This window comes from Musa acuminata, chromosome BXJ3-6, assembly GCF_036884655.1.
Source record: "Musa acuminata AAA Group cultivar baxijiao chromosome BXJ3-6, Cavendish_Baxijiao_AAA, whole genome shotgun sequence".
Lineage (NCBI taxonomy): Eukaryota > Viridiplantae > Streptophyta > Magnoliopsida > Zingiberales > Musaceae > Musa > Musa acuminata.
The window spans coordinates 30,180,990-30,247,482 of record NC_088354.1 but is presented as its reverse complement, the minus strand read 5'-3'; the positions used below and the strand labels follow the sequence as shown (position 1 = coordinate 30,247,482).

At 37.5% G+C, this 66,493-nt stretch overlaps 3 protein-coding genes across 3 annotated transcripts; 2 read left to right on the top strand and 1 right to left on the bottom strand.

The window, feature by feature from the left end:
- The first annotated feature begins 6,199 nt into the window (after positions 1 to 6,199).
- LOC135639466 (calcium/calmodulin-dependent serine/threonine-protein kinase 1-like) lies at positions 6,200 to 14,080 on the top strand. The gene is made up of 11 exons (XM_065153231.1): positions 6,200 to 7,263; positions 10,342 to 10,472; positions 11,558 to 11,599; positions 11,721 to 11,829; positions 11,991 to 12,069; positions 12,181 to 12,477; positions 12,560 to 12,672; positions 12,873 to 12,980; positions 13,072 to 13,134; positions 13,235 to 13,402; positions 13,588 to 14,080. The coding sequence occupies exons 1-11, from the start codon at positions 6,790 to 6,792 to the stop codon at positions 13,723 to 13,725; spliced, it is 1,722 nt and encodes a 573-aa protein (XP_065009303.1). The 5' UTR covers positions 6,200 to 6,789; the 3' UTR covers positions 13,726 to 14,080.
- A 1,814-nt stretch (positions 14,081 to 15,894) lies between these two features.
- LOC135640897 (calmodulin) lies at positions 15,895 to 31,600 on the top strand. Its single transcript, XM_065155722.1, has 2 exons — positions 15,895 to 16,050; positions 31,177 to 31,600. The coding sequence occupies exons 1-2, from the start codon at positions 15,975 to 15,977 to the stop codon at positions 31,548 to 31,550; spliced, it is 450 nt and encodes a 149-aa protein (XP_065011794.1). The 5' UTR covers positions 15,895 to 15,974; the 3' UTR covers positions 31,551 to 31,600.
- Positions 31,601 to 33,160: 1,560 nt separating this feature from the next.
- LOC103988902 (COP9 signalosome complex subunit 2) lies at positions 33,161 to 40,808 on the bottom strand. The gene is made up of 12 exons (XM_009407579.2): positions 40,614 to 40,808; positions 40,209 to 40,301; positions 39,924 to 40,002; positions 38,841 to 39,081; positions 38,665 to 38,739; positions 38,432 to 38,566; positions 35,000 to 35,187; positions 34,829 to 34,897; positions 34,657 to 34,747; positions 34,430 to 34,564; positions 33,676 to 33,788; positions 33,161 to 33,593 (listed from the first exon to the last, which is right to left on the bottom strand). The coding sequence occupies exons 1-12, from the start codon at positions 40,621 to 40,623 to the stop codon at positions 33,503 to 33,505; spliced, it is 1,320 nt and encodes a 439-aa protein (XP_009405854.1). The 5' UTR covers positions 40,624 to 40,808; the 3' UTR covers positions 33,161 to 33,502.
- Positions 40,809 to 66,493: the final 25,685 nt, after the last annotated feature.

Sequence of the window (66,493 nt, the reverse complement as noted above, 5' to 3'; positions counted from 1 at the left end):
CATTATCCAATTCTCTCTCTTTGTCCCTTTCTTTTCTAATTTTATTCCTTCCAATTCACATGGGTATCTCTTCAAATAGTATAACCACTCCTATATATAAATATAAATATATATATATGTATATATATATATATATATATATGTATATATATATATATGTATATATATATATGTATATATATATATATATGTATGTATATATATATACACACACACATATATATGTATATATATATGTGTGTGTATATGTATCTATATAGTATATACATATATATACATATACATACATATCATAATTTCTCTCTATTTTTTGGTTTCTTGTTGTACAAAAATATCATAATTTTATATAACATAATTTTCTCACTTTTTGATTATGCAATTCAAAATATTTAAATCAAAGATAATAATATTCTATTATCAAGTCCTTATAAAGAAATCTTAGTCTATTGTAAAACTGAACTAGGTTATTATAATCTCATAGCTTGATGTCAAATCCTAATATAATTCATGCATAGGAAATCTACTGAGTTAATCACTCAATAGGTTTGATATGATTGGATGACTAATCTATTAAGTTGGATAGACATTAACTTGGATGGATCTATAACCAAATGACCCAAAATTTGTAAGCTTAGATTAATAATATTGAAATCATCAAATCTTTATAAATTAATTTAAGTCTCTTTTTATTTTCAATATTTGACTGAATTATTTAAGCTCGGATTATTAATAGTTGATTCATTAAATCTTTATAAATTAATTTGAGATTTTTTTAATTTTTGATATGGGACTAAACTGAATGTATTATAATCATATATACTTTCAGGGTAAACAAATTGTATTGAAGTGCTTGACTTAGGGATGAGTAGGTGAAGCAAGAGTGACAATGATCAGCTAAAGATTAGCACTACTAATAATATTTTTTTCATATTGTCATAATATTATCCGATTATACAATTGACACATTAACTTATTAAACTTAAATAATTGGTTTAAAATATTTAAATTTAAATGAATGATAATAGATTCATCAGACCCTTGTAAGCCGATCCAAGATTTTTCATCCATATAAGTCAGTTCTATTATCATTTACTGATATAACTAACCTAATAAGTTTAAGTCCGAATTAATGGCAGTAGACTTCTAAGGAAATTCAAAGTTCTTGATCATTTTTATTGTGAGAGTAAATTGGATATTATGTTTATTAACCATGATTAACTGAGTTGATAGTGTACACAAAGGAATAAGATAAATCTTGGAGGATTTGTTTAGATTAGGATATTTTGATGATATAACTGGCTATGTTCACCGGTACATTTGAACATATTTAATATGTGATAATGATTTTTGACCAGTACAAAAATTATAAATATAAAATCATAATCATGCTATTATACGAAATAAATTTAATATCAGAATCTAAAATCATTAGGAGTTCTTATCTATTTATATAAGAGAATAGAGAGCCTAGAATAGATAATTACGAGATTCCCTCTATTAAGTCATCTCTTAATGAATCTCATCATAAATATATTTATTTTATATTGATCAATAACGACAGTTAGAACTCAATCAAAAACTATAATATATCTTATCTAATTGAATAGGATAATATAATCTAACATTTTTTGACTTGATCCATTAATTGATAAGATAAAGAAAGAATTAAAAATCAAAATAAATAAAATAAAAATTATTCAAAAAATAATTATATTTAATTAGATTCTAAAAATTTTAAAAAGTATTTTACATATGGCTATAAATTTTTTTAAAAAAGTCAATAAATCTAATTAATATAATAACATTTTATTAAATCTAACTATCAATGCGAGTCATGACAGTTGTATATCATCAATATCATATTCTCTTATATGTACCATTTTACTAGACTTTTCTAATATAATCTATAATGACCCTTGTAATTTATCTTGTCAAGACAATCTTATTATTATGTTTAAATATTATATGTATATATAAATATAAATAAAATAATAAAAATAAAATAACTTTAATTAAATAAGTAAAAAATCAATAATAATATTCATTTAAACATGCTGACTCAATATTAGTAAGATCTCATCGTTTTCTTAGTCATAATTATAGTCCTCATATTCATCGGTATATTTGAATATATTTAATATGTGATAGTAACTATCAACACTTATCTAAAAAGAGAACTAGACTCATATTCTATTTTATTTTTATCTTTCATAGGATTACTATAAATAAATAATAAAAACTAAATGAAGATAAGAATAGATCTGTAATCTCGATTGTGTCATGTGTAACCTAGTCTTGTCTATTTATAACTAAAAGTAAAAGGTCTAAGATAAGTAATTAGGAGAGTTGTACCATAAATAGACTTGTCTTATATTGATCAATAATAATAGTCAAAATTCAATCAAAACTATAATATATCTTATCTGATGAAATAGGACTATATAATTTAATATTGTCTTACTTGATTTGTTAATTGATAAGATATAAAAATAAAAAATAAAAAAAAATATTTAAAAAATTTTATTAATTAGATTCTAAAAATTTTAAAAAAATATTTTACACATGATCATGAATTTTAAAACAAGTCAATAAGTTCAATCAATATAATAATACTTTATTAAGTCTAACTATAATCATAGCAATTATATATCAATGTCATACTTTCTTTTTTATATACCACAATACAATTAGTGTTTGTTAATATAGTCTATATATAATGACTCTTGTAATTTATCTTATCAAAATAATATTGTTATCACATTTAAATATAATATACATATACATAAATATAAATAGAATAACAGAAATAAATAATTTCAATTAAGTAAATAGAATAATTGAGCCTATGATCACTAATACATTTGAACATATTGACAGTGACGTCCGACTACTGCCTAAGCATCACTGTTGAGACTAGCAAATGCTTTGGGATATCCTTTGCTAGTGTATCAATCCACCGATACATAGAAATTGAGGACGAGGCATTGAGACTTTGGTTCAAAACTTCATGTAAGTTGTGATCTTCAAGAAACATTGTGTTTACCCAAAGGAGAGTTTAGGTTTTTGGTGTCATGTTTCACATGCTGCAGATCTTCTTGATTGCATCCATCAAAATGGCTATTGTAAATGCATAGCCTACTTAGAATTCCAGAGACAAAAGGCATGAAGATCTTGTTGAGTAATGCATGATGTAATCACAGCTGGTAAAAATTGAAACTTTGAGTTATGATATAATTTTTTTTATATATTTATGTTGTGATAATCAATCTAATATTATTCATTGTGAGCAACTTAAATAAAAAAAAAAGATTATATGTGAATAAGATTAGAGTACATGAATCATGATGTGAAATTCTACATTATATTAGGATCTGATTTTAGATTATAGAACTTATGGTACTCCGATTTAGTTCACTCCTAGTTTAAATTTAAATATCTTAAATTAGTGATTGGAGTTTAATAAAATTATTATACTAATTATCTCATCAGATTGGATAATAATATAATCAAACCTCCTTAACAGAAGTACCATATATTATAAAACCTGCTTAATCCTTGTGATTGATTGATTAGAATAGTATTCATTCCTTGTAATGGAATGAGAAGACTACCTGTTCTCTCCATGTTCCCACAGCCTTTATTTTATTTGGCCCAACTGCTTTAGTTTGTAGTGGATGCTTCCTTTTGTACCATTCATTTCCTTACTTTAATGGCTTTATTCCATTCCAGAATGCCTTGTCCTACGCTACTTGTTTATGCTGTTTTCCATGGCATGGCATCATCTCTGAACAGTAGAATTAATTAGAGACACACATTCTCCTTCTTCAATGAATTCCCATAACAAGTGGAAGCCAATGTGATAGAATAATTGATCTATTAATTTATTAAATTTATATTAAGATTTTTTTTAATTTTCTTTTGCTTTTTACCTCAAAAAATATTTTTATTTTTCTCAAATAATACCTCATATTTTGAATAATAAGGAAGATATCCTCACCATGCCTAATGGTACTTTTCTTTTTCTCTTCAATTTTATATTATTATAATATTTTTTATTTGGCTCATTTATAGTATTTTATTGAGGTGCAAAAGATATCATAAAATTATTAAAAAAAAACTATAAGTAACTATTATAATAATATTTTATTTTTATGATTGTTCATAGACTATTATAATACTGTATTTTTAGGACTATAATTGGTTTAGTTAAGATTAGGAGTCCACTTGAGTTATTTATAGTAATTATTTTTAAGTAATTCTTATATTATTTATATTATGATAGTAAAAATATTATAATAGACCAATTTTTAATTCTTATTTGGGTGATGGTGCTCATAAGCTATTATAAATACATATATTAAATATTAGTATGATGCATAAAATAGTTCCTAGTATATATTTTTTTAATAGTATTACAAGGTTTTTGTTGAGGTATTAAAAACACTATAAAACTATTAAGAGATATTATAAGTGACATTACCTATGGTAATTGCTCATACACATTTAGGATACTAAGTTTTTAGACCAAGTATTATTGGTTGGGTTATGATTATGAGTCCACTTGTATTATTTAAGTACTTTCAAGTAGGTTTTATAATGTGTTTGTTACAGTGACCAATAATTCATTGTGATAAGTCAAAACATTAAAACATCCACTTAGACTAAAACTGATAAAAAAAAATGTGGTGGGGTTGGTGAGGTATATTTTTAGTATTATTCAAAATAGGGGCATAACTACATATAAAAAAATTAAAAAAAGGAAGATTATTTTCAAGAAAATCATTTATCATATCAAATTTATTGATACAAGGTTAAGCTATGGGTGCCACAACCTTCTTCATTTAAGGATTTAATGTCCTTATCAAGGACTTTAGCATGAAATATAGTCTAATATTGACCTCACATAATGATATTTCTAATCTCATTCGTGAATAGTTATTTCCTACCTAAACCTTTAATCATATACAATATTATGTCAAATTTAATATCAAATATTATGATTTGATTCGATGAGATATCTAATATGTTAATCCCTGCGTGATTTCGAAGAACTTAGAATGCTGGTTTGTGACGAACAAGGCTGTGTACAGATGCTACAGTATCACATGAGTGATGACTCCTAAGGAACTCATCTTCCACAATGCCAAGTTTCTTCTTTTCTTTTCTGAGCTGTTGTGTTCCGAGGACTCGAGACACCTTCTTTTGAGAGCTAAACCATCATTAACTGCTTCTTCTCCATCAACTTCACCAAGTTACCAAGGTGGGTACAAGTGAGTAAATGATGTTCTCCAGTCTCGACAAGATCTTGGCGTAGAGGCAGTGCACTGCCTTCATTTACGGGTGCCAAACCAAGATAAATGATGAGGATTTTTCTTCTTTGTCTTTTTGATGATACGTGAATCAGGTTGGGAGTGTGTAACAATAATTCATATGATTCGGAAGTCAGACATAAGGAAAGCAAACACAGGGCGATAAATAATTGTGGAATGATGCATGTTGATGGATCATATCAAAAGATGACAGCTTTTGACCTAAACGATGCTTTGGCTGATGTGAATTATTTTTGACTTATCTTCAAAAAAAAAAAAAAGGATAGAATAATGAGACAGAAGTGTTGTAAACCTATTGGAGAAATATCGATCTCGATTTAATTAAGAACCGGTCAAACTTAATTAGATTTTCATAGAAAACCCAAAGTGATATTTTTCATCCTCGTTAAAGAGTTGGTTTCTCGAGGAAATGGGTTCGACTTAATTCAGAATTATGTTTAAGAATGATCGTAGGTCATTTGACTTATAAATCTGATATCGAATTATGGGTCGATGACAATATTACTGATATAATATCTATATGAAAATTAATTGAATATTGATGTGTCAAATTGTATATGTCAATAGTTATTTTGAAAATTAAAATTATTATTAATGTTCATATACACAAAATAAATATGTATATCCATTAAAGTACTAATTTTTTTAAAAAAATACACTTACTTTTCTAAGTTTGCATATAAAATGAGTAGTCAAACAACTTTCAAAGGAGTGACATATATACATAATTTAAATATTTGTAATTTTTTTAATATAATATTTGAAATAATATATATGAAAATTTCAAAGGATAGTTATGCACAACTATTCTTATTTATGGGCAGCTAAATGACAGGCTGTGAGTGAGACACAAAACCCAAACTACCAATGTTTTGACATGGTAGCAATTCCTCCCGCATGACAGAACACAAGGCAAAGGAGCTGAAAAAGGCAAAGGAAGAGAAGGATTCCTTCACCTCCTTTCCTCATCTTCCATGACATTCCTTTTCCTCCTCCACTTCCCACCCTCTCTCTTCAACACCTTCCACCTTAAGCAAAGACCGCCATGCCTCGAAGGTCTTTGAAGCCTTTGTCCACTCCAGTCCATTGCTGATCCCTTCCTTGCTCCTCACTTGTTGGTGCCTCCCATCTATCCGAAATATTCCTCCTTTCCTCCTCTCTGCCCCTAAAAGTTGCATCTTTCCTCCAATTTCCTCCCTTCTGTCCCCCATCTCTCCCAAAGCTTGTATTTTTCCTTCCTTTTTGCTTCTTTGCTAATCCTTGTTGGTTGTGAATCTTAGTCTTCTCTTGGGATTGCTGGTTTTTGTCATCAAGATGTTCCTTTGAGTGCCGACAACTTCAGTCTGCTGTCCAATTTTTCGGTATTATGTTTCTTTGGATCATGGAATTTGGAACTCGATTCTAAAGTTCGGTCTTTGGCAAGTTTGGATCTCGTTTCTGTCACTGGGTCTTGGTTTCCATGGGTCTTTGCCATGGAAAACAAATCCAAAGCCCTGAAATCCAGGAAGAGATCCCCAGCATTGAGGAACCTTCTGAGGTTCCAGGGATCCCCAGGCAACCCAAGTTCCCCTTCTACAGCCCGAGCCCCCTCCGAGGTTCTTACAAGGACTCACCGGCCAATACGAGTCTGAACTCAACACCACTGCGGTTCCTCAAGCGGCCGTTCCCTCCTCCATCGCCTGCGAAGCACATTAAGGCCCTACTTGCTCGCAGGCATGGTTCGGTGAAGCCAAATGAGGCGTCGATCCCCGAGGGGAGCGAGGTTGAGCTTGGCTTGAATAAGAACTTTGGATTCTCGAAGCAATTCTTCTCGAAATTCGAGCTTGGCGAGGAGGTTGGGCGTGGGCATTTCGGTTACACTTGCACCGCGAAGGAGAAGAAGGGAGATATGAAGGGAGAGGAGGTGGCCATCAAGGTTGTTCCGAAGGCAAAGGTTGGTGTTTTATGTATCTTGATGTCTGATGATCTTGGTCTTTTCTAGTGCATAGACTTTGTACCTAAACATATTCATTTTTGCTTGCCATGTTTTACCGACAGTCTTGAAATCGTATATATCATGCCTTCTCTTGGCACTATCGATTGATTGATTTGTGAATATGTGATGGTGAACATGGTCAACAATTTCTAATAGAAGTTCAAACCGTTCCTATAAATTTCTTAAAATCTTGTCATTGTCTTTGCAAAATTCATTGTTACTTATTTTCTTTACTCTACAGTTACTATTTTTGTGATTTTATCATAATCATGACATATATAGTATGCTTAAATAAAAAAAGTTGTTATTTGTTGCTGTCTATCTTGATGTGCATTTTCGTTTCTTTTTTGCCGATGCATATCATTTGAGTGTTTCCTTTTCTCTTGGTATAATTCGTTTCTTTTTTGCCGTTGCTGTTTCCTTTTCGTTATTTGTTGCTGTCTATCTTGATGTGCATTTCTCTTGGTATAATTCATGAATGCTTATTAGTATCTATAGTTTCACAGTTTATGATGTTACAATAGCTAATTTCTAATAAACTTTCTAAAAACGGACGTCCCCAGTACATGAGGCTCCCGCCAATGCAGGGTCTGAGGAGGGTCAATATACGTAGCCTTACCTTTAGATATTTAAGGAGGCTGTTTCTGTGACTCGAACCCTGGTCTCTCAGGTTGCATAGGAGCAACCTTCTAATGAATTGTCTACTGTTTAAAATATTTTTACTATCTGACCAGAATATCTGGAAATGGTTTGTTTCTGACGTAGTCGTGCTGGATATTTTTGACATGTTATTGAATATAAAATATAAAGAAGGCTGTTCTTCTCTGCACTATCAATCATAATTAATATAAAAGTTTAAAAATGGCTTAGATGTTCTTGCAATATTTTTTATATCTATTACATGATATATACCATGTCTGAATTATCTTTATGCTACACCATTCTAGTTTATTATTGGTTTATACAGTTTTCTTGTTCTTAGATTCCTTTGGTTTGAACTTACAATATTATGCTCAAATATTGCTTTTCAGGTTCCTAGATACTATTAACAATTTGATGTACTAACATACATTTTTTTAACATGCATCCGATTAGCCAGTAACTCGATGTCCCTTTCATGACGTGGTCCAAAATGTTTAAGCATAAATTATTAGTAATGAGCCCATGTAACCTCATATACCAATGCAGCCTATCTGTGTCTAATTGGGTATACAAGTTTTCCTGCTTAAGGTCTGACGTCCTTTTGAAGGTAACAACTTTGGCCCAAATTCAATCTTTAGGGATCTGATGCGGGTCTAGCTTGTAGAAACCCCATTCTGTCACATGTTAACCCACATGGAGTAGCCTGCAGAGTTGCTTCAATCACGATTATCATGACCCATCTTGAAAGACTCTAACTCAAATGGGCTTCCAACATGTCTAAATTGCCTATGCGCAGTTGCTTCTAGTAAAGCCCATTTAACCTTATTCGCCATCATAATCCACCATCACTTTGTTGTGTATCTAATTGTGGCTTCACATTTGCAGCATCTTTCTGTATGTTGTCAATCGAACATGGAGTTTTAAGAAAACCTTTGTTTATTTAAACTTATATTCAAATGCTTGATATTTTACTTTGTTTCATTATATAAACCCAAAAATCGTGTTAATTGTCCAATGTTTCAAATCTATTAATTTTAGCAAACTATGGATTATGATTGGCTATATGGATTATCATTCATCTCTTATTCGATACATGGTAATTGATAAATTTTGATGAAGGTATATGCAGTTCCTGTTGTATAGGAGCTTTGTTGTTCATGCCCTTCAAATTAGGTCAAGAAAATACAATAAGTTGATGAGATGAATTTCTAAAAAGTGCAGTCTGGAGAATAATATGATTTGGTGAAATTTGAACAGTGATAAGATGTTCCCCTTTTTGCATTTTGGGAATCTCTCTTCCAATAAATGAGCTCCTAGGTTCCATGTTCTATTGGTATTTTATTGCCAACTGGCATTTTATTCCAGGATCTCCAAATGTGCATTTCTTTTACTTCTCTACTTATTTTAGGGATCTGGATAATTTTTCTAAGAATCACTGCTTGGAAAGAGAGTGGAAACTGTTGTTGTCCTGTCATGCACTTGATAATTTTGCATGATCTTCTTCTGGCACTAGGTATGTATTTTACATAATCTGTGTGCAAAATAAGATTTCACATTTTTTTTCCAACCCACCGGACTGTGCTTTTGGAAAGGATGAAGATTCAAAAAGGTAAATGGCTTCACAGTTTCTACAGTGGAAGCTGTTGTTGCCCTTTCATATGCATGAATAACATGCATTCTCCTCAAAATGATACTAAGACTGTTTTTACATGGTCTATATAGTAAAACGTTTTTCATAAATTTTCCCTCTGACATTGGATTGTCTTTGAAAGAATAAAGATGTAAATTATGTATGTGCAAGTAGCACATATTCTCTCTTTCATCAATCAGCTTTCTCATGCATCATGGCTTTCGATATAAAGATGTACAGTAAGAGCAAGTAGCACAGATTCTCTGTGTCTGACCACTTTAGTCATGCATGCTAACTTTAAACAAGGAAAGATGAAAAGCATGTAAGAAAAAGTAGCACAGATTCTCTTTATCTAAATCAATCACTTTATCATGCATGCTGGCTTATACAACTCGGGTCAGACTTAGGAAATACATGAATGCAGCTTCCTCTTTTAGTTAATTGTCATTTTGTGTATGATAATATTTTGTTCTGGTTGTTTGGGGCTTGGGGCTTTTGACTAGGTTGTCCCTAAAAAACAAAATGGCGAAACAGGATTTATGTGATCCACCCTCGATAGCGGGGCCAAAACTTGTTATTGCAATCTTTTGTTGGATGACTCATCATATTGCCTTCCTATGATACCATGGTCAAGAAATTTTCTTGGGTATGTTTACTCAGTAAATAGAACTTGAATAATGTCGCATAATTGTTCAATTCATGTACATAGTTTAGTAGAAAATGCAAGCATCCTCAGCCCAGTCATGTGTGTGAACACTTTGCAGATGACAACTGCTATTTCTATTGAAGATGTGCGAAGAGAAGTGAGAATATTAAATTCTCTCACAGGACATAGGAATCTAGTGCAGTTCTATGATGCTTATGAGGATGAAGATAATGTGTATATTGTGATGGAGTAAGTGTATGCTTCTTTTCACACTTTAAAAATCTAGTGTTAGATTCATTCATCTTGTTGTGGAAATCTAGGGGGCATTCATTTTGGCAGTGGCACAGGGACATGCATGCATAGTCATGAGAACAACTTACTTTATATTTCAGAAATTCTCTTATTGGATGAATAAGACAGTAGTCAGCTAATTAACTTAATATGGCCTTTAACTTGTTGTTCCTGAGATTTGTTTAGCTGTCCAATATTTGTAACTTCTGATATAGTAGGTGAAGATATCACCTTTTTGGATTAGCAATATCTAGATATTATCAAAATTAGAGCATTTTGCTGGTGAGAAGTTTACTTAGATATTATGATTAAAGAATTAGCATGGCAATGATAGAAATCAACATTTTCATTATAAAAGTTGGTGTTGTTTAACTTCTTAAAATTAATTCTCCATTGGAACCTACCGCTGTATTTGCTATAATTCCATTAGTATAACAACAGACAGGGCCTCATGAAATATTCTATTTTCAAAAGCCACGGTGCTAGGTTTATCATTGTGTATATATGTCTTCAAATTTGATTTCATACTTATGTTATATAAGGGTACTTTCTGAAGATATAAAATTTTATTTATCCTTTTCCTGATATTATATTTTGTATATTGTTCTTTCGTGTTACTTGTAGATGTCATCTGGGAAACAATTAATTCACTACTATGTAAGCTGAGCCATCAATCCGAAGGCTTTCTTCTGTTACCTTTATAGGGGACTGTTCGATAGAAATCCTATTCAAGTTGCATGCAAATGACTTCCGGTTCCCTTTCATCTTGCCTTCATTATGCAACACACTGGCATATAATATAATTAATTTGAGTATAAATCAAATAGGCATCACAACATGGCTAGTTAATAAATTTTCGATTTGGTAGCTATAACATATTGGTACTCCATGTTGCATTGTAATGCTTATAGAGACTGACTGCAAAGTGCAAAACACATGCCCAGAGGGAGCATAGTCTCAATTACTGTGTATAGCTCATAAACTATAAAGCTATCTGGGCCTTAGATCAATTGTACTTATAGAACTGACTCTATTTGCAACAGGTTATGCAAGGGTGGTGAATTACTAGAAAGAATTCTCTCAAGGTGCTTCTATATTTAGAATTGAATCTGTCAATTGCCTTTCTGAGGATGTTGGTGTTGAGATGATCTCTTCTGCAGACTGGGATGAAATTTGGTCAGTGATAATCATTTTTTTTATTTATAGGGGTGGGAAATATTCAGAAGACGACGCAAAAGCTGTCATCTTCCAAATTTTGAGTGTCATATCGTTTTGTCATCTTCAAGGTGTTGTTCACCGAGATCTCAAGCCAGAGGTAGTTGCTTCATCAAACTGAAATATCTTAATTTTTCAAGTCGTGATTTCTAAATTTGACAAATGTGGTATAATGATTTTGTGATCATTTAGAGTTGTGAGCTCTCTCCATGTGTCTAACTCATAATTTAGGAGACTCATGTTTGTACTTTGTTGATCTAGAATTTTCTTTTTCTAACGAAGGACGAGAAGTCTACCTTAAAGGCCATAGATTTTGGCTTGTCAGACTTTGCTAAGCCAGGTTGGTCTGATAAAATTATTCTAGCAGGCCGTTAATTCTTTGCTTCCAGATGTTTCGTAATTTTTAATTTCAGTTTGTAAAAGAATGATGTTAACACCACTGATCCTACAGACGAGAGATTGAATGATATTGTTGGAAGTGCATATTATGTGGCTCCAGAAGTTCTTCATAGATCTTATGGAACTGAGGCAGACATGTGGAGTATTGGTGTAATTGCATATATTTTACTCTGTGGAAGCCGCCCTTTTTGGGCCCGCACGGAGTCAGGTATATTTCGAGCAGTTCTGAAGGAAGAACCAAGTTTTGATGAAGCTCCATGGCCTTCTTTGTCTTCTCAAGCTAAAGATTTTGTTAAAATATTGCTGAACAAGGACTTCCGCAAGAGAATGACTGCAGCACAGGCCCTTTGTAAGCTCCTCATTATCTCGATACTGTTAAGAAAAACGGAATAAGCCAGTTGATAACTAGAAATCTGATAAACTGACCTTAGGTCATCCTTGGCTTTGGAATCCTGAAGAACTTAAGATCCCTCTGGATATTGTAGTGTATAAGCTTGTAAAAGCTTATATATGTTCTTCTTCTCTAAGGAAATCAGCATTGAGGGTATGCTTCCTCTACTTATTTTAAAATGAAGAAATTGATATCCCTCGTATCTTTTCTGTCTTGTCACTGTGCACCATTTTAGTTTCTCTGCATTTCGTTTCTCTGTGTACCATTTGTTGTTCTGCATCCCACACAGAAAAGAGCATATACAACAGATAACTGCTTTTTCTCTAATCTATTGGTTGTTTTGTATGTGACAGGCTCTTGCGAAGACCTTGACAGTAGATCAGCTCTATTACCTGCAAGAACAGTTTTCTTTGTTAGGGCCAAACAAGAGTGGCTATATCTCGCTTCAAAATTTTAAGATGGTTAGTTCTTTTTTTTTTTTTTTCCACTTTTTCTGAAATGAGCACAATCTTTCTTTCCCATGAATATTTATATTTGTTCTCACTTTTTCAGGCCTTGTTAAGAAACTCCACAGATGCAATGAAGGACTCGGGAATTCTTGATTTTGTTAACATGGTATTCCTTTTCAGAATCATTCTAATTAGCTTAAGAAAATTCTTTCTGATACAATTACAAATCCTAATAATTCTTCCTCCATTGGTTGTTTCGGACTCAGGTGAGTTCTCTTCAATACAGAAAACTAGATTTTGAAGAATTTGCTGCTGCAGCCATAAGCGTACATCAGATGGAAGCATTGGATGCTTGGGAGCAACATGCTCGTCATGGTTATGAATTCTTTGAGAAGGATGGGAACAGGCCTATCATGATTGAGGAACTTGCATCGGTACGAATCAAATATAATCACATGTCCAAAAAACAATCTACGTTGGTATTCCCAACTGTTCCTTGTCGACTGGGCATTGAAATCTTGATTCAGCTGCAACAATTTTTTCAAGCACTCTTAAGAACTAGCTCTTGTTATTCTTTGCAACTTCTATGATGTTATTGATAGTTATGCGCTTGCCACAGGACCTTGGGCTAAGTCCATCAGTTCCGGTTCACGTTGTTCTCCAGGACTGGATAAGACATTCTGATGGAAAACTCAGCCTCCTGGGATTTGTTAAACTTCTTCATGGTTTTTCTTCACGCACAATTCCAAAAGCTTAGCATAGTTCAAGGACAAAGATGTGCAGCAACGGCTTATGGCCTAAAGATTCGAGGAAAGTAGATACAAGACAATCCATACATGTGCCGAATCGAGTTAACTGAGTAGGGCAGATGAACCAAGACAGCAGCAGCTGCATGTGGTGATACATTCGGTAACTTACTCTTTCATAAGATGCTTTTTGTTTAGCCATGTCTATGGTTAGCATGTTGATGTTGTTAAGAAGAACGTACAGACGAAAATAGCAACATGTAACTTGAGGAGGCTGAAAGGAATTGAGGCCTCCAAATAGGGTTCAATAACTTGTAGTACACGGTCTTTTTAATCCGAATAAGATCCTCGGGCTGTTAAATGTGATGAGAAGGATTGTGATTATCAGGGCTTAAAATACTGTCCTTCAAATTTTTCTCCAGACATGAAAGAATATGTACTTCTAGTCTTCTACAATGAATCCTTCCAGAAGTCCCTTGGTGTTTCTAAATGTGGTTCAAGCTATAAAATTGCAGATACTATCTGATTGATTGTTGCTTAGTTGACAGTTTCTCCAAACATATTTCATTTATGGTTTTGGCCTCTTGATGTCAGTCACATTGAGAGTGGTGAATCCACCACCTTGATGATAAGCACTTGGAAAACTTATGGGGGTTGAGTTAGGTTCTTCTTCAATGTCTAAGCATTGCTTTTTATCACACTTTGAATTAAAATGAATAATATCCAAAAACAGCTTAGATTTTGATCATATGACATCTCAAGTTAGAATTACCGTATAAATTTCATCTGCATTTCATATTAGAGGGTGTAAGTTCAAGGTTTGAGTGCTTAGATGCTAATAGTAGTATTAGAATCAAGAATGCTTAATTGAGATGTCGAACTCACTATTAGTGATGGGTTTCTCCCCACGGAAGAGCATTCTTTCTGAAGATGATATGCAGCTGATAGATACTTTAGAAACAATCATGACTTATTACATAGATTCAGAAGAATTGTTCTTCCAAGCTCATCGGCGTATGAGCCTACTCGAAGCTTAGGAAACAAACATACGAGTAAATTGCAGTTCAATAAATACCGCGACTCACATTTTGCTTAAACTGAGAATGGTAAATGCAGATGAAATTTATAAAGTTGGGTGACATTATGAGATTGTTCTAAAGGTAAAGTGACATGCTTTTTAATTGAATGAATGGATGCTAATTCCTAATGTTTGGTACTCAACGTACTCGATTTGCATCAAAGATTCCAACTTTTGAGTAGAAAGTTGATGCAAAGATGACTTGCTTTCGAAGACAACTATGTGTAAACCATTGATATCTTTATAAATCAATCTTAATCTTTATTAATTTTGATATGAAACTAATTAGAAGTGCTATGGGTTAACTAGTCAATAACTTTGTTTGGTCTAAACCATTAATTAAAATAGTTTAAATAAAAATTAATATAATATACTCATCAGATCTTTATAAGTTAATTTTAACTATCCATTTTCGATGTTAGACTAATTGAAAATGTTACCGACAAGATTTATTTCAAATTAGAATAAATTTATATCCATCCTTTCCAAGGCAGCCATCCACCCAAAAACAACATGCTCTCTTTCAATACTCTTCCTCGGGTGGGGTAAAGGAGATAGGAAAAAATATAAGACTATACTTTAGAGAGAGAATAATCTATTATTATTATTATTTTTGAATGTCGATAGTCGATCGATCAATAAAGTAAGGATTCTTATGAAAAGATTATTTATGCACTTTTAATTTAAATCTTTCTTGTTATTTATTCTATTGGGTATTTAATTTTTGGCTCCCCATCGTTTCTCTCTCATGTCTTTTCTTGTATCAATATTCTTACTTAAGTAATTAAATTATATATTCATTTTTTATTTTTAAAGATTATCATATATGATTTAATTTAAATAAAAATATATATTCATATATATTGGTTGGTTGATGATATTATTTTCATCATATTCTATAACATCTATTAATTAAATAATGGAATGGTTCCAACTAAAACTAAATTTGAATAATGTCCAAATAATAATGATAATAATAAATTTGAATCCCTTCCTCTTCAAAAAGAAGTAAATTTAATCCCTTATTCTTTAAAAAAGAGTAAATATAAAATTTATGAACCTAATTGTACTTGACAAATTGTGTTGGCTTGGAACGTGGTATAAATAGGAGCGAGAGCGAAGGCCTCTCTCTCTCTCTCTCTCTGTCTCGCTTGGGGTCGATCGTTGCTGAGGAGGACGAGGATGGCGGAGCAGCTCACCGACGAGCAGATCTCCGAGTTCAAGGAGGCATTCAGCTTGTTCGACAAGGATGGCGATGGTGAGATCCCTCTTTCGTTTGGGTCCCTCTTTATTGATCCGACATCTTTGGTGTCGCAAAGATCACGCTGCCGATCCCGTTTTTCCTCCTGTTGGGTGGGCGAGACTTTTGTCTGCAAAAGGAATTGTTGACGTTCGGTTTCGGACGATTGTTTCTTTTCATGGATGTGGATCCTTCGTTGCTGTTGTCATGAATTCGATGGCTGGGTCTTCGATCCGTGCCTCGGAATCCGATCAAGAATCGCATGGGCTACGATCGCTTCTTGGAGAAGTTTCTGTTGTTTGTCCTTTCTCGAATGGAATGGAGCGTTAGGTACCAGTGCGGATTAGGGTTTGTATCGGACGTGTCTGGGAACGATCCTTTCTTTTGAGCCGTAGAGAATCTTCTTCTCCTCTTGATTTGGGTAAAATACATGATCGGCGTACATTAGCGATACATGTCTCACAACTGCATTTCTGATCATGCTGAATTCGTGATGGTACACATTATCATTTCTAGTTTATGATAGATTATCGAGATGAAATTAGATGGTGGTGACTGTTCTCCATTGTGCACTTTTTGGTACGAGGATTTGAAATTGTAGAACTTCTCCAAAAACTTCAACTAGGAATCCAAATTCTGAGTTGCTGAAATATTTAAATTCCAAGTTCTGATTAAAGTTTGTTGTTGGTCGGGTAATTTCAAGCAATTCATGCATAGTCAGGGCTTTGTAAATTCTAGGATTTGGAAACTACATGGATTGTTGAATTTTGAGGTTGGAACCAGAAATTGTGTCTGGCTCAAATCCCTATGAACTTTCTGTACTACAATGAGTTTTGTAACTTGAATTAGAGTGAGATTTGGATTACAATGAAAAGGGCATATCTATTTGTTATAACCCATCATGCCTGTTAAAGACAGTAGTAGACACCATGAACATAATGTTGGAAGGACATGTGCATCTTGTGCCTGCACTGATTTTGTTTGTACTTGTAACATCCCACCTGACTATACTCACCATTGAACCTCTTTTATGTTTCAGTTGGAGGTTCCATTTTTAGTCTGGTCTCTTGGTTCTTCAGCTATTTGAAAGCTGATAGACCTCCGTGTACAGCCTACAAATTCATTTGTAATCCTAAACTGCAGTTGCATGGAATTCTAATTATTGTGATCGCTAACCCTTTTTGCTTCAAGAGATCGTATTAGTTTTTAGAACATTGGCAAAAAAGATGAGTTTTGGGTTTGAGTCAGCAAAAGATATCGTGACCTAGAGTTGTCAATAAGTGCAGCAGCAGGAGAAAGGATTACACTACAATATTGTGTGGATGCTGTTTGTGTTGGGTCAGCAGGTATCTGGTATGAGCATGTGTAGCTATAGAAGTCAGCATGACCCATTTTGACTCAACATTTCATGATGTGTGCACATACCATGGTGTTGGTGTGCCATGCAGGCCAAGACTAACAAGGTTGTCAATAAGTGGTTCAACGTCACCTGATAAAATGAAAGTGGAAAACCAGTTCCTCCGTGAAACTAACAATCTGTTTTCTTGACATGTAACTGTTACCACAGTTTGTCTTCAGAAGAACTGATCCAAGCAAGCAATTAGATGTGCTGGTAATTTTTATTTTGATGATAAGCTATTCATATGTAGTTGCTTTTTATTTTTACAACTGTTTTTCAAAATGCTACATCAGCTGCTAATTTTTGGAAAAATAGGATGTAGTATTAGTTGTTCTATATTCATATGTGATGATCCTGCATATCTGTTTGGATTGTGTAATGCTTTCTGACAAGTTTGTTTCCTGTACGGTTATCCAATTATAAGAGATTGAACACCATTATTAGGCTATGTAGTAATTGCATCGGCCGCTTCGACTTTTGTTCTCTGATGTATTAGGGATGCTTTTTACGAGCAACTATAGTCAGTTTTCTTTTCTTAAAAACTACAATGAATAAGACATCTTACACTCTTCCTAGTCAATATCTGATTCTGTTAATCTATAAGATACAAAAATTAAAAGATGGATAAAGGATTTTCTGTAATCATCAAAATTGTTTCAAAGTATATTAATTGCTTAAGTAGTCGAGTTAGTCTAGTTCATTATATTGGGACATAAATTTTGTGTTTTGTTTTTTATTTATAAAGACAAACTTGTTAAAAATTTTACTATCAGGCATGTCAGGTTTTGTAGCACACTGTCACGGACTTAGCTGGTTTTGCTTAAGTTGTGCGGTACCCTTGCGTGTCCGTCCGCAAAGGTCAACCTCCCCGAAACCTCCTATGATCCCTTAGGACTTACAAAAGAGAAAACGAGTTAGAGAAAGCGCCTTACTCAGGATCCACAAACAAACATTCCAGAAAACACTTCATAGCCAATACAAATTACAAACAGACTTTACAAACTCTGAACGGTTGCACAACAAATGATCAAAATGGTCCACTACAGATCAAATATCTCTCACAAGTGTCCACATGACACAACCTTTATTTACAAGCCTAAAACGACCAGTAAATCCAACTAAAATGGGGCTATTAAGCCTTTGACCATCCCTCTACATGCTGTGCAAAGCATGAACATACCAAAAGACATGGACATACATAAGCATTATATCAAACATCCTGTTTAGAAGTTTGTCCGTGACATTCTCCCCCACTTATTCCTTTGACGTTCTCGTCGAAGCCTTTGTCGACATTGCAACTCCTCGCCTTTGCTGAGTCTTCAATCTTCTGCTCTAGTTGCAATGTGCCTTTTGGCTCTTAGCTGCTCTCCGCTGCTGTTGTTGAGTAGTCGAACTTTTGATCCGTCATACTGTTTCAACTCGCCAATGACTTTGACTCTAGTGTGGGGTTGGCTGAGTTGTGTTGATCGTTGTTAGTTCCTGCGGATCCTTTAGATGAAGGAAAAGATCATCCTTACTTTACGCCAGTCTCTCAAATGCCTCATGCTGCTTGAATTGGGTGGATGCTTGTTGGAGTTTTAACGAGCATCGCCTCGTAACTTTTTTGAAGTTTTGGGTTATTCCTCCAAAAAATTTGCCCATTGACTCTTCTTTCACTTAGTTGTCACTTCCAAGTAGACTCGCATCACTTCTGCTTTCGATTGGCTTTCTGTTGGGAAATGAAGCAGACAATCTACTCTCAATAGCACTGATCACCATTGGTGAGGATTTGACAACTATTATCTTCTATTATCTTCGAAGGGTCTTTGAACCTGTGCAGAGCTCCTTTGCTGGATAGATAAGAGAATTGTGGTACTCGGTTTCGCCCATTCTCTTAAGAGTTGAGAAGGCAAAGGTTACTTGACTTCGCCTGCCTCCTCGAGGGTTGTACTCTCTGCATCGAGCTGGTTACTGGCCTTCGCCTGCTCTTTGCTCACACTTTTGAAGCACTTAAAGTGTTTGCACTCCTTGCGTTGAGTTAGCTACTGTGATTTACCTTCTCAATGCCATCGAACATCTAGAATGCAAGAAGTTTTCACCCCAACTTGGAGTAAGTCTCTAATAGTTTTGGTCGCCTTTGGGATTGTTTCATCTTCTCCATCAACCCTGCTGCCTACTCCATAGAGTAGCAAAGGTACAGCACCGCGTATTGCCTGTTTCGTTCCTTGGTTGTGTATTCTTGCACGACCCGAAGTCCTTCACTTTTGGCTATCTTGATGAGAAGCTCACTGACACCGATCTTACAAAGTTCCTTGACCTTTGCCCTTCAGCCTTGTCCTAGTACTTGGAGTTTGCCTCTGCATGCTCCACCTCCTCGGCCCCTTTAATGACCAAGCGCTCTCCCTCTATGAGAGCAAGTGATCGATGACTTCACGGAAGTCCCGCCTCTGTAGTACCATGGCACTACCATGCCCGTGGCCCTACTATCCGTCACCTCGCATCTGCATCCATTTTCTTCACGATCGGTAGATTTGCCTCTGTGGCACTCCTTCGAGTCCACCTTCATTCTAACTGATGCTTTGTTTTGGGTAGCTAAGTCCCTCTGGACTCGTCGTCGCTTCCTTGCCCCTTTCGACCCCCTGTTTCAACACCTTTGTGTTCTTCAAGCAATTCCCCTTGGTCGATGGAAAGATAGACTGTAACTCCCATGCATGACCTCTGCCATCATGTTATAGGGTTTGCACCGATTCTGTTCTCCTTAACTTCCTTGATAGCAACGTTCGCTTACTCGACCTTGTCCTAACTTGCCGGGCTACCTTAAGCGAATATAGGCTCTGGAGCAGTCCAACTCTCTAGCAGCTTTGATCATACCTCAGCATGACCAAATCCCTCCCATGGGACTTACTGGTACTTGCATTCAAACTTTTTCCTCGGTGGTACATAGCCCCCATATGCTGATGACCAAGGCTTTTATCCGATGCAAAATTCGATGCACGCACGGAAGACTCGCCTCTGCGGTACCATGGCTTTCACTTGAATCCATAGCCCTTCTTGCCGTCGTGTTATTTATCGAAGTGGAACTCCCAGTAGCTCTCGATCATACCTCCATATGATGTAGTCCCTCACGAGACTATATTCGTGTGTATCATATTGCCACGAACTATTCCACCACGATCCGCTGCACCATGTCGCCTTCTAGTGACATCTCCAGTGCATTCTGATCCTCGTGGGATGAACTCAGATCGTGATCCCGCCATGTTGTCACGACCTTAGCTGGAATTGCCTAAGGCGTGCGGCACCCTTGCGGCCAAAGACGCGAACTTAGCTTGCGTTGCCTAAGTCGCGAGTCACTCTTGCGGCAAAGACGCGAACTTAGCTTGCGTTGCCTAAGTCGCGCTTCGCCCTTGCGATCTTGCTCCGCAAGGATCAACCCACTTTGTAACCTCTCGCAGGTCCCGAAGGACCTGTAAAAGAGAAAGAGAGTTAGATCGAAAGAACGAGCAACGGACAAGTCCCGAAGTCTCGCGAAAAGGAAAGCTTTACAAGCAATTCGTCGAACACCTTGTGTGCACAAGAGAAAAGAGGGAGAGGGGGAAAAGCAAGGCTTTCAAGGATGAACGAACAGCTGCAAGCCCACGACCAGCCGCTCACCTGGTCCCGGACGCAACACCAAGTTCCCGTAAAGGTCACGTGCGAACTTGCGAAAGAGTGTTCAACGCCCGGTATATAACCGAAGCCCCATCCAGCCATGTGCCACCCGGGGGGTTCCTGGGTGCTGAGATGGCTGACGTTTTGGTGAGCGGAGGCAGCACTCCGCTCACCTCCCGCGGCACGCGAAAACGGAGTCGTTTTGGGCTGTTTTGGGGCTGTTTTGCTCGGTTCGGTGAGCGATCGCTTTGCAACGCTGCAGCTTGTTCGAACTTACATATTTACAAGCAAAATGACCCAAAACCATGGGAAAACATGCTGTCAAGCAGCTGTACATGCGGGTGTGAGCGACGAACGGTTCGTTGAACGAAGTTGTTGCGGGTGCGCGACGACCGTTCGTGACATTCTCCCCCACTTAAACTGTCGACGCCCTCGTCGACGCTTGTTGGTAGTTGTTGATGACGTCTTCTTCATGTCGCAGGGCGTCTTCAGGCTCCCAACTGGCTTCAGTTCGGGGAAGCTTTCGCCACTTCACCAAGTACTCTGTTTGCTCCGCTCCGTTGGGTAGCTTTATCTTGCGATCCGCCAGAATGGTTTCCACTCGCTTCTCGTAGGAGGCTGTGATGGGAGGTAGCCGAGTTGGAACACTTCGAGAAGCATCTTGCGGATCTGAATGGTAGGCCTTCAGGTTGCTGGCGTGAAGAACGTTGTGAATTTTGAACTACGCCGGCAGCTGCAACTTGTAAGAAACATTGCCTACCCTGCTGATAATTGGGAAGGGCCCTTCATACTTACGCACCAATCCTTTGTGGACTCTTTTCCTGAAGAATTGGAGTGATGCTGGTTGGAGCTTTACCAACACCAAATCGCCAACTTTGAACTCCTGTGGTCGCCTTCCCAAGTCTGCCCACTTCTTCATCCGTTTTGCCGCCTTCTCCAAGTAAGCCCGCGCAATATCGGCATTTCGATGCCACTCCTTTGCGAAATGGTAGGCTGATGGACTACTCCCAGTATACCCAATTGCCATAGTGTGCGGAGTCGACGGTTGTTGTCCTGTGATAATTTCGAAGGGGCTCTTGTTGGATGCAGAGCTCCGCTGCAAGTTGTAGGAGAATTGGGCGATGTCCAACAGCTTCACCCAATCTCGTTGATTGGCACTCACGTAGTGCCGGAGATACTGCTCTAAGAGCGAATTTATTCTTTCAGTCTGACCATCCGTCTGGGGGTGGAGGCTTGTAGAGAAGTATAACTTTGACCCCAACAATTTGAATAGCTCGGTCCAGAAACGTCCCAGGAACCGAGCGTCTCGATCACTAACGATATTGTGTGGGACTCCCCAATACTTCACTACACCCTTCATCATCAGTCTGGCCGCCTCTTCAGCTGAACAGTGTAGGGGAGCAGCAATGAAAGTTGCATACTTTGAAAACCGATCGACCACCACAAGTATCGATCCAAGTCCCCCTACAGGTGGCAAGCTTGATATGAAGTCTAAGGAAATGCTCTCCCAAGGCCTTTCTGGTACGGGCAACGGCTCCAAAAGTCCCACCGGCTTCCGCTGCTCCACCTTGTCTTGTTGGCAAGTAAGGCATGTTCGAACATACTCCTCCACATCAATCCCCATCTTTGGCCAGTAGAAGGCCCTCTCCACGAGAGCCAACGTTCTGTGAATGCCGGGATGTCCAGCCCAAAGGGAATCGTGACACTCTTTTAAGAGTTCACGCCTTAAATTGTCCACTCGGGGAACATAAACCCTATTCCCTTTTGTGTAAACAAGTCCCTCCTGGACCCAAAATCGTCGTGCCTTGCCTTCTTTGATGAGCTGTATCAGGATAACTGCCTGGGGATCACTATACAGTCCATCTCTGATTCGGGAAAGGAAGTTGGAGTGTAACTGACTTGTTTGGCCTCTGCCCTCCAGTTGTGCAGCATTCACGCACTCCACCTTCCGACTCAGCGCATCGGCCACGACATTCGCCTTCCCGGGCTTATATTCCATTGCCATATCAAATTCAGCCAGGAAGTCCTGCCACCGTGCTTGCTTTGGGGAGAGCTTCTTCTGAGTTTGGAAATAACTCAGGGCGATGTTGTCTGTCCTCAGCACAAATCGCGACCCGAGGAGGTAGTGTCGCCAAACTCGTAGGCAGTGGATCACCGCTGTCATCTCCTTCTCATGCACTGGGTACCGCCTCTCGGTCTCGTTGAGTTTGCGGCTCTCGTAGGCCACCGGATGACCTTCTTGCATGAGTACTCCACCAATAGCAAAGTCCGAAGCATCTGTATGGACTTCAAAGGGCTCTCCATAGTTTGGCAATTTGAGCACTGGTTCTTCCAGAACAGCAGCCTTCAGATCTTGGAATGCTATCTCACATCTGTCAGACCACTTCCAAGGCTGCTCCTTCTTTAGCAACTCCGTCAGTGGGGTTGCCTGCTTCGAATATCCCGCGATGAAGCGTCGATAGTAGTTGACGAAACCAAGGAAGGATCTCAACTCTGGCACCTTCTTTGGAGTTCGCCATTCCGCAACTGCTTGCACCTTCGACTTATCCATCCGAATGGAGCTATCACCGATTCGATGCCCCAAGAATAGGATCTCAGTCTGAGCAAAGTAGCATTTCTCCCTTTTTACGAATAACGTGTTCTCCCTGAGAACCTTGAAAATCGTCCGAAGGTGCTTGACGTGCTCCTCGAGCGTTTGGCTGTAGACGACGATATCGTCCAAGTAGACGACCACGAACTTATCCAAATACTCCTTGAATAGCTGGTTCATGAGAGTACAGAATGTGGCCGGAGCGTTGGTTAAGCCGAAAGGCATCACCAAGAACTCAAACGCTCCATATCTGGTCACACAAGTAGTCTTTGCTTCGTCGCCTTCAGCAATGCGCACCTGCCAATACCCCGACCGGAGGTCGAGTTTTGAGAAATACTTCGCCTTGCCCAATTGATCGAACAAGTCCGCAATGAGCGGGATGGGATACTTGTTCTTCACTGTTACTTTGTTGAGGGCTCGGTAGTCGACACATAATCGGAGGCTCCCATCTTGTTTCTTCTGAAAGAGAACTGGAGCTCCGAAAGGTGCTTTTGAGCTGCGGATGAGACCACCGCTTAGCAGTTCACCTAACTGCTTCCTGAGTTCTGCCAACTCTGGCGGGGGCATGCGGTAGGGTGGTCTCGCTGGAGGCTTCACTCCTGGCTCCAGCTCGATACTGTGATCCACGCCTCTGCGTGGTGGAAGAGTCTTCGGCAACTCGGGTGGCATAACGTCTTTGAACTCCTTCAGGACGTTCGCCACCACAGCAGGTTCTTGAATGGCTTCTTCGTTGAGTGGCTCTAGCTTCATAGCAACCACGAATGTCAATTCGCCCTTTCGCACCCCTTTCTTCAATTGTAATGCCGAGATATGTTGGGGCTCCTTGGTTCCTCTCCGAGAGACGGGAACCACGCAGGGGTCATCGCCTCCCATCATACATAGGGAATTCAAGAACGGCATCGGCACCAACTTCGCCGCGTGCATAAACTCCATTCCAAGAATCACTTGGAAGTCGTCTAGTGGCACGGCCATCATGTTGGTGGTTCCGCTCCAAGTCCCGATTCTGATGGGAACTCCCTTCGCCAATCCGGAGATTCGCCTGGCCTCCGAGTTCACTGCTTTCATTCGGCTTGGGCTCTTCTCCAATGTCAACCCAAGTCGCTGTGCTTCACGATCGGCTATGAAGTTGTGGGTAGCGCCCGTGTCCACCATTGCACGGGTCGTTTGGCCATTCAGCTTGATGTCCACATACATCAGTTCACTACTTCCTGCTTTTTGTGCCTTCGTCTTCATGTTCTCCCCCACTTGACCCCGCATAGCGTTCAACAAACGCATTGCTCCCATTCGGGGTCCTTGCGACTCTTCATCGTCGCTGCTGGATTCAGAACTGCTTGAGCTAAGGGCAACAGCTTTGCCCTTGTCTGATCGGGGAGGGTGGATGGAAGCTGTCAAAGCGTTGAGTGCCTGCTTCTGTGGGCACTCCCTTACCATGTGCGGTCCTCCGCACAAGAAGCATCCTCCAGGTTTTGAGGCCTTGCCTTTTGGGTTCGGCCCTTTGTGGGAGCTCTTCTTCTTCTGTTCGCCCCCGAGCTCCTTCCCTCGAGAATGTTTTGGAGGGCGATTGCTTGAAGATTGTTTCCTTCTCGCTGGGTCTTCAGAGGAAACGAAGTCGGTGAGCCTTTCTGCAGCTGCAATTGCCCCGACCACGTCGGTAACATTCCTTCGATTCAGCTCCTGCTGAGCCCATGGTTTCAAACCATCAAGGAAGCTGAACAACTTGTCCTTCTCGGACATGTCCTGTATGTCCAGCATCAGTGCAGAAAACTGCTTTACATAGTCTCGGATGGTGGTACTTTGGCGGAGTTGTCTCAACTTCCTTCTTGCGACGAACTCTGTGTTCTCCGGTAGGAACTGAGTTCTCAACTCCCGCTTCAAGTCTTCCCATGTGTCGACTCGACACCGACCTTGTTGGATCTCCTCCCAACGAGTTCGCCACCAAAGTTTCGCATCTCCATTCAGATACATTGTTGCTATAGAAACTTTGGTATCTTCAGAATCGGGCCTCGTAGCTCGGAAGTATTGCTCCATGTCGAACAGAAAGTTCTCGAGCTCCTTGGCATCTCTGGCCCCTCCGTATCCATGGGGCTCAGGTGCCCTCAAGTTTTGTGGCGGTGCAACGCGGGTGTTGCCTCCTCCCGCATTTAGCGTTCTTGTGAGCATAGCCACCTTTGCCGTGAGTTCCGCCACAACGTCTTGTAAGTGCAGCACGGAGTCCTTGGTGTCATCGGACAGTCGGTCGACTAGGGCCTCGACCTTGTCGATCCTGGACTCCGCTTCCTCTTGCGAGCTCTCTACCCCAACAAGTCTTTGTTGGCCATGGTAGAGTTCCTCCATGCTCGCTTCCAGAACATCCAGGCGGGTTTCCGCCGTCGTGAGTCTCTCCTTATGACTCTTTTTCCCAGTTAGCGCACCAGATTGCGCTTCCTCCGCTCGCGGAGAGTTACCAACTTCTCGCTCATCCTGTTCGCTGCCGCGATCCTCGTGAGCGGCTCCAACAACATGAGAGCGAGTGTGCACATGCAGCCCACCTGCGGCTGCTTGGGGCAAGGGTCCAGCTTGCCCCGTCTTGCTTGATTCGCCACGATGCTTTGCCATGGCGAAGTTGCGAAGTTCGTTCGTTGTTCGATCGAAGAGCTTGCCCGCTCTGATACCACATTGTCACGACCTTAGCTGGAATTGCCTAAGGCGTGCGGCACCCTTGCGGCCAAAGACGCGAACTTAGCTTGCGTTGCCTAAGTCGCGAGTCACTCTTGCGGCAAAGACGCGAACTTAGCTTGCGTTGCCTAAGTCGCGCTTCGCCCTTGCGATCTTGCTCCGCAAGGATCAGCCCACTTTGTAACCTCTCGCAGGTCCCGAAGGACCTGTAAAAGAGAAAGAGAGTTAGATCGAAAGAACGAGCAACGGACAAGTCCCGAAGTCTCGCGAAAAGGAAAGCTTTACAAGCAATTCGTCGAACACCTTGTGTGCACAAGAGAAAAGAGGGAGAGGGGGAAAAGCAAGGCTTTCAAGGATGAACGAACAACTGCAAGCCCACAAACAGCCGCTCACCTGGTCCCGGACGCAACACCAAGTTCCCGTAAAGGTCACGTGCGAACTTGCGAAAGAGTGTTCAACGCCCGGTATATAACCGAAGCCCCATCCAGCCATGTGCCACCCGGGGGGTTCCTAGGTGCTGAGATGGCTGACGTTTTGGTGAGCGGAGGCAGCACTCCGCTCACCTCCCGCGGCACGCGAAAACGGAGCCGTTTTGGGCTGTTTTGGGGCTGTTTTGCTCGGTTCGGTGAGCGATCGCTTTGCAACGCTGCAGCTTGTTCGAACTTACATATTTACAAGCAAAATGACCCAAAACCATGGGAAAACATGCTGTCAAGCAGCTGTACATGCGGGTGTGAGCGACGAACGGTTCGTTGAACGAAGTTGTTGCGGGTGTGCGACGACCGTTCGTGACAATGTGTGGCCTTTGCCAACACATCGCAGGGCCTCTTCCACCTTCGATTTTGTTTGCTCCTTTGACAATCGACCTTCGTCCACCCTCTCTTGGGTCACACCTAGACTAGTGATTGAAAAAGGCTCTCGGGCGCTCGCCTAGGCGCTCGGGCGGGGCGAGGCGAGGCCCGAGCGCCTCGCTAATCTCTCAGGCGGCGCGCTTCAAACAGGCGCCGCCTGGGCGCTCGCCCGAGCCCAGGCGCTTCGGGCGAGCGCCTGGGTAAACCAAGGCGACCGAACCAGGATTTTAGGTCTGGTTCGATCCTGGTTCGATTAGTTAGTTGGTTCAATCGAACCAACTAAACTGATATAACCCTTACCCAACCCTAACCCGCTGCCACTCCCGATCCCGATCCCGATCTCGCTGCTCGCCGTTGTCGCTGCTCGCAAACGCTGCCGTTGTCGCCGCTCGCCGCTGTCGCTGCTTGCAAACGATGTCTCTGTCGCCACTCGTGCCTCCTGCTGCTCGTCGCTCGCCGCTGTCGCTGCTCGCAAACGCTGCCTCTATCGCCGCTCGTGCCTCCCGCTGCTCGCCGCTCCTGCTCCCGCTGTCGCTGCTCGCAAACGCTGCCTCTGTCGTCGCTCGCGCCTCCCGCTGCTCGCCACTCCTGCTCCCGCTGCCGCTGCTCGCCGTTGTCGCTGTCGCCGCTCGCGCCTCCCGCTGCTCCTCGCTCCCGCTCCCTTTCCCGCTGCCGCTGCCGCTACCGCTGCTCGCAAACGCTGCCGTTGTCGCCGCTCGCCGCTGTCGCTGCTCGCAAACGATGTCTCTGTCGCCACTCGCGCCTCCTGCTGCTCGTCGTTCGCCGCTGTCGCTGCTCGCAAACGCTGCCTCTATCGCCGCTCGTGCCTCCCGCTGCTCGCCGCTCCTGCTCCCACTGTCGTTGCTCGCAAACGTTGCCTCTGTCGTCGCTCGCGCCTCCCGCTGCTCGCCACTCCTGCTCCCGCTGCCGCTGCTCGCCGTTGTCGCTGTCGCCGCTCGCGCCTCCCGATGCTCCTCGCTCCCGCTCCCTTTCCCGCTGCCGCTACCGCTGCTCGTCGCTGCTTCCTCGTTTCTCAATCAGCAGGCTCAGTATACAGTATACTATTAATATTAAGTTTATTTGAAATGATTAATTTTCAATACTGTTAATAGATTTTCTTAATTTAATAGCATATTTTTTATTTAAAATTTTAAATAATTATATTTATTAATTATATTATATATTTTTATATTTTAGCGCCTCGCTTCGCTCGGGCGAGCGCCTAGCGCCTCGGGCGTTTTTGGACCTTAGCGCCTTTTGGTGCCTAGCGCTTTTTAAATCACTGACCTAGACGAAGCACCACTCTATGACAATCCATCGCCTAGTAGCTCCCGAAGTCCACCGACTTCATTGAAATTAGTACACCATTGTCTGGATCTTGGGCTTCTGCCCCTACTAGCACAATCTCCGCTGCACACAGCTTCCTTCTTGACAACTTGATGACAGCACTGTGGCATATTCTTCAAGAGTACTCGCTTCCGCGTCCTCTTGCCCCGTGCCAAGGCCTTCTGAACCCAACTTCGTCTCTGTAAGTTGAGTTGTCTTAATTCCTCCGTTAAATGCATCTTTGAGGTAAGGTGCATATGTCTCGAAGCTCCCTTCATCTTTGGCACCATGCAGGATGAGCCCGCTTCATCAAAATGAGGGACCCATGGAACGACATGATCCCGCTCTTGCCTCTGCAAGAGTTCATGTCCTTGACCTCTGTCCAAGGAAAGCTCTGCGCCTTCGCTCCATGTTCCATCTCCCATGCTAGCTCCCTTCATGCGGCTTGGATACTTTCGCCAAGTTACATCCAAGTTGCTTTGCTCCTCGTTTTACATTGAGTTGAAGGTGGCCCTCGTGCCCACCATTCCACGGGTCAGCCCTTTGTTGAGTCCGATCTTCATATCGACTCCAAGTGTGCCTTCATTTGTGTTGAGTCCGATCTCCATATCGACTCCATGAGTGTTTGTCCCACTCTGATACCATTTGTCACGGACTTAGCTAGTTTTGTCTAAATCGTGCAGCACCCTTTACAAACACCCTTTACAAACAGTGCCTAAGTCCGCAAAGGTCAGTCTCCCCGAAATCTCCCATGGTCTCTTAGGACCTACAAAAGAGAAAATGGGTTAGATAAAACGCCTCACTCAGGATCCACAAGTAAACATTCCAGAAAACACTTCGTAGTCAATGCAAATTACAAACAGATTTTACAAGCTCTAAATGGTTGCACAACAAAGGGTCAAAATGGTCCACTACAGACCAAATATCTCTCACAAGTGTCCACATGACACAACCTTTATTTACAAGTCTAAAACGGCTAGCAAACCAAACTAAAATGAGGCTATTAAGTCTTCGACCGTCCCTCTACATGCTGTGCACAGTATGAACATACCAAAAGACACGGACATACATAAGCATTACATCAAACATCCTGTTTAGAAGTTTGTCCGTGACAACACGACATTTTTAGAAAAAAGAAAAAGAATCAAGAATATCCACAATCTCACACCTTGCACCATGAAGTATACATTCATGGCATCAAATTCAATGGCCAAATTACTTAAACATTCATTATGTTGTGTTCATTCTTTTCTCCTTATTGATCTGTTTTTTTAAAGTTGAAGTTATTATTTGGGGTCGGTTACATTGAGCTTTTTTCACCATTGAGATTTGTGAAGAGCCATATCTTTAGTTAAATTAAGAATATTTAAATTTTTATTTATTGTTTCTATTAAAGTCCTTTTACGTCTCCCTCTCTCTCTCCTTATACTACTAATAGTAATAATTTCATATCTTCTAACTACCATATCTGGAAGTCTCCTGAGGATACGTCTATACTATCTTAAACAATTCTTTTTTATTTTGTCTCTATCAAAGCGGCACCTGATTGTTCACAAATGAAAACATTCTAATCTTAACAACATAAAATTTTTATTTTTATTTTTTCTTAACTGTTTAACACTTAGATCCATAAAAATTGTTAGTCCAACACTTAGATTCATCAAATATTATTGGTCTAACAACTGTCTTATAAATTTTTTTTTTAATCTCAAATGTATAAGATTTCTAATGTCCCTCGCTAGTTATTATGAAACTTTATTCGGTAGTAGGCTAGCTAGCTGAAACTAGGATTTAGTGACCTTGATATTCTTTCCTGTAGAACATTACTTATGATTTCTTGTTGACCTAAAAAGCTCGTGAAACTTATTATTGATTCTTGAATATGAGCTTTACATATTCAATAAGAAAAATTGTCAAATGTTTTGAATTGCAGAGTCAAGAGAACTGTGTTATTCTCGAACTTCTTTAGCAGCTTTGACATGTTGTGTGTTGTTACCAATCTATGATTCTTTGCTAAAAGAATCATATGGTTGGTATATGAAACATAAAGTTAGTTTGCTAGGTCCTAGATACTGCTTACACTTCATATGGTCGGTATATGAAACATAAAGGATTTTGTATGTAGAGTGTGATTTACAAACTTGATCAACAATTCGAGGTAGTTGTTTCTCATTTCTTGTAATTCTACGGATCCCTTTTTCTTGTCCCCCGTGTAATTCATTTGGTTCTTGTTTCAAAACCTCACATATAGATGTGTTCTGTGGCAGGTGAATCTTTTGTTGTTGTTATCTTTTTATGGAACATATACTTCATATCGGGCTGTCATAGTTTTGTTGCATTGTTAAGTCAGATAATAACTAAAGGCAAAGAAACATGTTTTGCTTATGATTTACTGCACTTTCCCGTGTCCAGTCCTAACGCTTAACCTCACATTTTCAATTATCTACCTCAAGATTATAGGTTGTGCTTATGCTTTCCACAATGTAAAAACAATAAAGGTCTAAAATTCTATTAATACTTGTGCTATTTGTTTGATTGTCAATACATTGACATGAGGAACTCTGTGATGCATGGATGTTTAACGCGCATTAGAGTTATGAGTAACTTGTCCATTTGGTTCAAGTCACAATCTGTTCACGGGTCATAGTTATATGGACACTCACACTGTTCTCTTTTTTACCTTGTAATCTTAACAGGTTGCATCACAACCAAGGAGTTGGGAACCGTGATGCGTTCTCTGGGTCAGAACCCCACGGAGGCTGAACTGCAGGACATGATAAATGAGGTTGATGCAGATGGCAATGGGACAATTGACTTCCCAGAGTTCCTCAACCTGATGGCACGCAAGATGAAGGATACCGACTCAGAGGAGGAGCTGAAGGAGGCCTTTCGGGTATTTGACAAGGATCAGAATGGCTTCATCTCTGCCGCTGAGCTCCGCCATGTCATGACCAACCTTGGCGAGAAGTTGACGGATGAGGAGGTCGACGAGATGATTCGAGAGGCTGATGTTGACGGTGATGGCCAGATCAACTACGAGGAATTCGTTAAAGTCATGATGGCCAAGTGAGAGCCCTCTCTCTGCAAGGTGAAATAAGAAGCCGGGGGGGGGGGGGGGGGAATTCATTGCTGAAGGTAGGAAAACTTGATTCTATCTGTTCTCTCCGCTGCTGGTTATAGTTGTGAACACGTGAAGACTTGTGCTCTTTTGGTCTCTCTTACGGCCGGCGGTTGTGTTTCATTAGACTGTCCTCTTCTCTGTATTCTCAGAGCAGTAGGGTTTCACTTGGATCTATCTACATTGTCACCATTTTGTTCTTTGCCTCTCATCATTCTAACATATGCAAAACCCCCTTTGACACAATGGAGATGTTTGTCCAATTTCTTGTCTTCTAATTTTATTTTAGCAGAGAACTTTCTAAATAATGAGGTTCTTACGAAGTTGGGAAATAGTGTATTTGTCCTCAATTTTGATACTATAATATTCTTCACATGTTACGATAATGTTTTGATGTTCAACGGGGTTGGAGAATCAGAGTCAATCGAGATTCACTTCCAAATTTATCTCAAAATACAGTGTTGGGAGGGCAAACAATTAGGGTTGAGACCCTACAAGAATTGCATCAGGGGCATAGTTGATAAGCGATCCTTCAATGCTTAACTTAATTTGGATTTAGGAAATTTAGCCAAGTATCAAATATAAACCACTATTGGTTTGAAAGAGAGAAAGGAAGAGAACCCTACCTAGGGGTCAACATAACCATTTAGTTGATGTTATAATTAATTTCGAGAATGGTTATGTTCACCATCCGACCATAAATGGGGTCATAGAGTTGTGTTGCATTGAACTTGGAGGATAGAATAATACTTTCCATGCTAGAGTTTGATTCGTAGGTTTTGATCTTACATAACATGTTGATCGAATAAGGTTAGCATGTTGGTCATGTCGAGATGACATATCGGCTTGGTGTCGGTCTATGTCAATAACTGTTCGATATTTATCTTATCATTTACCTCCTGTCGTATTTTGACACATGAAATACGACTGTGACATAATGTTTTATTTAACAGGTTGTCGTATCATGTTGTTGGACCTCTCATTGGTTGCTTCATGGCATTCGTGTATATCAGTATCGTGAGATACTACTTCATGGTCAATTCAACTATAACATGACACTTTATGGCTGATTTGGCCACGTTGCCAGCATAAGAACCTTTAGGTCACTTTATGATTGATTTGATTACATCATCATCATCATAAGACACATACTTCATAGTCGATTATGTCGAGATGCTTTATTGCTGATTCGATAGTATTATCATCATATATACATATATATACATACATATATATATATATATATATATATATATATATACATATATATATATATATATATATATATATATATATATATACATATATATATATATATATATATATATATATATATATACATATATATATATATATATATATATATATATATATATATATATATTGGTGATTTCTGTTAATTTGAACGAATTGGCTAAAACTCACTGTGATCCTCCATTTATCGTCGAATATAATAAATATATTACGTGATACCATAATAACTACGAAACCACGTCATCCATAGAAATGGCCTCATATATGCCAAACTCAGCAGATCAATAAGTGGAAATAATGATGCCACCTAAGCAAAGAAAGTGTACTTTCTTGTAAAACATTTTTGAACGTTAGAAGACAAGAATTTAAGGCAAAACACATAAACATAGGTCCCAATGTAATGTAAATGACCTCTTTCTAAATCACCATTACTCATGGAATACGTACCATTTGTAGATTCTGCCCACTATGACCCGAAAAAACAGCTTCTTCTTGGCACTCGGTCAACTGTTCACTACAAAAGAAAACAACACACGCCCATAGTTTGTGGCCTCTTCTGACGAAATGCTTCGACATGTATGTAATCTTCGACACGGTAGAACAAAGCTGAGTACAACACAAAGACATGTAGAACAAAGCGGATCTCAGGGTCAGCCTACTCTATTTGAGATTGTTTGGTACAATGATCTAAGCTGAGTGTTCCACTTGTCTATGGCAGCATATTTCTTCATTCCCTTGGACCTGTGAAAGTTGTGGTGGTTTCAAACTTGGGTTCTGCATCATGCATTCAAAATCTAAAAGAAAGAGAGGAAAGGTGTGAGACCTGTCGCTTCTCTCTAATAGCTTGTTGACTTGATCGATGTGACCTTGAATACGATTGTCCAAAATCAACGAAACTAGGAGCTGCTCCACATCTTTCTCAGGCACATTAAGTTCCTAAAAGCAAGCAAACAAATTCAGCCTCATTAAAGATGGAAAATTAGTTTACCAGGGGTCTCACACCCAATTAAAACTGAAAAATGACACAGCAAGAATAGATTGAACGAAAAAAAAAGGTACACGCTAAAGGACATAACACAAATACACCACAGGAAAAAAGGTTGATTGAAACAAAAAAACACAGATGACTAAACAAAAAAATCAGCTGGGGCGTATTCAGAAGGTTGAGCTTATACCACAGCACAAGTGGCTCAAATCATCAAGTAAAGATCGAACCAACCATATCTCCACTATTGTATAGTTGAAACAACAAACTGCCAAGAGGCACTACATAAACCTCTTAAAATTTATCTCAAATAAGCATGTTCTCTGTTACAATACTATAAAAATTTAGCAAATTCAATAGGGGTAGTGTGGTCTTCCAAAATGAAAACCCTTTTAAGGGCTAAACGAGGAACTGAATTCCAGGGGAAACCAAGTCTTAACCAAGGACTACATAATTCTTTTCCCCAAGACTATGATATTGATTTTAAATAATTTCAACATCATGTGCATATTGCACATTTGTTTTGAATGGTTAGTCAGCAAGTTAATATGCAGCTTAAGCGAACAAACTAATAAAGGAAAAAAAGGATTACCTTTGAGATGAATGGAATCCTGATTCGTGTATAAGGTTTTATAAGCTTCAGGAGAACTTGAGTTCTGATATTTTTCAAAAGATCTTCAATATAATTTCGGATGAAAGGATCATCCATAATCGTTCTTCTGTTACTCTGTAAAAAATATTTTCAACATCAGTAGGTTGGAATACAGGGACATGATTGAGATTTCAATTTAAAAGGTCAACATAGCACAAAGTAATAACCTTTAAGATCTTCTCAAATTCTAATATCTCATTTCGTTGATATGCTGCGATCAGATTTGTCATTGCCAAAATTTCGGGATCATTCTTGTATCTGCTTAAAGCACACAGCTAATATTTACAGGTAAAAAAAAGGCAAAATAAAAAAACATTTATGAGCCTCTAGAAAACTTACGGCTTTGCCTCTTGACCATCAAATGGATTTACTTCAGATTCCATCAGCATGTTGGCAAGAACCAAATACCTGAAGTAAGATCCGATGCATTAAATTGGCATGAGTTGGATAAAGGGAAATATGCCTTTAGTACAAAATGTGGCAAAGAAAGAAAATGAAACATCTATATACTTGAGACATTGGATACGACGCTGGTTTCCAGCTTCATCATAGTTCTTGAAGGCTTCAAAAAAATCAGTGGCAGCTTCTGCCCATTGTCTCTCAGCCATGTGCATTTTCCCTCCACATTCATGAATTATACCCATGATTCTTGGATGAGGTATTGCTGACTTTATGGAAAGTGCCTTCTGATATAGTTGCTGTTATACACCATATGTTCAGTTCAATATAGATAACACAGTACAAAGCACTTAAAATTAGTAGCAAAAAGTCAAGTAGCAAGTATTAGCATAAATAATAATAGCTATTGCATCTAGATATAAGTTTAAGACTACATCAGATAAGACCTCAATTGTTTTTTTTTCTTTTTTTTTGCAAGAGAGGAAATTTCTTTCGACATTTAGTGATTAATAATTGTTTCCTCTCACAGAAATTTCAATGGGGGTGAAAGATTGAAACTAATTCGCATGGTTCACCATATCATGCAACCAAGCATATCTTTCCCTTGTCACACCTGATGTAACTGTACATGGGTACACACTGATAAACTGAAAAAAGGTAAAAAAATGGATGAAAGATTGAAACTAATTCAGTAACTAATAGAATGGTTCACCATATCATGCTGACCAAACATTTCGGGTCCCCTGTCGATTGGCACAGATGTAATTGTTCATGGTTATATATCAATAAACTGAAAAAAAAGGCTAAAAAATGGCAATATTAAAAAAATATTTCAGGGTTTTTATCCTAATTTATTGATATATAAATTAAATTTGATACTTAAATATGCATTAATAAGCCTCTAATTACCCATTCTTGTAATGAATGCAATAAGTCAATATATGATCAATCTAAACTAATTACTTAAGTACCACCAATTAGGTCTTAATTAATCGTTTACTAATCAATCAAGAATTCTTCCTCTAATTACATGACACATAAAGAAAACATAGAAAGATGCTAAATACCTTCAATTGGAAACAAAATCCACCTAACCTTGAGTTCAAGTCCCTTTTTTATATAAATCAATTGGCTGATTTCCACTAATCGATGATTAGAGATATTAAACAAGTTTAATAAGAGTGAGAATGCATGAGAAAGAGTGAGAAAGTGGGAAAGAATGAGAATGAGGGTGAGTGTGAGTGAAAGGGGAGGAGGGAGGAGGGAGGAGCTTTTATGAGTCCAAAACAGCCTCCAACAGTCAAATAAGGAAGGGAAGGCTTTTATAAGTGCAGAACAGACCCCAACAGTCAATTTGACCGTTGGGCGGCTACTGTCAATTGAAATGACACCAATACAGTTGTTATACGACCGGTATGCCTCACAATTTCTATGTACTGGTCGAAATGGGCTGGTCTGCATCTCTGCCAGCTCTTGGAACAGTGCATATCACCCATTTCATACCGTACCAGGCAGCACCGCATTCCTTCATCTAAACTTCAGATAAGAACCCAACATACAGAAATTAAACTATAGAAAGCAATTTTCTTCATTTAAGCTTTATCCTCCTCTCATTTCTACTTAAAAAAGTTGAATACTATGAACTTGGATTCTGGAATATAGTTTTCAGCACAAAGGTCTTATTCTATCTTAATTTGCACTTGGTTGAATGGTCAACTATCATTGATTTTTAATCCAGTGCAGAAGTTCTCAATCCATTATTCCACTAGGATAATAGTTGTGTGTTTTGCAAGCAATGAACCTTAGCTTTTCATACAAAATAGCAGTGAGATTGGTATAACTACAATTTTGATGGAAGTTTATTATCTTCACCTAGAAGAGATGCACCAAAACTATGTTGGCCAAGAAACTGCTCTTGAATACCAATGAAAGCTAAATTTCATTAAAAAATCAAACTATTACAAAATGTTCAAAAACATATTCATTCTGCATTGTGCACTATACTTCATATTCTTCCTGAAACCAGTCTACAATGATTTCGAGACCTAAATCTCAATAATTCTATAATCCAAGGTTTTGAAAATAAGAACCAAGAGCATGACCTTCATTTCTGAAAAAATTGGGATTAAATCTGGATAGGGTGACATGGACTGGCAGATCGGTTTTAAAAAAAATAATATTAAACTCAACATAAATTAAAAGAATTCAAAAGTATAAATAATAAACATAAAATTGTAAGTAATTTTGTAGTTTTCAGTGTAATTATTTCACCTAAAATCTGGATCTAATCAATTAAAATTAGAAACATATTTATTTCTGCTAAATCAGCTAAAATTTACCAATATATAGTTTTAAAGTATAAACAAAAAATAAGACTGTTGAAACAAAACTAAATTAGAATAGGCAACTAAATTAGTGTAGGCAAGATGTTAAATAAAAGGAAAAAGGTACAAACATGTGGACAAAAAGTCAAAAGAAAAAAAAAGGTGGAGGAAGCACTAAGGCCTAGATACACCACTACTGGGACCACGTAAGCCTTAAATAGGTAGACAAAGAAATTTTTAAATAAAAACAGAATAAAGCAATCTTAAAGTCTGCACTCCATTCTTGTTGAGAAGCAACACTCTCCACCCTCCACCCCTACCTGTCCATTTCCTTCCAGCACCTCCATCAAGTTGGAGAGTCCACACTGGTCTAGAGCTGCCAATCATGCTGATGCAATGGTTCGCCATTGTTGGCAACATTTTTTTTTCATTTTTATTCTTATCTCCTTTTCTATCTCCTTTTTCTCTCTTCTCCTCCTTTTCTCCTCTCTTCTTCTTGTTCTCCTCCTCCCTCCTCCCTCACTTCTGTCCGTCTTAGATTCTGATAGAATTGGCAAACTCCAACTATTCCTTACCCACTTCATATCAACTGTAACCAAGTCCAATCTGGCCAGTTTTTCAAACCATGATCATTGTGGTACCGGTGGCAATTTCGATGCAAAATCAACTTAGATGTATATAGAATCGAGCAGCTTCACACATGAGTAATGTGAAAAAAATTGATTGAATAATTAATTACTTTTAGTTTCTAGCAGTAAAGTTTTGTATCTCACATTTCCTCACCACAGATAAAAGATGAAGTTCTACATCAATAATACATAAGCACAGTACAAATCTACCAAAATTTTAGAGCAATTTTACTTCTGAAGGCAAGATTAATCAAACATTAAGCTGTGGCAGAAAGTACAAAGAATTACAAGACATAGTGAATAAATTTCAAAAAGCAAATTCGATTACTAATCTGAATGTAAAGATTTAATAACTAAACGAAAAATTAAAAGATAGATTATGAGACAAAATGGCACAGATTAACAGATAAACTACATAAGTTCACCATATTTTCCACCATCATATTCATCATTCAAGATGAACTTTATTAATAAAGGCAACATTTTCTTCCTAGCCATCAAAGTTCAAGCCTAATCCACAAGACATAAAATAGACAACACTAATTCATTCAACAATTATTATTAACATTAACATATTTAATAAAACCAACCTTTAGTTTTTTGTTATTCTTAGTCTGTGTGTACATTTGAATCTCAATAGCATAGACCTCCAGAAGTTGTGTGCCTTTCTTTTGATCATCAGTACCATCTTCTCGCTGGCAAGATTTGTGGAGTTCTTTCAATATCTGGATGAACCAAAGGATCACTTAATACATTTCAAATCATGCACATAAAGCAAGCAACTCTATGACATAAAAAGTGCTATCTAGAGAAACAAAAATACCTTACTCATTCGTCCATATTCACCAATGTCGAACCAAATCGTGCAAAGCTTAAGATTTGTTTTAAACCAAAGTCTCTGCCGAAACACATACGGTCTAGTTGGCAATCCATCAAACACAATGACAATTGACTAATCATAGACATGACCGTGAAAAAAATGTAAAGTTGGCCAGTAACCTCATTCTTTGCTTCCTCAAGTGCCTTCAGCGTCGTCTCATAGAACTCCTGTAGAAGACCAAAGTTCTGACTTGCGGAACCCGAAACAAAGTCCATTATGTTATTTATACATTTTTCACTATAGTTACGTGTAACTGCTGATTTGATATATGTCAACATCTCCCTGTAAGCTTCCATCATCTCTTTATACTTGCCTAACCTATAATAAAGCTTAACTGTTTGTTTTAAAGCTTTGAATCCCCTGTTCAAAATGAAAACAAATAAACGCTCAGGCACGGCTTATTTCCTGATACCGAAAACCAAGAAGCAACAACTTAAAACCAAATAGTAGCATAAAATCACATAATTCCTACACGCTAAAGAAAATAAAACTATTTTTAATAACTTGTCCAACATTTGAGCAGATGCAGCGACCAACATTTTTCTTAATCTTATAACTCCAAAATAAATGTGAGACAAAACTGGCAAATAATGAATAGAATTGGTAACTCGCTCCTGTTAAAAATTAAAACATTTCAGACAAACAAAATTGGTGGAAAGTATGGTTCTTGTAAGTTCAGGATAAATATGTTTCTTGTGATCAATTATATTGATTCTTACTAACATATTAAAATGAAATGTGAACTTGTGCCGATTGCTTATTGCAAAACATCTTTGTATCATAAAAACATGCATTATATCAAGCATAATCTCCCATTTACCCATAAAAAGAGCAAATTTAGATGTGCATGCATGGATTTTTCTTATTTTTACACATAACACTATCTTATCTGCTTATCCCAGAGCATCTAGTGTCCATGCATTACATCAAGAAAATATTTGTACTCCACTGAGAAGTAGTCACTCATCAACAACAAAAAACTCAATTCTGAGTTTCCAAGAACTTGCAACCTCACACATTCCATAACAATATCAGGCTAGCATAAAGATGTATTGCTGTAATATACCTACTGAAAAGTCGTTGCTCCTTTACTGTTTCATGGAGTTAATTTATGAAAAGGATAAATGTGTCATATGAATACAAGTGCAACCTAAAGCCATCTCTCTATTATTGGGCAGTTATATAAAACTCCAGATGGTTACCACTCGGCTTTTTCAGGTTCCATGCGCACTACTTCAGCAAAACCAGCAAGTGCTTCCTCAGGATCAGTTTCCACTAACCCTGTAAGATGAAAATTAGATACGAAAAGCTCACTCCAAAATTATGCACACTATAATTAAATAACATGGCAGGAGATAAATGATCTTGAATGTTTTACAGCAAAAGAAAACCTATACAAACACAACCAAAATAACCAGTAAATAGAATAAGAAATGTCGCTTCCCTAGCTCTCATCAATTATGCCCTCATCGTAACAACCAAATTACCTTTCGAGTTGTAGTATTGGTTCTCAATGTCGACGTCCTGCTCCTCCGGTTCCTCATCAGAGTATTCAAACCCATAGTCCTCCATATCAGCATCTAAAAAAACCAACAAGAAGAGTTACTTCTAAGTAGGGGGAAAAAACCCTACAAAGAACATTAAAAGCCACTTGTTTCCCATCTCCCAACTACGAAATAGGAGTTCATCGAATAACCCAAAGACCAAAATGAAATGAACAAGATAAAAAAACCCTAACAGCACCAAGTGAAGATCTACTGAACCGTCAAAAGCAGATAACAACCATCCAACAAGGAAACAAGAAATACTCATTTGATCTAAAGTGAAGATGAGAAATCAAGAAAAAGAAAAAAAAAAAAAAAAAAAAGGAACAGAAACGAAAGATCGCTTACCGGAACCCATGGCTTGCAAATAGCGTCCGATCGCGGGGAAGGATCTCGAGCTTTGATCGGAGGCGGGGTTATGGCTAGGGTTATGGAGAAGGATAGGGCGATCGAGGCGAGGGAATGAGCAGGCAGCGGACGTAGAGGTATTCGTTCTTCGAAGGGGGAAGGAAACGGGTTGTCACCAAGCGTAGTTTGGATCTCGCCTCCCCGATTGATCCTACATCATGGGCTTATATTGGGTTCAACAGCGCCGATAAAATGGAGCCCCAAAACTTGGACTTGGTTGAGCTCAACCAGGTCCGGATTCTCACACGGTCGTGAAATAAAGCTTCGTGTATTGGAGCTCGGCTCCCCCAATCGATCCCAAATCTTTTGCTTACATTGGGCTCAATCGGACCAGCGAAATTGAGCCCTAAATCTTGGACTTGGTTGAGCTCGACCAGGTCAGCAGTTCTCACACCATCCTAAAGCTTGGACTTGGTTTGGGCTCCACCGAACAGCATTAAAATATCATCCGCCAAAATGCTTAATAAGTTAATATTCATAGGTAAATTCCAACTAATGTTTTTTATATATTTCCTTTTTCTCGTATTTTCAAAATAATAAAGGTACATTTATCTTCTCCTTTTTTTTTTTTTCCTTCGTCTTCCTCACTTCTCAAAACCAACACATTCTCTTAAATTAACTCAGTCAATCAAATTGATTTAATTGACCTAAAACTTAGACTCATCCAATAAATAATGGCCAAAATTAAATTATTCGCAAAATTTCATGTGTTGGTTCGAATTTGGATTATATTTATTGGATGAATCTAGCCCTCGAAGAGAACCCTTGCTTTTTTAGTGGGACAAAAATATCTCAAACCATTAATTTGTTTCTTTTCTTTCTTTCCCTCCTTTTAAGCTAAATATATATGGATTCGTTTAATTCATATATTAAATATAATAATAATAATAATAATAATAATAATAATAAAGGTGTAAGTCCAAACTATATAGGTTTGACTATATGAATCTTCATTATTATTGAGATATATAAAAAATATATATTTAATTAAATTTAAAATATATAAATTTTTATTTATAATTTCTAATAAAATCTTTTCAGATCTTTCTCTATCTCTTTTCATATCACATGCTCATAATTCACGAATAAAAATATTTTTTTATTTTTTAACTTCACACATATATCTCAATATTGTCATGATAACATAAATTTTTTGTATATATTTTTTTCTTAACTATCCAATACTTAAATTAATAAAATGATATTTGTCTCATAATTATTTTATAAAGAAATAATCTTAAAGGTATCCGATGATCACATAAGGCTCCAAATACCACTCGTTATTTTGACCATCTTGTTTTCACTCTATAAATAATATATTTATTGATGTCTTTATTTTATTAAATAATTAATCCAAGATGCCTAAATTTTTTTATTTAAAGGATTTTTTATCCATCCAATTTAACTATATGTTCTCTTATCTACTTAATCTAAAATATTTAGTTTCTAAGACTTATCTCAATAACTCAAGCTTATAATTAATACCGCTTAGTCATTCAATGACTAAGATAATATGATCAATAAATAATATAAGGAAAATTTATTATGTAAGTGATTAGTAAGTACATTCTATACTAATAGAAAACTCACTAGATATGCTCTCTATAGTTCTAACACTTATAACTACATTATAATATATATCCTTAATAACATCAATATAATTAGTAAATATATATTTTTTAAAAAACTCATTATAATAAATCTCTAATAATTATTTTTTTAAGTCAATAAAAATCACATATAAATCTTTCTTTTTCTCTTTATACTTTTTTATTGATTATCTTAATAAATAAATAGCTTCGATCTCGTAAGCATAAAACAAACTTTCGATATTATTTATAAATTGGCACCAACTCTTTCTCCATTTATCAAATATTTTTCTGAATCTCATAATTTTGTTAAATAAGTTTATTAACTAAGCTACTCCTTTATCTCTTAAACTTTTCAAAACCTGATACTATCAGCCTTGCACTCTTAGCTATTTTTATCTATTTTAATATATCTTTTACTCTAATTTTATGAATAAATATATGATTATTAAATCTACTACTATTATTTATCATTAATTCTAAATTATATATAAAATATTTATTAAATAATTTATAGAAATAATTAATCTATCTTTTCTTAATCTTGTTATCACTAATAAGTATTCTTTAATATTTATCTTTAATTCATCTAATATTACCGAAATCCTTACACTTTCTTTTCCTAGCTTTAGTAATTTAATATATATATCTTTTTCACCATATTTAGTACCTAATTTATTATAAAAATTATTATGAACTTTAAATTTTACCATACTAATCGCTTTTTTAGATTTTTAAAATTTTTATTTCATAATTTTATCAATATTTAAAATATGATCTTTTAGTAAAAATTATTTCTACAAGCTCTCTTTTAAGGTCACACCTTTACTTATAGTTTAGAATCTTTTTTGTTAAGTTCATAATTTTATTAGTCATTATAGTCCAAATAATATTAATATTATCATCATGTAAGTTATAAGTCACTTCTCTTTTTATCTTATTCTTAAAAATATTTGTATTATCATCTTCAAAATTCCACCATCTAGTTCTAGTAATTTTTTCTACTATTTTTTTCTTCTTTTATTTTTTACTGTAAATATATAATACCATCAACTTATGTTGATTCTATAAACTTTTGTTAAGTATAACTTTATAATTCTTATAAATAGATTTATCTACTTTTCTAGTAAGAAAAAAGTCTATAGTTATAACCATTTTATAAGTATTTAAATATTCATCTCTTTTTTTAAGTGAGTATTTATAATCATTATGAAGTTGTAAAATATAAAATCATACCATCATATTTATTTCTCTCCCCGTAATTGAAGCCCTTTTGCACCACATTATATTCACTGTATGTTTTCCTATATAACTATTCAAATCTTCTCTGAGTAAGTTTTTTTTTTATATACATTCCTTTAATGATATCATGTAAATTTTCCTAAAATTCTTTTTTGGTTTGATTAGCCAATTTGACTTGAGGGGGCATAAGCACTAATAACATTCAAAACATTTTATTCTTTTGTAAATTTTAGAACTATATTCTATCTTCAAATCTTTTTATATCTAAAATATTATTTTTGAGATCTTTATCAATAATAATTCTTGCATCATTTATGTGTTTAACCTTTTTAGTGTACCAATTTTTAAACCTAGTACTATTAATCTCTCTATATTTTTTTCTCTACTCACTTAGTCTCTCATAAGCACAAAAAAAAAAAAAAAAAATCTTCTTTTGATCATAGTATCTACAAATTCTAATCTCTTCCTTAAAAGTATTCATATATTTCAAGTTGCTAACATGATCTTATGTTCTTGGATTAATTTTTTTATACCCATTGGTCCAAGATAATGAGAACCTTTGCGTATTTGGCACTACATTCTGTTAGGATCAAGAGCAGCACTAAGAGGAGGGGGGGGTGAATTAGTACAGTAGAAAACTTTCACGATTAAACTCGATTTCGAAGAATATTCATTTCGATTCAATCCGTTTCGGAAAGAAATTGAATTTGAAAGCTTTCGTAAAAGTGCAAAGAGAAGATTAAGGAGGTTTGCAGAAATGTAAATTGCACAAATAAAAAGTAAACTAGAATTTAGAGTAGTTCGGTCGTTGTGACCTACATCCACTTTCGGATTCCTTCTCCGTTGAGGTCACCGGCATCTACTAATGACCTTCCTTTAATAGGCGAAGACCAACAACCTTTTACAATATTTTCTCCTTTTCACGGGCTTAGGAGATAACCCTTACAAATCTTACACTTCTCTTGAATGATCTCAACATTTAGAAAAGGAAGAGGAGGACTCTAGTAATTTTTATAACATTTTAACACTCAAGAATTCAAGATTATGCCAATGCTTTTTATGCCCTTTCATGCAGAAAAGGGCGCGGTATTTATAGGGCCCAATTGGCTTCAGAATTAGAGCCAAAAGTGTCATATCCCCGGATTTTGGGGTACTGGCGGTACCACTACCATTATTGGGTGGTACCATCGCCTGACACCTGACACCTGACATTGGGCGGTACTACCTCCTAGTTTGGGTAGTACGACCGTTTGATATAGCTCGGAGATCGAGCTCTACCGATACCATCGCTTGACAAGGGCGGTACCACCGCTGGCAGCATTAATTACCAATGGTACCATCGCCCAGACCACCTGGGAGACTGAGTCTCAGGCGGTGCCACTACCAGACAAGGTCCAACATCCTGGTTGAGCCTTGAATCCGACCCAAACCAGCCTAACTTGGGGCCCAATTGGCCCCTAACATAGTTGATGAGATTACCTCCCAAATCAAACTCTAATTATATGCTGGCTATAATTTTTAAGACATATTCTAAGCAAATTAAATCCGATTTGTCTTGATTTCCTCCAACGACCTTCCGGCGTTCTTCTGGTGAACTTCCGACGAACTCTTGGCAATGTTTCGGTAGACTCCCGATAAGCTTCTGGACTTTACGATGATCTTTTTGGTGAGTTCTGCTGAGTTTCTTTGGTAAGCTCCTGGACTTCTCGGTTGGTTCTGGTAGAACTTCTGACGAGCGTCCAGACTTCCGACGAACTCTTGAACTCCTAACGAGATCTCTATCTTAACTCTGGCATAACACCTGCTTTATGTCTTACTGCTATCGTAGTTAATCCTGCATACTTTTCTCAACATATGGATTAGATCAAATAATTTATAATTGATTTATCATCAAAATATGAGATTTAACAATCTCCCTCTTTTTGATGATGTCAATCAATTGATGACGGAGTTAACCTTAATTCCCCCTATCTATATGCCATACCTGAGAAAAGACATTATTGAATTCAAGGCTTTTGAATTCAAGCATCAAACCGATAAGTTAAGTTCATTTAAACTTATCAACTTGCATTCATGACATCCATTTTTAAGTTCAACATACAAAGATGATAAACAATCATCATTTTTACATATGATAGAAATTTCAAATATGAAACTTTCCAAGATTAAAATTTCCAAAAAATGACGATTCATCAAATTGAGACATTATTCCAATACGAAATAAAGCATGGTAATCATGATATACATTTATCATTTGATACAAAATTAAACATGATATTAGGAATTAAAACATTTGTAATATTTCGATACGTTTCAAGCAATATTTGATATTTGTATTTGACGATATCAATCATGCATTCACAACACATACAAATATTTATGATAAGCATTTATGATAGGATATATTGCATACATTTACAATGCCAATTTTGTCGTCGATTTAACATATCATTTCTCTCCATTTGTCATCAACAAAAAGGAGAACAATTTAATAATGCAAGTGTGGTAAAATTCAAGCATGGATTCCATTAAAATTCAACAATACACACCAACTTATTCAATTGATATTGCATTATTGCATGGTAACATTCAAAAACATCAAAAGTTATTAATATTAAAGCGATAGATTCCATCAAAACATCAAAACTTCTCTCCCTTTATCATCCAAACATTTGCATGAGTGAGAATAAGGAAAGTAAGGAGGAAATCCATTAAGAACCAAATTTGTGAAGTCAAAAACACCGAATAAGTTTTCATTAAAACATGCTTTAATCAAAGAGAAGGGATTCATGAAAAGGATTATATGAAATCAAATCCTCATTCTTGCAAGTGATTATCACGTACTAAAATTTATCTTTCAAGGATCAAGATATCCATTGGAATTTATAAAATTAATCTTTTATGAGAAGAATAAGGAGATGAGTGTCATATGAAAAAGAAATTCATAAGTCAAATTCATTTCTCATTAAAAATTCACAAGAGATAAACCCATGAGAGATATATTTGTCAATGAAATCCATAAAGTGATTAAATGTGTCAAAAATCATTAAGTGATGGAGCAAGGGTATGAAGTGAACTTGATACCAAGGAAGATAAAAATAAAATAGATTCATAAAATACACTAAGAGAAGGATAATCTGGAAAAGAAATACAACAAACTCATGCAATCAGATAATTTAACATTCCTAACTCTTTTATAATAAAATCAAATTATTCTTCACTTAAAGATTTTGTAAAGATATCGGCTAATTAATGTTTTGTATCAATATTTTGTAAAGATATCGGCTAATTATTAATAAGATCTCATATAAAGTGATGCATAATGTCAATGTGTTTAGTTCTAGAGTATTGAATAGGATTTTTTGTTAAACATATTGTACTTGTATTATCACATTTTATAGAAATATTCTTAAGGTAAAATTTATAATCTTCTAATGTATTTTTCATCTACATAACTTATGCACAACATGTACTAGCTGCAATATATTCAGCTTCGGTTGTGGATAATGCAACCAAGTTTTATTTCTTAGAAGACCAAGAGACTAGTGCATGTCCTGAAAATTGACACGTTCCAGATGTACTTTTTCTATCTAATCTACATCCAACAAAATCCGCATCAGCATAAACAATTAATTTAAAGTTCTTAGATTTTAGATGCTATAATCCTAGATTAGTGGTTCCTTTAAAATATTTTAGAATTCTTTTAACTACTTTAAGATGAGATATCTTAGGATTAGATTGAAACCTAACACAAAGTCCTACACTAAACATGATGTCCGGTCTAGTTGCGGTGAGGTATATTAAACTACCTATCATACCCCTATAAGTTTTTTTATCAAAGCTTTCTCCACTTTCATCAATGTCTAACTTAGTGGAGGCACTCATAAGAGTGTTAATAGCTTTTGAACTATCCATATTAAATCATTTTAGCAAGTCTAATGCATATTTTGTTTGGCTAATAAAAATATCATTATTAAGTTATTTTATTTGAAGCCTAAAAAGAAGTTTAGTTCACCCATTAGACTCATTTTAAACTCTTGATTCATGCTTTTGGCGAATGATTCACATAATAATTCATTTGTGGAACAAAAAATAATGTCATCAACATAAATTTGAATAATAAGAAAATCATTTTCAAAATTTTTAATAAACAATGTAGTATTGATCTTGCCTTTAGAGAAATTACTTTGAATAAGAAATGAGCTAAGTCTCTCATACCAAGCCCTTGGGGTTTGTTTCAATCCATAGAGAGCTTTAGTCAATTTAACATATGATTAGGGAAATTATCATTCTCAAGTCCAGAAGGTTGTTCAACATAAACTTCTTCGGAAATAAAGCCATTAAGAAAAGTACTTTTAACATTCATTTGAAATAACTTAAAAATTATTACTACTAGCATAGGCAAGGAGCATCTTATGGCTTCTAATCGTGCCACAAGAGCGAAGATTTCTTTATAATCGATACCTTCTTCTTGGTTGAAACCCTTGGCCACTAATCTAGCATTATTTCTAACCATGATACCAAATTCATCTTGTTTGTTTCTAAAGACCTATTTAGTACCAATAACTAAATGTTTATTTGGCCTCGGAACAAGCTTCCACACCTTATTTCTCTCAAATTGATTCTCCTCTTCTTACATTGCGATAAGCCATGAATTATCTTTCAAGGTCTCGTCAATGTATTTAGGTTCAATTTGGGAGAAAAAAGTAGCGTTTGCACAAAAATTCTTAAGAGAAGAATGAGTTTGAACCCCGTTTGATGTGTCTCCTATAATTAGCTCCTTAGGATGAGTATCTACATACTTTCATTCCTTGGGTAAGGATATTTCGGAAGAAGATGCATCAAAATTGCTGGATGGAGAAGGGGTTTCATTTAAATTTAAAGCATCAAAGTTAAGATCATCACCAAAATTATTTTTCTTAATTTCGAAAACTTCATTAAAAACCACATGAATAGATTCTTCTATAACCAAAGTTCTTTTGTTAAAGATACGAAAAGCATTAGAAATAGAAGAATAACCAAGAAAAATTCCTTCATCGAATTTTGTATCAAACAACTCATAAGGAGTTTTCGAAAGCAATGGTCTTACTAGAACCCTATTCATAATATAGCATGTCATATTTATGATTTCGACACAAAAATATTTGGGTAGGCTATGTTTGTTTAATATGGTTTTAGCCATTTCTTGTAAGTTTCTATTTTTTCTTTCTATTATATTTTGTTGAGGATTTCTTGGAGTAGCGAAATTGTAGTTGTATCCATTAGATTCACAAAATTCTTAGAAATCACGGTTTTGAGATTCACTGTGATCACTTTGAATTGATGAAATCATAAAACTTTTTTTCATTTTGAATAAGTTTACAAAACTTAGAAAAATGCCTAAAGCAATCACTTTTGTGTGCCAAAAAATAAGTCCAAGTGTATCTACTATAGTCATCCACGATGACAAAGGCGTATTTGCTACCTCCTAGGCTTGATGTAGAAATTAGTCTAAACAAGTCCATATGGATCAATTGCAATGGTCTAGAGATGCTTATTTGGTTCTTTGGTTTGAAACTACATTTTATTTGTTTTTATAGTTGACATACATCACACACATTGTCTTTAACGAACTTTATGTGAGGAATTCCTCTTACAAGTTCTTTAGATGAGATTTGAGAGATTAGTTTCATGCTAGTATGACCTAATCTCCTATGCCAAAGCTAAGTATCATCATGTTAGGATCAAGAGCACTAAGAGGGGGGGGTGAATTAGTGCAGCGGAAAACCTTCTACGATTAAATAAACTGCGTTCGTTCGATAAAAGTGATTTCAGTAAGAAAGCCGATTCGTAAATCACTTTAACTTTTGATTAAGCGAGATGCAGCAAAGATATAAATGTAGTTTGCAGTTATGGTTCAAATCAGATAGTAGGCGCAAACTGAAATATGATATTCGTATGAAAAAACTGATTTACGTCTAAATGCTGATTCGTAAATCACTTGATTAAGCGAGATGCAGTTAAAGCAAGGATATAAAGGCATTTTGCAGTTATGATAGAAATCAAAATGTAAACGTAAACTAAAATATGATGATCGTACGATAAAACTGATTTACGTCTAAACGCCGATTCGGAAAGTGCAAAGCTTGAAACCCAATCGTATATGCGCAGAAAGCAGTAAGCTTTTGAGGAGGTTTGCAGTAAACATAATATGCTCAAAGTAAATGCAAACCGAGATTTAGAGTGGTTCGGCCAATCTTGACCTACATCCACTTTTGGCTTCCTCCACCGACGAGGTCACCGACGTCCACTAGAGGCCTTCCTTCAATAAGCGAAGGCCAACCACCCTTTTACAGTTTCACTCCTTTTGACGGGCTTAGGAGACAACCCTTACAGAATTTTCTCTCCTCTATTTAAATATCAGAACTTGGAAGAAAAGAGGGAGAAAAACTTTTGGCTTTTACAATAATTTTGAGCTCTAAAAATCACAGAATAAGATCAGGATTTCGGTGTGTTTGAGTGCCCTTTCAGTGCTGAAAGGGTGGGGTATTTATAGGCCCCAACCCAGTTTGAATTTCGAGCTCAAAACTGTAAATTCCTGGAATTCCGGGATCTAGCGGTTGCACCGCCTGACTGAGGCGGTTGCACCGCCTGGCAGAGCTCGAAGACTGAGCCTCTAGGCGGTGCCACCTCCTGTTAGGGGCGGTTGCACCTCCTGCCAGAACTCGAAGACTGAGCTCAGTCGGTGCCACCGCCTGACTGAGGCGGTTGCACCTCCTGCCAGAGCTCGAAGACCGAGCTCAGGCGGTGCCACCTCCTGTCAGGGGTGGTTGAATCGCCCAGTCTCGCTCGGAGACTGAGCCCAGGCGGTGCCACCGCCTGGCTGGGGCGGTTCAACCGCATGGCAGAAATCAGGGTCCGAATGGGTTGATACATTCGGCCCAATTTGGATTTTTCAGGGGCCCAATTGCCCCAAGATTAAGTTAATGGGATCACCTCCCATTTCCAACTTAATCATTGTGCTAACTACGATATTTCCTAAGACATTTACTGCAACTTGTTCCGGTGCGTCAATCGCTTCTTCCAACGAGCTTCCGACGAACTTCCGTCGATCATCCGATGAACCCTCGGTGATGCTCCTGCGGACTTCCGGCAAACTCCTGGACTTGCGACGATCCACTTGGCGAGTTCCGACGAGCTTCTTTGGCAAGCTCATGGACTTCTCGGATTTGTTCCCACAGAACCTCCGACGACTGTCCGAACTTCCGTCGAACTCTCGAACTCCCAACGTGATCATTGTCTTGACTCCGGCGCAACTCCTGCTGCATATCTTACTTTCAACGTAGTTAATCCTGCACACTTATCTCAACATATAGATTAGATAACAAATAACAATTGACTTCATCATCAAAATCCGAGATTCAACACATCATTCAAAACCGAAAAGCATATTTCATTACAAAGATCATCCATGTCGATAATGTATATATTATTTTATTTTAAGGCAATCATAGATATATTTTTATGTGGTTTTTTAATAATATAAGTATTATATTCAAATCTAACGATATAACCTTTATCACATAATTAACTAATGCTCAAAAGGTAATATTTTAAACCATCAACCAACAACACATCTTTAATAAAGAAGTTAGATTTGTTACCTATGGTTCCTTTGCCAATGATTTTACCCTTGTTGTTGTCCCCGAAGATGACATATCCTTCATCTATGCTAGTAAGTTTAGAGAATTAAGATGGATCTCCGGTTATATGCCTTGAGCATCTACTATCAAGGTATCATTTCTTGCTCATAGCTTGTGATGATAAAAGTTTCTACAAAAAAAGGATGATTTTTAGGTACCCATTTGACCTTGGATGCCTCAAAAATCGATCGGCTTAACTTATCATTTTACATAGAGTTTTTTATGGTTCCTTTAGGAACCCAAATCAATTTGTATGGACTACATTTCTTAAATGGACAATGATAAGCTATATGCCCAAATTTATAACAAAAGTTGTATTTGTTTCAGGGTGAAACATGTAAAGTAGGACCTTTAACAAAGGTGGTTGGATTTTGGTGAAAGCTACTCACAAATCCAATTCCGCCTTTTCTATGAACGTGACCCTTATTGGCAAGGATCATGTTTAAGGACTTGCTACCAACCTCAAACTTTTCTAAGGTTTCTTTGAGTAGCAAGTTTTCCTTTCTAAGTGTTTCTACTTTATGACATTTTGTGTAGGGAGCTAAACTATCATCATACCCAATTTTTATTCTATCAAAATCACTAACAAAAAAAGCATGTTCCTTTTTCAAAGAGTTATACTTTTTACTCAATGTTCTACATTCATCAAACAATTAATGAAAATCACTTAAAAGCTCATCGAAAGATAAATTTACGTCTAATGAACTTTTTACCTCATCTCCAATAGCCATTAGTGCATAGTGAGCAACTTGCTCGATGTTAGTTGGCTCCTCTTCCTTGGATGCATTTGAGTCGTCTTATGTTGCTTTAAGAGTCTTCTTCTTCTTTGGTTGCTTCTTCTTTGTTAGGGGATATTCGCTCTTGTAATGTCCCTTTGTAGCATATTACTTTATCTTTCTTGGGTTTAGATTTATTTTTAGTATCATTTTTAAATTTATTCCTTTTTATGAATTTTTTTAACTTTCTTATCAAGAGTGCCCAGTCATCATCAAATTCCTCATCACTTGAATTTTCTTTCAAGTGGTCTTCTTGAGTTTTTAGTGTCATATCCTTCGTATTCTTTGGAAGGTTGTTATCAAGCTCTTCGTAAGCATTACAAGTCATCTCATAGGTCATTAGTGACCCGATTAGTTATTCGAGAGGAAAGTTATTTAAGTCCCTCTTGAATAACCGTTACTTTAGGGTCCCAACTCTTTGGAAGGGATCTTAAAATTTTATTAATAAGTTCAAAATCCGAGAAACTTTTACTAAGTCCTTTTAGACCATTGACGACATCCGTAAATCGGGTATACATATCTTCAATGGTCTCACTCGGTTTCATCCAAAACAACTCATAAGTGTGCACTAAAGATTAATTTTTGACTTGTTCACTCTACTAGTGTCTTCATGAGTCATTTCGAGTGTATGCCAAATATCAAAAGCAGTTTCACAAATAGACACATGATTGAATTCGTTTTTATCTAAAGCACAAAATAAGGCATCATAGCCTTAGCATTTAAAGCTAAAGTCATATTCTCCAACTCATTCCAATTATTGAGAAGACTTTTGAAACCTATTTTCTATAATATTCCATAATTCGAAATCCATTGAAATTAAGAAGATCCGCATTCTAGTCTTCTAATATGTGTAATCCGTCCCATTGAACATGGGTGGACATGTAATTGAATGACCCTCTTAGTTGCCAGCAAATGCCATCTCTCTTAGGTTTTAAACCAAATGAGAGTGAACCTTACTCTGATACCAATTATTATGATCAAGAGCGGCACTAAGAGGGGGGGTGAATTAGTGCAGCGAAAAACTTTCATGATTAAACCCGATTATAAAGAATATTCATTTCGATTCAATCCGTTTCGAAGAGAAATTGAATTTGAAAGCTTTCGTATAAGTACAAAGATAAGATTAAGGAGGTTTGCAGTAATGTAAATTACACAAATGAAAAGTAAACTAGAATTTAGAGTGGTTCGGTCGTTGTGACCTACATCAACTTTCGGATTCCTCCTCCATCGAGGTCACCGGCGTTCGCTAATGACTTTCCTTCAATAGGTGGAGACCAATAACCTTTTGCAGCTTTCTCCTTTTCACAGGCTTAGGAGATGACCCTTACAAGTCTCACACCTCTCTTAAATGATCTCAACACTTAGAAAGGGAGGAGGAGGACTCTAGCACTTTTTACAACACTTTAACACTCAAGAATTCAGGATTATGCCAATGCTTTTTGTGTCCTTTCATGTAGAAAAGGGCGGGATATTTATAGGCCCCAATTGGCTTCAGAATTGAAGCCAAAAAGTGTCATATCCCTGGATTTTGGGGTACTAGTGATACCACCACCATTATTGGATAGTACTACTGCCTGACACCTGACACTGGATGGTACTATCGCCTAGTTTGGGCGGTATGACCGCTTGACAAAGCTCAGAGACCAAGCTCTGGTGGTACCACTGCCTGACAAGGGCGGTACCACTATTGATAGCATTAATTGCCGACAGTACCACCGCCCAGACCACTTGGGAGACAGAGTCCCAAGTGCTAGTTATAGGTGCCCAGCAAGCCAATCACGTGAGTGATGGCACGTGTGACTTGATAAAAATTTTTTTTTGCTTATTATATTTTGGCGTATATCACTTTATAACTATTGCATATATGCATATATATATTGTGATGTCCTTGGATTTGTGCAATGGGAATCGGATCGTGATGAGATCACAAAAATGAGATCGATTCACCTTTAAACACATATTCTAAATAATCCCGGTCATATGTTACTCGAGAGGGACATCGTGATAACCGGATAGACTGATGTGCTATATACCCGTCCATATGATGGATGCAACTGGTCTCATAGCTGCTCATGTAGGGACACTAGGGATACAATATAAGTGCTCATTGAAGAATGAGTTCACTGATTGATCCGCTTACAGAATGCTGGATGGTTGATGATGCCTTATTATCAGACAGTGATTCTGTAGTCCTAGTGATATATCTGGTCCTTAAACTTGAGACACCAAGGATATCCTGTATGAGTGCTCCACTCTTTGATACCAAACTTATAGGTTTGGCTGTCCCAGATCTAGTACAGCCAGTCATTAGGAGTGGTAGTCGACCTTACGAGGGCTATTGAGTGTCAATAGAGGATCATCTACTCTCAGCATCATGAGAGGAATATCCCATGTGTTTTTGCTCAGACAAATCCCTGGTCAGGGTCATTCGGGTTGAGAGAGAAAGAGTTCTCCGAGAGAATCCGATTAGAGCGAGACTCGAGTAGAAACCGTATGGGTCTGACAGCACCATACTCGATATACGGTCTCTGGGATATTAGATAGATGAGGGACTATATGTACATGGTAACTGAGGATAGACAGGTCCAATGGATTGAATTCCCCTGTATCGTCTGGGGACTACGACGTAGTGCCCTAGTACGTCCGTAGTCGATGAGTCGAGTAAATTATTACAGAGATAATAATTCACTGAGTTAGAAAGAGTTCTGACAGGTATGACTCACGGTCAACTCGATATTGGGCCTAGAGAGTCACACACATATGGTAGGCATTGCGATGAGTAGAGGTTCAGATATGAGATATCCGACGGAGCCCTTGTCTTATTGGATATCCAATAAGCCCCTGAATTATAAGATCCTATGGACGAGATCCAATGAGAGCCCATGAGAGATTATTGGAGAGAGATCCACTAATCTAAAAGGCTTGAGTTATTGGATGTAGATCCAATACCCACTAGGAGAGGATCCATTACATTTTGATAGGGGACCTCTATAAATAGGAGGGATTCAGAGCCTCATAGGCTAGAGCTTTTGCTTGCCTCTCCTATTCTCTGTCCCCTCTCTATCTCAGAGCAGGCTTGGAGTTTTGAGGAGCGTCGTCGCAGCCCTGCTGTGTGGATCACCACTAGAGAGGAAGATGCTTGACCTCCTTCACCCTCTCCTAAAGATCTGCAAGGAAACAGGGATATACAATCTCCCTAGGTAACACAATATACTCTATACGCAGTTTTTTTTAGTTTCGCGGATTTTGCGCACCAATCTTCGCACGACGACGAACATCTCTTTGGGAATCGGGGATTTTGTTTTCTTGTTCTTCCGCTGCACTTGTGATGTCGCCCCCAAGATTTCCCAACAGTGGTATCAAAACCAGGTTGTTCGTGCGAATGATTGGTTTTGAACTGCGTGTGTTGTGTTTAGGAAGAATTTTGATGTCAAAATCATTGATGCAAAAACAAGGAAGGGCGGCAACAGTTACTACTCTCGATCTGCGTGCCTGCAGCCACCTGCAGCGGCAGCCGCAACCAGGCAGCACAGCGCCGGCGCATGCCCAAGCGCTGAACTTGCAACAGGCTTGCGGCCGACGGGGCTGGCAGCCAGCGGGCAGAGGTACCGTAGGGCAGCGGCGCCTGCGGCCGCTGCTCACGCGGGGTGACTCGCCGCAAGGCAGCGGCGCCTGTGGCCGCTGCTCCCGCGGGCAAAAACCCCGCGGGGGCAGCGCTACCCACAGGGGCGCCCACCTACAGGGGCGGCGCCCCAACCCCATTGCACTTGCCGCCGCCGGCAAGGTGGCGGCAGCAGCAGCAGCAGTGAAGAGGGAGAGGGGCTTAGGGTTTTTGGGAAAAAAAAAAAGATTGTTTTGCCCTTGTGAATTTGAGAAATTTCAGTTTCTGTCTTTTGTCCAAATTATGAAAATACCCCTATGAATTCAAAAATTTCCTATATATCCCTGATTTCATAAAATACTAATTAATTAAAAAGTTTAGTTGATTATTATTTTTATCATTATCTAGTAGTCCTACATGATGATGATTATTTATATATGTGATGTATGATGTGTGGACGGATGATCATGGACCGTATGATGTGTGTACTTGTGATTATTATTATTAGGGTCTGCGAGCCTCCATTATATTTCTCGTTCATTGTCGGGCTTGCGTACCTATGATTAAGTTGTAATCACATGAGGAGGCGCAGCGGGAGCGTGGATGCGATAGCAGGACCCACGAGACGGACGATCGTGATGCATGAAGATGCATCGAGATGTCGACGGAACCGACGAGGACGAGATGGACGATCATAGGGCATGGAGATGCACCGTTGCACACATAGATCTTGATGAAACAAAAGCTTGATGAAGCTTTAGGTACATTCATGATCAGTCTCCATTTGTCAAACTCTTATGAAAACACATGGGTATTGGATACCGGTAATGCTTATCATATATGCAATTCGTTGCAGGTTCTAGCAAGGCCTAGGAGACTAGAGAGAGGCGAGATGGACCTCAAGATAGGTAACGAAGCAAAAGTTACTGTAGTAGCTATTGGCGAGGTCGCCCTACATCTGCCTGGTGGAGCTTTTATTGCATTAGATGAATGTTATTTTGTTCCTTCTATTATCAAAAACATTATCTTCATTTCATGTTTGACAGTTAGTGGATATAAATTAGTTTTTGAGAACAATGGTTGTTTGATATTATTAGAAGATAAGATCATCACGAAAGGAACATTGTATAATAGTTTATTTATGTTAGACACTACTCCACATATCATGAATGTAAATGTGTCCAAGAGGAAACGAGATGAGATGAATAGTGCATACCTATGGCATTGTTGGCTAGGTCACATCCATGAAAGAAGGATTCAAAAGTTGCTAAATGATGGATATCTAGATCTATTCGACTATGTGTCATATGCAACTTGCGAGCCTTGCCTTCGTGGAAAACTGACCAACTCTCCATTTAGTGGAACTGGAGAGAGAGCCATTGAGCTATTGGAACTCATACATAGTGATGTATGTAGACCCATGTCAACTCATGCCATTGGTGGTTACTCCTACTTCATTACCTTTACTGATGATTTCTCAAGGTATGGATATGTGTACTTGATGAAGTACAAGTTCGAGGCCTTTAAGAAATTCAGAAAGTATAAGAATGAGGTGGAGAACCAGACTGGAAAGAGTATCAAAACTCTTCGATCAGATCGAGGAGGTGAGTACTTAAGTGCAGAGTTTACTCAGTTCCTCAAGGACCATGGGATATTATCCCAATGGACACCTCTTTATACACCTCAGCTCAATGGTGTCTCTGAAAGGAGAAATCGTACGCTATTAAACATAGTACGGTCCATGATGAGTTTCGCTGACCTACCTATCTCATTCTGGGGATATGCCTTAGAAACCACAATTTACCTTCTAAATAGAGTTCCAACTAAGTTGGTAATGTCTACACCATATGAGATATGGAAAGGAAAGAAGCCTGATCTTAATGTTGTTAAGATTTGGGGCTGCCCTGCCTACGTTAAAAGACCCAACCCCGATAAGTTAGAATCAAGGACAAAGCGATGTAAATTTATGGGATACCCCAAGGAAACTTGTGGGTATTATTTCTATTATCTTGAGGACCAAAAGGTCTTTGTAGCTAAGAGAGCAGTGTTCCTTGAGAAGGAATATATTCTTGGCGGAGATAGTGGGAGAATGATAGAGTTGAGCGAGGTTGGAGAACCAAGCTCAAGCACCACTCTACAGCCCGAGTCTATTCAGGTACCTAATACACAAGTTTTAACTTTACGTAGGTCTGATAGAGTATCCCATCCTCCTGAGAGATATGTGAGACATATTAGAGGAAAGGATGTTGAGGATATTGATCCTCAGACCTACGAGGAGGCTATTATGAGTATAGACTCCGGAAAGTAGCAAGAAGCCATGAATTCTGAGATGGATTCTATGTACTCCAACAAGGTTTGGAACCTAGTTGATGCGTCCGAAGGTATTGTACCCATCGGTTGCAAGTGAATCTTTAAGAAAATGATCGGAGTAGATGGAAAGTTAGAGACCTATAAAGTAAGGCTAGTAGCTAAGGGGTATCGTCAAAGGCAAGGTGTTGACTACGACGAAACCTTCTCACCCGTAGCAATGCTAAAATCCATCAGAATTCTATTGGCTATTGCAGCATACTATGATTATGAGATCCGGCAGATGGATGTGAAAACCACATTCCTTAATAGGAACCTCGAGGAGGAGGTGTATATGATGCAACCTGAGGGATTCGTATCCAAGAACTACCCAAATAAGGTGTGTAGGTTGCTTAGATCCATTTATGGACTAAAGCAAGCTTTCCGAAGTTGGAACATAAGATTTGATGGGGCAATCAGATTTTATGACTTCGTTAAGAACGAAGATGAGCCTTGTGTGTACAGGAAGGTAAGTGGGAGCGCTATCACCTTTTTGGTGTTATATGTGGATGACATCCTGATCATTGGGAATGACGTAGGAATGCTATCTACAATAAAGACTTAGTTATCTAGACACTTCTCCATGAAGGACTTAGGGGAAGCATCCTATATCTTGAGGATTAGAATCTATAGAGATAGATCCAAGAGGATGCTTGGCTTGTCCCAGTCCAGGTACATAGAAACCATTGTCAAAAGGTTTTGCATGAAAAATTCTAAGAGAGGTCTCATACCGATGAGACATGGGATGTCGCTTTCTATGAGTATGTCCCCAAAGACTCCAAAAGAAAGGGCGAATATAGATATGATACCTTATGCCTCAATAATAGGGTCTATCATGTATGCCATGCTATGTACTAGGCCTGATATAGCGCATGCTCTGAGTGTCACGAGCAGGTATCAAGCGGATCCAAGCTTGGAGCACTGGAAAGCAGTAAAGTGTATCCTTAAGTACTTGAGAAGGACTAAGGATCTTTTACTAGTATATGTAGGTAGTAGCCTTAAGGTTGAAGTTTACACAGACTCAAGTTTTCAGTCTGATGTCGATGATAGCAAGTCGAATTCGGGGTACGTGTACACCTTGAATGGAGGAGCAGTGTGCTGGAAGAGTTCCAAGCAAGATACTACGGCTGACTCGACCACAGAGGCGGAGTACATTGCTGCATCAGATGCAGCAAAGGAGGGAGTTTGGGTGAAGAAGTTCATCACAGATTTGGGAGTCGTGCCGGGTAGCGAGGAGCCGATCTCCTTATATTGTGATAATAACGGGGCGATTGCTCAAGCGAAGGAACCTAGGTCTCACGAGAAATCTAAGCATGTTCTGAGGAGGTTCCGCCTTATTAGAGAGATCGTAACCCGATGAGATGTAGTAGTGGAAAGAGTTCCATCCGAAGATAACATTGCAGATCCATTGACAAAGTCGTTGTCTCAGATTGTCTTTGAGCATCACAGGGGTCTGATGGGGATCAGACACATAGGTGATTGGCTTTAGGTCAAGTGAGAGATTGGTAGTCATAGGTGCCCAACAAGACAATCACGTGAGTAATGGCACGTGTGACTTGATAAAGAATCTTTTTGCTTATTATATTTTGACATATATCACTTTATAACTATTGCATATATGCATATATATATTGTGATGTCCGTGGATTTGTGCAATGGGAATCGGATCGTGATGAGATCACGAAAATGAGATCGATTCACCTTTAAACACATATCCTAAATAATCCCGGTCATAGGTTACTCGAGAGGAACATCGTGATAACCGGATAGACTGATGTGCTGTATACCCGTCCATATGATGGATGCAGCTGGTCTCATAGCTGCTCATGTAGGGACACTAGGGATACAGTACAGGTGCGCATTGGAGAATGAGTTCACTGATTGATCCGCTTATGGAATGCTGGATGGTCGATGATGCCTTATTGTCAAACAATGATTCCGTAGTCTTAGTGGTATATCTGGTCCTTACACTTGAGACACCAAGGATGTCCTGTATGAGTGCTCCACTCTTTGATACCAGACTTATATGTTTGACTATCCCAGATCCAGTACAGCTGGTTATTGGGAGTGGTAGTCGACCTTACGAGGGCTATTGAGTGTCGATAGAGGATCATCCACTCTTAGCGTCATGAGAGGAATATCCCATGTGTTCTTACTCAGACAAATCCCTAGCTAGGGTCATTCGAGTTGAGAGAGAAAGAGTTCTTCGAGAGAATCCGATTAGAGCGAGACGCGAGTAGAAACCATATGGGTCTGACAGCACCATGCTCGATATACGGTCTCTAAGATATTAGATGGATGAGGGACTATATGTACACGGTAACTGAGGACAGACATGTCCAATGGATTGGATTCCCCTGTATCGTCTGGGGATTACGACGTAGTGGCCTAGTACGTCCATAGTCGATGAGTCGAGTGAATTATTACAGAGATAAGAGTTAGAAGGAGTTCTGACAGGTATGACTCACGACCATCTCGATATTGGGCCTAGAGGGTCACACACATATGGTAAGCATTGCGATGAGTAGAGGTTAGGATATGAGATATCCGACGGAGCCCTTATTTTATTGGATATCCAATAAGCCCCTGAATTATTGGATCCCATGGACGAGATCCAATGAGAGCCCATGAGAGATTATTGGATAGAGATCCACTAATCTAAAAGGCTTGGGTTATTGGATGCAGATTCAATACCCACTAGGGGAGGATCTATTAGGTTTTGATAGGGGACCTCTATAAATAGGAGGGATTCAGAGCCTCATAGGCTAGAGCCTTTACTTGCCTCTCCTATTCTCCTTCCCCTCTCCACCTTAGAGCAGGCTTGGAGTTTTGAGGAGCGTCGTCGTAGCCCTGTTGTGTGGATCACCGCTAGAGAGGAGGACGCTTGACCTCCTTCACCCTCTCCTAAAGATCTACAAGGAAACAGAGATATACGATCTCCCTAGGTAACACAATCTACTCTATACGCAGTTTTTTTAGTTTCATGGATTTTGCGCACTAATCTTCGCACGACGACGAACATCTCTTTGGGAATCAGTGATTTTGTTTTCTTGTTCTTCCGTTGCGCATGTGATGTCGCCCCCAAGATTTCTCAACACCAAGCAGTGCCACCGCTATACAGGGTCCAACATCTTGGTTGGGCCTTGAATCCGGCCCAAACCAGCCTAACTTCGGGCTTAGTTGGCCCTTAACAGAGTTGATGGGATTACCTCCCAAATCAAACTCTAATTATATGATGACTATAATTTTTAAGATATATTCTAAGCAAATTAAATCCGGTTTGTCTTGATTTCCTCCAACGAGTTTTTGGCGTTCTTCCGGCGAACTTTCGACGAACTCCCGACAATGTTTCGACAGACTTCCGGCAAGCTTCTGGACTTTACGATGATCTTCTTGGCAAGTTCCGACGAGCTTCTTTGGTATGCTCCTGGACTTCTCGGTTGGTTCCGATAGAACTTCCGACGAGTGTCCGGACTTCCGACGAACTCTTGAACTCCCAACGAGATCTCTATCTTGACTCCGACACAACACTTGCTTTATGTCTTACTGCTATCATAGTTAATCCTACACACTTTTCTTAACATATGAATTAGATCAAATATTTTATAATTGATTTTATCATCAAAATATGAGATTCAACGCATTCGGGTACCAATATGATGTATTACTTTTTGATGACCTCTTAGTCCACAATTTGTAATTTGGGACACCTTAGGTGATGAAGGAGTCTCACATCACTTCCTAGTGACAACTTAGCTTAATACTAAAATATATTAAGATCCATGTTAAATCTAACATAGTTTTATGTTGATTGCCAATTACTTAATGCAACCCTCCACCTTTTTCATCGGAGCTTAGGACTAGCATTGGCACTGTCAATTTAATATTAAATTGACTCAAAAATAATAATAGTTAATAAAATAAAATAATATTAAACATATTTTAATTTACATCAATACACAACAAAAAAATAAAAGTGCTCTTAAAATTAAAAATGAAGCATTAAAAGATAAGAAATTTATAAAAAATAAAAATCATGTTATTGAATATTAAGAAAATTTTAATAATGTTATTTACATATTTTAGATGAATAACATTAAAGTCATTAAATAAACCAATAAATGTTAAATATTAATTCTAAACATTCTTAAATTTTTAGGAAACCTTAGACTTTCAAATGTCTAAATATCCTTTTTTTTTCTTTTTTAAGTATTTAAAATTTTTTTTTATTTATGTCATCCCTTGAAATCATGAGATCATGTTATTTTTAATTTTACCTAATTTAAACAGCCATTTGGGACAAAAATAACTTGAATATTATTATAAAAGAGCTTTTGAAGTTTTAAGGATATAAAAAAAATAGGCGACCCAAGTTACAATATATTTGAATGAGTTTACACCATTTTTGAGTTTTATTTAAAGACCATATAACCTCATTAAAAAATAGTATAACACATGTTTTACTTTTTTTTTATTTTGTAAAGTTTTAGGAGACCTTACAAATAATTTTAAAACAACCTATATGACCTTTTTTTATTTTTAAGTGTCTAAAGTGGGTATTTTGTTATTTAATTCAACCCATAAAAGTATAAAATTATGCCTTTCTAAATTTTATCAATTTTAATGTGAATTTAAAATCAATTAAGACAAAACTACTTAAATATTATTAGATAAGATATTTTGAAATTTTGAAAAAATAATTTTTTTTAGAGACCTAAGTTACATTATTTTTTTTAGTCCTATTCAAAAACAATGCAGGTTAGATTGGGATGACTCAAGTGATTCCGAGAATGAAGAAGCTAGCAACAAAGATGAGGCAAACTTTGCGCTAATGACTTTAGGAGGAGATGTATGTGATTTAATTAATTAAGATTTATCTTTCGATAAATTTTCTATCGCTTTTCACGAATTATTTGATGAGTGTAGAACTATTAGTAAAAAGTTCAATCTATTAAAGAAAGAGCATGCCTTACTACAAAATAAGCTTGATAATCATCAAACTCCTCAATGCACTAAGTGTGAATACTTAGAAGCAATAAAAGATGAGAATTTGCTACTTAAAGAGACCTTAAACAAGTTTAAGGTTGGTAGCAAAGGTTTGGACATGATCCTTGCAAACAAGGGTCACGTCGCAAATAGAAGTGGAATTGGTTTTGTGAGAGGATCTCACCAAAATCCTACCACCTTCATTAAAGGACCCACATTACATGTTTCACCTCATTTGAAATGTAACTTTTGTTGTAAATCCGGACATATTATTTACAAATGTCCATTTAAGAAAATTAGTTCACATAAGTTGATATAGGTTTCTAAAGGAACTATAAATAATTCAATGATGAATGACAAAATTAGTAGATCAATTTTTGAGGCACCCAAAATCAAATGGGTACCTAAAACCCATCTTCTTTTATAGACAAACTCACAAGCTAGGAGCAAGAGATGGTATCTTGATAGTGGATGCTCAAGGCACATGACCGAAGATCCATCTCATTTCTCTATGCTCACTAGCAAAGAAGAAGGGTATGTCACATTCGGAGACAACAACAAAGGTAAAATCATTAACAAGGGAACCATAGGTAACAAATCAAGTTTCTCAATTGATGATGTGTTGCTAGTTGATGGATTGAAACATAATCTCTTAAGCATTAGTCAATTATGCGATAAAGGTTACATCGTTAGATTTGAATCTAATATGTGCATTATTGAAAAACCAAACAATAATATATCAATGATTGCCTTAAAACAAAATAATGTCTACACCATCAACCTTGATGAATTTAATAATGAAATGTGCTTTTCCGTTTTAAATGATGATGCTTGGCTTCGGCATAGGAGATTAGGCCATGCTAGTATAAAACTAATATCTAAGATTTCATCTAGAGAGTTAGTACAAGGGATTCCCAATATGAAGTTTGTTAAGGACAAAGTGTGTGATGCTTATCAACTAGGAAAATAAATAAAAACTAGTTTCAAACAAAAAAATCAAATTAGCACCACTAGACCATTGCAATTGATCCATTTAAACTTATTTGGACCAATTGACATAACGAGTCTAGGAGGAAGCAAATATGCCTTCGTAATTGTAATAGATACACTTGGACCTATTTCTTGGCTCACAAAAGTGATTGTTTCAAATGTTTCTCTAAATTTTATAAACTTACTCAAAACAAAAAAGGCTTCATTAATTCGGAGTGATCACGGTGGCGAATTTCAAAATCGTGACTTCCAAAGTTTTTGTATATCTAATGGATATAATCACAACTTCTCTACTCCGAGAAATCCTCAACAAAACGGGATAGTTGAAAGAAAAAATAGAAATTTACAAGAAATGGCAAGAACCATGTTAAATGAACATAGTCTACCTAAGTATTTTTGGGCCGAAGTCGTTAATACGACTTGCTATATCATGAATAGGGTTCTAATAAGACCATCTCTATCAAAAACTTCCTATAAATTATGGAATAACAAAAAACCAAATGTTTCTTATTTTAAAGTTTTCGGTTGCAAATGCTTTATTTTGAATGAAAATGATGCCTTAGGAAAATTTGATTCTAAATCCGATGAAGGCATCTTTCTTGGTTACTCTTCCATTTCTAAGGCTTTTCTTATTTTTAACAAAAGAACCTTAGTTACAGAAAAATCTATTCACGTAGTTTTTAATGAAATTTTTGAGTAAAGAAAAATGATTTTAATGATAATCTTGGTTTTGATAATTTGAATTTAAATGAACCATCTCCTTAAAACAGCAACTTGGATGCATCTTCTTCTGAAATTTCCTTACCCAAGGAATGGAAGTATGTAGATGCTCATCCAAAGAAGCTAATTATAGGAGATACATCAAAAGGGGTTCAAACTCGTTCTTCCTTCAAGAATTTTTGTGCTAACGCCGCCTTCCTTTCTCAAATTAAACCTAAATGCATTGATGAAGCCTTGAAAGATGATTCATGGGTTTTTGCAATGCAAGAGGAATTGAATCAATTTGAGAGGAATGAGGTATGGAAGCTTGTTCCTAGATCTAGTGACCATTTAGTCATTGGTACTAAATAAGTCTTTAGAAACAAGCAAGATGAATGCGGTATCATGGTTAGAAACAAGGCTAGACTAGTGGCCAAAGGTTTCAACTAAGAAGAAGGTATCGACTACGAAGAGACCTTCGCTCTTATGGCAAGATTAGAAGCCATTATGATGCTTCTTGCCTATGCTAGTAGTAATAATTTTAAACTATTTCAAATAGATGTCAAAAGTGCTTTTTTGAATGGTTTTATTTCCGAAGAAGTGTATGTTGAACAACCTCCTGGATTTGAATATTCTCTTCTTCCTAATCATGTATTTAAATTGACTAAGGCTCTCTATGACTTAAAACAAGCTCCTAGAGCTTGGTATGAAAGGCTTAGCTCCTTTCTTATTTTAAATAATTTTACAAAAGACAAGGTTGATACTACATTGTTTATCAAACATTTTGAAAATAATTTTCTTATTGTTCAAATTATGTTGATGATATTATTTTTGGTTCTTCGGATGAATCACTATGTGAATCATTTGCCAAGTGTATAGTCATGAATTTGAAATGAGCCTAATGGGAGAATTAACCTTCTTTTTAGGATTATAAATTAAACAACTTAGTGATGGTATATTTCTTAATCAATCTAAATATATATTAGAATTGTTAAAATGATTTAATATGAATGGTTCAAAAGCGATAAACACTCCTATAAGTACTTTTCACTAAGTTAGATATGGATGAAAATGGTGAAAACTTTGATCAAAAAACATATAGGGGAATGATAGGCAGTTTACTTTACCTCACCGCAACTAGACCGGATATCATGTTTAGTGTAGGACTTTGCGTAAGGTTTCAATCTAATCCTAAATTATCTCATCTTAAAAGTGTTAAAAGAATCTTTAAATATCTTAAAGGAACTCCCAATTTAGGATTATGGTATCCAAAATCTGATAAATTCGATTTAATAGCTTATGTAGATGCCGATTTTGGCGGATGCAGGATAGATAGAAAAAGCACATCTGGAACATGCCAATTTTTAGGACATGCACTTGTTTCTTGGACTTCTAAGAAATAAAATTCGGATGCACTATCTACGGCGGAAGCCGAATACATAGCTGTAAGTGCATGTTGTGCTCAAGTTGTTTGGATGAAGAATACGTTGGAAGACTATGTAATTTACTTGAAGAACATTCCCATAAAATGTGATAATACAAGTGTCATTTGTCTTACCAAAAATCCAATTCAACACTTTAGAACTTAGCATATTGACATTAGGCATCATTTTATACGCGATCGTGTCATTAATAATGATGTCATTCTAGAATTTATTGATACAAAGTATCAATTAGCAGATATTTTATAAAAGCCTTAAATGAAGATCAATTTGACTTTACTATAAGGGAATTAGGCATGTTGAATTATCCTTGTGAATGAGCTTGATTGAATATATTTTTCAAAAAATTTCATCCTCTTTTCGGTTTTCATGGATTTGACTTTGGTGCTTTTATTGAGATTGACTTTTTCCTTTTTCGATTTTGAATGACATCTTAAAGAGCGATCCAAGATACTATCCTATCTTGA

Bases quoted from the DNA above. Each gene is read 5' to 3' on its own strand.
- LOC135639466 (XM_065153231.1), top strand. From the start codon at position 6,790: ATGGGTCTTTGCCATGGAAAACAAATCCAAAGCCCTGAAATCCAGGAA. The intron at 12,070-12,180 runs GTTGGTCTGATA...CTGATCCTACAG, and splicing joins GTCAGACTTTGCTAAGCCAG to ACGAGAGATTGAATGATATT. The intron at 13,403-13,587 runs GTACGAATCAAA...CGCTTGCCACAG, and splicing joins TGATTGAGGAACTTGCATCG to GACCTTGGGCTAAGTCCATC.
- LOC135640897 (XM_065155722.1), top strand. From the start codon at position 15,975: ATGGCGGAGCAGCTCACCGACGAGCAGATCTCCGAGTTCAAGGAGGCA. The intron at 16,051-31,176 runs GTGAGATCCCTC...TAATCTTAACAG, and splicing joins GTTCGACAAGGATGGCGATG to GTTGCATCACAACCAAGGAG.
- LOC103988902 (XM_009407579.2), bottom strand. The intron at 40,003-40,208 runs GTAATTTGGTTG...TTCATCTTACAG, and splicing joins CCAATACTACAACTCGAAAG to GGTTAGTGGAAACTGATCCT. The intron at 34,898-34,999 runs GTATATAGATGT...ATCTTACTTCAG, and splicing joins CGTCGTATCCAATGTCTCAA to GTATTTGGTTCTTGCCAACA.